The sequence below is a fragment of the Nicotiana tabacum genome, chromosome 15 (assembly GCF_000715075.1).
Source record: "Nicotiana tabacum cultivar K326 chromosome 15, ASM71507v2, whole genome shotgun sequence".
In the NCBI taxonomy this organism is placed as follows: domain Eukaryota; kingdom Viridiplantae; phylum Streptophyta; class Magnoliopsida; order Solanales; family Solanaceae; genus Nicotiana; species Nicotiana tabacum.
The window spans coordinates 1,893,727-1,965,815 of NC_134094.1; the positions used below are offsets into that span (position 1 = coordinate 1,893,727).

The 72,089-nt window shown below is 35.8% G+C and overlaps 4 protein-coding genes and 1 long non-coding RNA gene across 6 annotated transcripts; 3 read left to right on the plus strand and 2 right to left on the minus strand.

Moving 5' to 3' along the window:
• Nucleotides 1–9,778: 9,778 nt before the first annotated feature.
• LOC107778149 (ubiquitin-conjugating enzyme E2 10) lies at nucleotides 9,779–18,455 on the plus strand. The gene is made up of 5 exons (XM_016598351.2): nucleotides 9,779–9,915; nucleotides 10,053–10,138; nucleotides 16,011–16,138; nucleotides 17,412–17,516; nucleotides 18,132–18,455. Exons 2-5 carry the CDS (start codon nucleotides 10,069–10,071, stop codon nucleotides 18,273–18,275), a joined length of 447 nt encoding a protein of 148 aa, XP_016453837.1. The 5' UTR covers nucleotides 9,779–9,915; nucleotides 10,053–10,068; the 3' UTR covers nucleotides 18,276–18,455.
• Nucleotides 18,456–19,534: 1,079 nt separating this feature from the next.
• On the minus strand, nucleotides 19,535–23,948 carry LOC107778150 (uncharacterized). Its single transcript, XR_001646338.2, has 2 exons — nucleotides 23,603–23,948; nucleotides 19,535–19,831 (listed from the first exon to the last, which is right to left on the minus strand). It is a non-coding gene; the product is annotated as an uncharacterized LOC107778150 (long non-coding RNA).
• Nucleotides 23,949–26,521: 2,573 nt separating this feature from the next.
• LOC107778151 (uncharacterized) lies at nucleotides 26,522–31,331 on the plus strand. 2 transcript variants are annotated; one of them, XM_016598352.2, is made up of 4 exons: nucleotides 26,522–26,766; nucleotides 26,867–27,033; nucleotides 27,777–30,550; nucleotides 30,853–31,331. In XM_016598352.2, exons 3-4 carry the CDS (start codon nucleotides 27,817–27,819, stop codon nucleotides 31,119–31,121), a joined length of 3,003 nt encoding a protein of 1,000 aa, XP_016453838.1. In that variant the 5' UTR covers nucleotides 26,522–26,766; nucleotides 26,867–27,033; nucleotides 27,777–27,816; the 3' UTR covers nucleotides 31,122–31,331. The 2 variants fall into 2 exon arrangements, with proteins under 2 accessions (XP_016453838.1, XP_016453839.1); XM_016598353.2 differs by having other exon boundaries at nucleotides 26,522–27,033.
• Nucleotides 31,332–35,804: 4,473 nt separating this feature from the next.
• LOC107778157 (uncharacterized) lies at nucleotides 35,805–40,195 on the plus strand. The gene is made up of 2 exons (XM_016598362.2): nucleotides 35,805–35,895; nucleotides 37,249–40,195. Exons 1-2 carry the CDS (start codon nucleotides 35,805–35,807, stop codon nucleotides 39,498–39,500), a joined length of 2,343 nt encoding a protein of 780 aa, XP_016453848.1. The 3' UTR covers nucleotides 39,501–40,195.
• Nucleotides 40,196–57,823: 17,628 nt separating this feature from the next.
• LOC107778152 (putative WRKY transcription factor 41) lies at nucleotides 57,824–60,350 on the minus strand. Its single transcript, XM_016598355.2, has 3 exons — nucleotides 59,643–60,350; nucleotides 59,091–59,219; nucleotides 57,824–58,680 (listed from the first exon to the last, which is right to left on the minus strand). Exons 1-3 carry the CDS (start codon nucleotides 59,972–59,974, stop codon nucleotides 58,056–58,058), a joined length of 1,086 nt encoding a protein of 361 aa, XP_016453841.1. The 5' UTR covers nucleotides 59,975–60,350; the 3' UTR covers nucleotides 57,824–58,055.
• Between the last annotated feature and the right edge of the window lie 11,739 nt (nucleotides 60,351–72,089).

The following is a 72,089-nucleotide window of genomic DNA, read 5'->3' on the forward strand; positions in this document are numbered from 1 at the left end:
AGGTGAGTCAAGAACACTTACCCCAAGTTGTGTGGTGAAACTGCTCTCAAAATCGCCCAATCCGAGCTCCAAAATCCGAAAATGGGTGAAAATATCGAACCCTCGAACTTAATGAGTTCTGCCCAACGTTTCCACATTTGCGGTCACATTGTCGCATCTGCGACCACCGCTTCTGCGGTATAAATCTCTCTTCTGCGAGAACCACTTGACCATCAATGACCGCATCTGCGATGCCTGGGCCCGCATCTGCGGTCATGCTTTTGCGCAAGGTGCTCCGCACCTGCGAAGTGCTTCGCTCATGCGTTTTCCAGTGAGCAACTTACCTCCCCACTTCGCTTCTGCGAGGAGCTGCTCGCATCTGCGAAGTCTCTTCTACAATGGCACATGCACCAACACCATAATTCTTCAGCATTTTCCTAAGTCCAAAATTCAATCTGTTAGCCATCCGAAATCCACCAGAGGCCCCGGGGACCTCAACCAAATATACAAACAAGTCCTAAAACAATATACGAACTTAGTCGAAGCCTCAAATCACATCAAACAACAATAAAGCCGAGAATCGCACCCCAATTCAAGCTTTATGAAAACTAACAATTTTAACTTTTACATTCGATGCTGAAACCTATCAAATCAAGTCCGATTGATCTCAAATTTTGCACACAAGTCATAAATGACATAACAGACCTATTCCCATTTCCAGAATCGAATGCCGACCCCGATATCAAAAAGTCAACCCCCTGGTCAAACTTTCAACTTTCAATTTTCTATTTTCTCAATTTCAAGCCTAATTTAACTACGGAATTCCAAATAATTATCCGGACATACTCTTAAGTCCAAAATCACCATACGGAGCTATTGGAACCATCAAAACTCCATTCCGGAGTCGTTTGTACAAAAGTCAAACTACGGTCAACTCTTTTTATTTAAGCTTCCAACATAAAATTCATTCTTCCGAACTAATCCAGAAACACCTGAAAATCAAAACCGACGATTCACACACGTCATAATACATCATATGAAGCTATTCAAGATTTCAAATAGTAGAAAGGAGCGTAAATACTCAAAATGATAAGTTGGGTCGTTACATTCTCCCCCACTTAAACATACGTTCGTCCTCGAACGTGCCAAGAGTTGTTTCCAAGCCATTAAATCACTATTCCACCTTACCACGCACATACCCGGGGGTGATCCCATGCCACCCTATTCTATATAGGCATGACAACACATCATAATTGAAGATAATTACTTTAACCTTAGTTCGTAAAACTTAGAACCCAATTTTCCAACATCCAGCATTTTTTACAAGACCCGAATCTCACATCTACACACTGTATAAGTCTGAACAAGTTGTATCAAGCCATAACTATAACCCTAGATATAATCGCATAACATACTACACAACTCACATACTCGCAATATCATTCTCGATCACAATAACTACTTATCAAATCAACAAGTCAGGGAGCTCTCTCGCCCCGACCAGAACCATAATCACTTTCTAAGCCGACTTTTGATATTATCCTCCAAATATATCGTAATTAAATCTGATAGTACCCATTCTAGGTCCAATGAACTTATATTATCAAACACAACTATTCCACATACACGGCACACCAATATACTCATGCCACAAATTGCGCAATCTATGTACCCAAAAATGGAAAATATCTCAAAGAAGAGAATCGTTTCGCAAGTTCAACAAGCACCACCACAACCGTAGTGTTATGAGCTCATCATATATATTAGAACTAAGACACACGAATCTAATAACGTTAACCAGCTCTCCTAGAGTTCATATTAACATCACCCACATGGAAAACTCATATGTTATAGTATCAATATCTGGACACACACGGACAACTCATGTGCCAATAATATCAGTATATGGATCTGCACCGACAACTCACGTGCCAATAACATAATTCGCATGGCATGGTCACTGGCCTTCGGTCCAAGCATATCATACATGAGCAATCAAATAAGTACACATTTATATGATAAATGAAATAAGATTCACATGCTCTTGCACTGGTATAAATAATACGCCTTAAAGTAGGCATGTGCAAAGTGTGCTATCACAGCTCAATCGACAAGTTATCGCAGAAATAGTAACTATCTAGTTTATTTAGGGAATTAGCCTCTTTGTAACCTCGAGTATGACTCATATAGTTGTCAACAAAGGTATAAATACAAGAATGTTATAACTTTATACTTAATAGTCAACTCTAGGCATATCATAGCCTAAGCATTCTTTCGAGTATGATTGCTGGCCCCGATGCTCGCACATGGCTCAAACCTTATACATATACGCACGCGTAGCACGTAGCTATCACAAATAATTAATGTAACTAGTGCCTCCACTGAGTTTAAATAAAATATTCACCACAAACAGGTCGCAACCCTCAAACAATATGCTTCTGAGAACTCCTAGTCTCCAACTTCTGAGTCTAGTTTCTAACTCTTCAAACCGTTTATCATTTGGACATTTCTACAATAAGTTATGACCAAATTACCAAAGGCTGGCAGAGGAGTCTGCGGATGCGAAGCATCCGAGGCCGCGTCCGAAAGAATGACTGGCAGTGACGTGCTGCCATAGCATCCAAGGCCGCGTTCGAAACCCAGAAATTTGGGCCTATAAATACCAAGTCGGGGGAGAGAGTATTTTGAGTACTCGGGGTTAGGGTTCTTGAGGTGAATGGACGATTTTAAGCTCAAATCAAGTCCAATCAACCAAGGTAAGTTGTTAATGTTGTTTTGTGTTGATTATTACTCAATATACATGAGTTATAACATCATTATTGCATCCAAATGGTAAATTTCATCATCAAATCCTCAAGAACACTAAAATCACCAAAGTTGTGATTTTTCAAGATTGAGCTACTAGAGGTAATTTCAATGCTTCAAACTCGTTTATTATGAGTAGTTAGAAGTATTTGAAGCATTTGTTACAAGTTTTAATGGTTGAACGATTGGATTATAAAACTCTAGTCCATGACATGAATAGTACTTTTGAGAAAATAAGAGAGAAGATGAATGGTAATCTTGGCGATGAAATTTATGAATATAATGAATCTATGCAATTATTTATTAGCAAAAGATGGAAGTGATCAACTAATTAATCACCTGATTTGTATATTTTTCAAGTGTTGATTATATAAGACGATGAATAGTAACTTGGTGGCAATGGACAATTGATGTAGTATCATTAATGACTTCAAATGGGTATTAAAACATAAGAATGAAGTTGAATGGTCTAGCATGTAAAACTATTTGGCGATTTGAGTTGTTGGAGGCTTGTAGCCAACTTATTAGCCATATATGGATGTTGATCGATATCTTAGGTCATATTTTGATTTAATTAGGATATCTAATTGTAGATATCAACTTGTTGGTGATGTTGAGCATTTTAATCAACATTGGAATGATGGAGGGGGATTGAAAGCTTGTGAATGTAAATAAAGAGAAAGCGATGTAAGTTGATTAAAACTTACTATTCTTGAGGGACTTTCTCTAAAAGCATGTTTCGAGTTAATTAAGTTGTTTGCAAATGTGCTTTCGTGCTTGTGGGGACAAACAGTATGGATGTCTCTGTGTATTAAAATATTATTTTACATATGTAGTGTCATACTGGATTATAAAATTTCATTTTAAATCTTGTTGGCAAAATGACACTCAAGGTAAATGTTATAAGTTTTTATCAAAACTTACGTATTGACAAGAGTATACATATTTGAGTGCTAAAGATAAGTTTTCATGAAAAGTATTTCTTTTGAAAATTGATGAGCAAAATAACACTTGTGGTGCCTTTTAAAGATTGATGTTAAATTGCTAAAGGCTTTAGCATGTAAAACGTTATTTATTTAAATTTTATTCATATGATTTAGATTTTCTGTAAATGCTATGATTTGATAAAAATAGATCCTTCGAGGCTACTATGCTATGGATATATTTTTAAAGTATCAAATATTTTAAGAGTTACTTGTGTTCACCGAGATTGGCTTTGGATATATCGTATTCGTTGTCATGAAACTACACGTGCCGATGTAGGCATAGATGGCCACTTTGTGGTATAGACTATGACAGAATGCTCCCTCGAGAGGGTACTATTTTGTGCTATTATTAGCACGACTGAGTCAATTCGTACGACACTACGATGAGACGACCTGAGCAAGTAGGGTATATGATACTTGCCGCTAGGTACATAACCTAGTTGACCTTCTTATGTTGGTGATGGTACAGTACTCCCGGTGAAAGGTAATGATGATTTTATTATGTTTAGGCCTAAGGAGCCGAAAGTGATTTCGATAACTTAAAGCAAATGGAATAATTTTGCATGATTTTATCCAAAATCTTGGATTGATGTAAATATTTTAAAAGTTTATATTGTGGGTTATATTTCACTTGATTGTTATTTAAAATAACAAGAGTCATGAATTGATAATTTTTTTATCATTTTATATCAAATATTGATGCATTTTTTTAATAAAGTTTGTTCCAAGAACTTAAGTTAGAGAGAGTCTATGACACTTATTGAGTACCGTTGTGGTGTACTCATCCCTTAGGCCCCCCCTCTAGGGCCCTACCTACTTTACATGTTTAAGGATGATGTATGATACGTGGCATGCAGTCAGGCTAGGATGACTCTCTTTTTGAGGTATTATGAATCACCACTTTTATCTCGTGATAGCTATCATGTTCTTTCTTATTTTATTTTGTTAGAATTACTCCAACTGTTGGTTCTATTCTTGGTATAGAGGCTCCATAAATAGTTGTGAAAGGTTGTAATAGCGGAGTTGTACACGACATACATGAAAGTATATTTATTTTACTTAGTCTCATTGTTATTATCACAAAAGACGTCATGTGTGATTTTGAATTTCTAAATATTTTATCATTTAACTTGAAAATATATATGATTTTCAAGGAGCTTCCGTAGTTAAATTGGTTTTCATGCATATGATTTAGGTGCATCACATGGTTTGGTTTGCTCGAGTCGGGTAGTGTGACTGGTGCCGGTCACGTGATTTTGGGTCGTGACATTATGAGAACAAATAATCTATATTAGTTGATAGACGTTATATACGAAAGTATATTACATTCTTCCCTCACAAGTGGTTCAGGGTCATGAACCAAATAATGTCATCTTATTATTATTCATGTGCGTGTATATTTTAATTAACACCATAACACACAAAGGTGGATTTTCAAAGTTGTGCAAGCAAGTTAGTTTTTCTAACATGAGGGGAGACAAGATAAACAATTGAGAAAAAATAATGTGGAATGAATTATCATTTGTACATCAAGATCCTCGAATAAGATAATATGAATTTGAAATTCATAAAAAAGATAATTCATTTGTAATATATTGCAAAGCATGCCAGACGTGTTTACTGACCCAAAAAAAGTAATTATATTCTCACTGCAAATGCTCTTATTAGAATAAGTCATAGAAGGACAAATTCTATGGTATGCTTAAGGCTGTCACGACCCGAAATTCCCACATTCGGGACCGTGATTGCCTAACATTTCACTTGCTAGGCAAGCCAATGTTAGAATATAATTAGCCATTTTAACACATTTTTGAATTAATTAATAACAAAGAAATAAATGCGGAAATAAAGTGAATAATCCATAATAATCGCGATGTCTAAATATCATCCCAGAATTAGAGTCACAAGTGCACGAGCTTCTAGAATAATACAAATAAGGATTTGAATAAAATAAAGTTGTTTGAAAGAAAACACACATCTAAAATAAAGTAGAAGGGGATTTCAGAACTGCAGACGCTGTGCAGTTATATCTCAAGTCTCCTCCGGGTAGCTGAAATCCGAGCAAGTCTATGGTACACCGTTGGGACCAACTCCAAAATCTGCACAAGAAGTGCAAAGTATAGTATTAGTATGAGTACAACCGACCCCATGTACTCTGTAAGTGTCGAGCCTAACTTTGACGAAGTAGTGACGAGGCTAAGGTAGGTCACTTACATTAACTTGTACGCAATAATAGTAATACCAACAATAATAGAAATAAAACACGTAACTCATTTCAACAATTGAAGCCAACCCGGCAGTCATAACCAATTATTAGTTCAATCAATTTCCATTGCGGCGTGCAACCCGCTCCAACAATATAATTCTTCAATAAATTTTCGTTGCGGCGTGCAACCCACTCCAACAATATAAACTTAAAATATAATCCGTTGCGGCGTGCAACCCGATCCCCCAATATATTCCTTTTTATTTCTGTTGCAGCGTGCAACCCGCTCCAACAATATAATTTAACAACTCTTAAATATAATAAAAATACTCTCATAAATACCACATTCAGTAAAATATTATCATGCAACAAGGCACACAATATTTATAAATTATTTAGGAAACAAGTAAAGACAAGTAGCGATTAATTGTGAAAATCAGGGAGAGAATATGCAATTTCATATTTAATATGCTAAATGTCAAGTAGTAATTAAGACACATAAATCAAATAAGTATGTAACAATTATTGCACGAATTCAAGAATTAATATTGACAAGGGATATGAGAGAAACAATTATTATAACAATTAATTCATGTCTTAAAACAATTTATAATTTTTAAATAATTATGCAAATAATTAATTTGACGACGTGTAGACACTCGTCACCTCGCATACACGTCGTTCACATGAATTTCACATAACAAATAATTTAAGAGTTCTATTCTCTTAAGTCAAGGTTAACTACGACACTTACCTTGTTTTACAATTTCAAATGATCACTCGACCACAACATTTCCTTTTGAATTATTCTCCAAACCAATCAAACCTAGCAAATTATTTACCAACAATTCGAATTGAGCTTTAGAAATTATTCACAATTCGAAAGAGACTTAATTTAAGTCATTTTCGGAAAAGTCAACCAAAAGTCAACGTGGGACCCACTTTTCGGGGCCCGTAAAAAAATTACGAAATCCGAACACCCATTCCGATACGAGTTCAACCATATAAAAATTATCGAATTCCGACATCGGATTGCCATTCGAATCCTAAAATTATAGTTTATGAAGTTCAAAATGCAAATTGAATGATGAAAACAATGATATATTCATGTATATTAACCAAATCCGAGTTAGAATCACTTACCCCGATGAATTTCTTGCAAAACCCACGAAACATCGTCACAAATAGAGCTTCCAAAGTCCAAATATAAAATAATACCCTAAACCTCGGTTATATAGTACATAATCTGACCTCTCATTGTGCTGACCGCACATTTTCTTGTGCGGTCGCACATACCGGGTTCTGCGGCCGCGATCCAAATTATGTGGCTGCACTTCAATAGTGGCCACACTATTAGGCTTCAAATGTCCAAATGATTAATGGTATACTTTTCTGGAAACTAGATTCAAAGGGCTATAACTTCCGTTTTTGAATCATTTCCAAATTTCTTATAGATTAAAAGATATAAGCTTCCGAAGTCAGACCATCGAACCTGCAGAACCCCCTGAAGTGCGACCGCGAGAAGAATTGTGCGGTCCGCATTTTTCCTTTGCCTCAGCTCTCAAAAATGTGCCCACTTCCAAAAGTTCCAGAACAACATCAGAGTGCCGAAATGCCCAGACTTGCTCAAAACTCACTCTGAAACTCACCGAGCTACTCGGGATCCCGTACAAATATACCAACAAGTCCTCTAACATAATACAGACGTACTCGGGGTTTCAAATTATGTCAAATAATATCGAAATTATAATTCACACCTCGATTCAGATTTATGAGTTTATGAAATTTTCAATTCTATAACTCACGCCAAAACATGTCAACTCAATCCGGAATAATCTCAAATTTTGCAGGTAAGTCCCAAATGACCTAACGGAACTATTCCAACTCTCTGAATCTCTATCCGAGTCTTATATCTATAAAGTCAAATTCACGGTCAAACTTTGGAAATCTTTAGCCTTTAGATTTCTAGTTTCCATTAAATGGCGATAATTTGAGCTAGGGACATGCGAATTCGATTCTGGGCATATGTCCAAGTTCCAAATCACGATAGGGACCTACCAGAACTTTTAAAATACTGATCCGGGTCCATTTGCTCAAAACGTTGACCGAAGTCAACTCAGTTGAGCTTTAAAGCTCTATTTCACATTTTAATCATTTTTTCACATAAAATCTTTTCGAAAAAATTTATGGACTACGCACAAAAGTCGAGGAATACTCAAAGGTTCCTATTTGAAGTTTTAGAATAAAGAAATAATTATTAAATTTAAAGATGACCTATCGGGTCATCATAAAAGCGTATAGACAAATCAGTTTCAAATAATATTCTTGATAAAGAAGAGGAGCAAATAATCAAAATGATTATAATAATGAGGCAAATGATCTAGAAGATCATATGACATAATACTTCATAAAATCTCAGGAGAGGTTCATGTACCTGAAATATAAATGAAGAGATCTCTATGTTATGTCTTTATGAATAAATATTGGAACCGATATAAAATGTTCGTCGACGACATCTATCATAACACTAAGTATAGATGAGGATCTTAAGTCTATCGAATAGAGACACAAAAATATTGGCCAAATGGAAGAGACACAATTCGAATAGAATTGGTTTCATATGAAAGACATGTAGTTTTGGACATGTAGTTCAAACACTTGAAAGTATAAAGTCAACAGAGTGTGCAATCACTTTTATCTATCTTGTATGTTTATCATGACATGATAACTTGATATGCATCTAAAGTCTATTTATATGGCTTATATGACTTAACTTATAGGACAATCCCTGAAGGATTTAAATCGCTTAAAACATATACAATTCTTGATCCTGATGTACCACATCCTAAGTGCAATTTGTGCACATAGGTATCTTGCCATAAATATAAGCATGATAATACGATAGTAAGAGTCTTTACCCCTATGCAAAGATATTGAAATGATGATTCATACGAAGACAATACATCTTTATCGGGAATGATGATTTCAAGGTGCAACATATTCATTCAAGTAATATGGATGATTTGTTTATCAAATCTATACCAACGATCTTTTGAAGATGGTGCACAAGATTGGAATACAAAGGCTCAAAGATGTCAATTGATTGTCTCATTAGGGAGAGTTAATACACGTTGGACTCTTTTTTCCTTACAAGGTTTTGTCCCACTGAATTTTCCTTGCAAAGTTTTTAACGAGGCAACCGAAAAGCGTATTTCTAAACACGTGTGCTCTTTTTCCTTCACTAGAGTTTTTTTTCATTGGGTTTTATTTTAGTTAAAATTTTAATGAGACACATTATCTGATGAATAGACATTCAAGGGGGAGTGTTATAAATAGAGTTTTATTTAAGGTGAATGTCTATATGTTAGAGAAATTCTATGGTTTGTTACTTTGTGGTTAAGTCACTTTCCCCCTATAAATAGAGGGGTTCTATTCCATTGTAATTAATCCCAAATCAATAAGAATTCTCTCTCCCTACTTTTCTCTACAATTTTCTTCTTCTTCTTCTTTTATAACATAAAGGTAGTAATAAAAGTCTAAAAATAAGCAAAATACGAGAATAAGGATTCAAATAGAAAAAGGAAGAAAAAAATTATCTAAAAAAGACGAGCAAAAAGGGAGTTTCGCTCTCCTTGCATATATCAAAGCCAGGTTTCGATCCTGGGACCTGTGGGTTATGGGCCCACCACGCTTCCGCTGCGCCACTTTGATTTTATTGTTGTACCAGCACAAAATATTATAGAAGTTAAAGAAACGTTGAAGGGATCAAAGTGTCACATTTACAAAATAACGGGGGTCGTAGAATAAAACTACCCAGTAAATTTACGAAACGGTTCACTGCTACAAAAAAAATCTCTTCTTCTGTCTATAAAGACCGTCTCTTATTTCACTGTTTGAACTCTCCCTTTTTTGCAGAAATCGAGTAGGAGGATTTCTGAGGTAAAACAAATTGTCTTATCCTCTTTCAATTCTAGTATTTGTAAATTTGTATCCATATATCTCATAGTACATGTAAACTGTTCGTAAAGCTCGAGCTGATTTAGGGTTTTTTTGTTTTATTTATTTTGTGTAATTAGGGATTTGGTAACGAATATGGCATCCAAGCGAATTCTGAAAGAGCTCAAGGATCTCCAGAAAGATCCTCCTACCTCTTGCAGCGCTGGTACCATCTCCAACTCTTTCTGTTCGTTTATTTTCTTCTGTATATTTTTTTTCTTATGTTTATTTTTTGGTGATTTTTCAAAATTGGCTGGTGCTTTGACGAGTAAGGTTTGCTTGAGAATACTGTTGATGAAAAGTGTGCAAGTTTTTGCACTAACAAGTTAATTTAACTTTCAAAAGAAGAAGCAATAGTGACAAATTGATGTATTAAGTAGCTGGTTAAGTGGCACAAGGGCGGGCTTGGCCTAGTGGGAGGAGAACCCTGAGGTCTTAGGTTCAAAAAAGCACTAAGTGATTTCTTTCTATCTGCCTAAGCCTAGACCGTTGTGGGCAGAGTTAATGGGTACCTGTGTTGGTTGGAAGTAGCAGGTATCCGATGGAATAGCGCGCAGGCTGGCTCGAAAACTGCCGTCAGGAAAAAAGAAGTAACTATGGTTAAAGTGATAATTTTTTTTTTAATCATGTTAAAGAAATGGACATTGGGCCTAACTTAACTCCAACAGCTAGCTCAAGAGGTGAGTATTGCCCGAGCCATATTAAATAAACCACCTATCCCTTAAAGCACCAATTTAGGACTCGTCACAATGCGTTTGTTCTTGCTGCAAAACACACGTGTGGATTAGAATTTTTTCCTGTCTAGTGATCCTCCTGTGAGGGCTGAGGTTACAAGAATTAATAAAATGAAACTGGCTGATCTTTTTTTGAAGATTATCCTTTTTAGTTTCCAGACTACATGATTCCTTAGTTATGGTGTGGGAAGTGTGAAGAATTCAGGTTGTTCTTTTGGGGCATGATTGGACATTTTTGCTGTTTTTTTCTTTTCTTTTCACCTTTTTCTATTATCCAGGTTTTAGTGAGGGGATAGTGAATGATGAAAAAAGGTCAGTGAGTCTGGTTCACTATAAATTTGCTTAGTCTGCAAAAGGTAGGCTGGTAGAACTCAGGTTATCTGGACTTGGACCTTAGATGAACAAATTTTTGATGAAAGGAGCAATCTTGAGCTTGTTAGAGGTCAAAATGAAACGACTTTTAAATCTAGCTGGAAATTTGAAACAACTTGGAATGCTTTTTGTTTTAGATTAATCTTAATTTTTTTGCAGCCTTTTTCGGGAATAGTAGTAGGGATGTGAACGCTTCTTCTGACATTTAGTTTTGCCTATGAAATATCTGGAAAGAAGTATCTCCTCTCCACTGTAGAAAGATGAATAATTAAAGAATCTTTATTTGAAGAAAAAGGTAAGAAATAATATCAAATGCTGTGCTTACTAAAGAGAGCAAAAGCACGAAAGTAATTGTATATATAGTCAGGTTAAACTCATCAGATTCAAGAATAACATCATAAAGCAAAGAAAAGATTGGACCTGCGGTGTTGAGAGAAGAAAAACGATGGTAACTGCTATGTCCATTATTTTTCTTTCATGAAGTTTTTTTGTAGGGATGAGATTTGAGCATACCACTTACTTCCATGTACATGATTTTGCTTGCTGTGATATTTGGAAGGAGCAGACAGTTGAAGGGGCTATCAGAGTTTAGCGTTCAGTTCAAAGATAGAGAAAGAAAGGTGTACAGGGGAGAAGAGTAACAGCTAGGATGTTACTGTTTGATTTTGGATCCTATGGTAATGGGAAAAAGAGTCATTGGGAAGACGGTAGAGTTAAAACTGAAGGGCGTACAAAAAGGAAAGGATGATAACATCTTGGTAACAATTAGAGACTAGAGTTAAATGCTAGGACTTTCCATTTTTCTCTTTGAGCTGGTTATATTTTCATTTAAACTAGGTTTATTGATTCAGCTTGAGGAATTAAGTACCTACCAGTTCTCTTGGCTTCTTTTGTAGCCTGAAACTTTTATTACTGCCACGTTTTTTCATTGTGTTGCGATCACAATGATGTCAAGTAACTTAGTTACCTGGTGCAGAGTCCATTACAACATCATTCAAGGTGTCTCATTCGATGGACAACAAAGAACGTGATGTTTTATTAATTTCTCTTTCAGCTAATTATTCAGCTCATGTGAGTGTGTTGAAAAGACAGTCCTCCTCCCCCCAAGAAAGAAAATGGCAAAATAACCATGAGGGAAAAAGAACATAATGAAACGAGAAGGAAAAAGTTCTCATATTTTCTCGAAGTTTGCTTGAAATGTAGAATCTTCCATTTAGTCTGTCAATATGATTTCCTGTCGCCAGTGACTTTGTGCCTCTTGTATGAGGATAAGATGGCTAGGTTTCTGGTTGCTTTTAAGATAATAGAAAATTTTAACGAGCCTCATTGAAGAAAACATTCTTTAGTCTTCTGAACTATGGAAGGACTCACCAAAATGTTGGAGAGGGCTAAGCAACTACAATGGATACAAGGTTTTCAGGTGGGAAGGAACCCTTGTAGCGCAGTCATAGTATCTCACCTGCTCTTTGCAGATGATACTGTTATCTTCTACGGCAACGAGAGATCACTAGTTCTGAACCTTAACTCGACGCTGATAATATTTGAGGCACTCTATGGACTGCACATTAACATGATAAAAAGCATTATGTACCTCGTGAATTATGTTCCCAAGTCCTAACATCGAGGAGTTGGCAGACATTCTATGTTGCAATATAGGTACCTTGCCTACCACATATCTAGGACTACCATTGGGGGCCAAGTTCAAATCTAACGAAATTTGGAGTGGTGTGCTGGAAAAGTTTGAGAAAAGGCTTGCAACATGGTAGATGCAATACCTCTCCATGGGCGGCAGATTAACCCCCATCAACAGTGTCCTAGATAGTCTCCCCACTTACCACTTGTCATTGTTCCCGATACCAAGCTCAGTCCTAAAACAGATGGATAAACTTAGGAGAAAATTTTTATGGGAGGGATGCAACACCACACTTAAATTCCCACTCGTAAAATGGTCTAAAATAATTCGGCCAAGATATCAAGGAGGCTTGGGTGTTTTAGATTTATATTTGGATAGCAAAGCAATGTTATTGAAGTGGCTGTGGAGATATGGGCAAGATAGACCTGGACTATGGAAGAACATCATTGATGCTAAGTATGGGCAACATAATCACTGGTGTACAAAGAAAATAAACACTCCTTATGGCATTGGCCTATGGAAGAATATCAGCAAGCACTGGGATGAGTTCTTTCAAAATATAACCTTCAAGGTTGGGAAAGGAGGAGATCATGTTAAATTCTGGAAAGACAAGTGGCATGGAGATAATGCACTGATGGATATATATTCTAATCTATACCAGATTGCACTCAACAAGGAATCTACTGTTGCTCAGAACAAAGAAAATGGTACATGGTGCCCCCTGTTTAGACGAAATCTACAGGACTGGGAGATTAGTTACCCACTAACTATGTTCAACTCTTTAGAAGGCCATATCAGTGATGATCAACAGCCAGACAAACTCAGATGGGAACACTCTAAGGGGGGCAAATACACAGTCCAAGATGGTTACAAACACTTTTGTTCCCAGAATGGTATGATAGATAACTGGTCTTGAAACATATCTGGAGAACTAAGGTGCCTGCAAAGGTGAATGGATAGCTATAAAGGGGCTATGTCTCACTCAAGACAACTTAAGCAAGAGGAACATTACACTTGTTAACTAGAACGTATACATGGGGATATATGTGGACTTATTCACCCACCAAGTGGGTTGTTTAGATATTTTATAGTCCTAATAGATGCATCTTCAAGATGATCTCATGTGTGCCTACTATTATCTCGCAACCTGGCATTTGCAAAGTTATTAGCCCAAATAATTCGATTAGGACACAATTCCCAGATTATCCTATAAAGGCTATTCGCCTTGATAATGCTGGAGAATTCTCATCTCAAGCTTTTGATAATTACTGTCTATCAGTTAGAATAAAAATTGAACATCCTGTAGCTTATGTTCATACTCAAATTGGCCTTGCAGAGTCATTTATTAAACGGATGCAATTGATAGCAAGACCACTACTTATGAAAATAAAACTGCCCACTACTGTTTGGGGCCATGTTATCTTGCACGCAACATCACTTATCCGTCTCAAATCAACACATTATAATAAATATTCTCCGTCACAATTAGTTTTTGGTCATGAACCAAATATTGCCCATCTACGAATTTTTGAATGTGTTGTATATGTGCCAGTAGCACCACCACAGCGTAGTAAGATGGGCCCCCAAAGAAGGTTAGGAATATATATTGGGTTTGAATCACCCTCTATTATTCACTATCTTGAACCATTGACATGAGATTTATTTACTGCTCGATTTGCAGATTGTTGATTTGATGAAACAAATTTTTCACAATTAGGGGGAGAGAAAAAGGAAATCAAAAGAGAAATTGTGTGGAAAGTTTCATCATTATCTCACTTTGATCCACATACTCCTATATGCAATCAGGAGGTCCAAAAGATCATTCATTTACAGAATATAGCAAATCAAATGCCAGACGCATTTACTGATTTGAAAAGGATAACTAAGTCGCATATCCCTACAGAGAATGTGCCTATCTGAATTGATGTCCCAGCAGGACCATCTACTAGCATGAGAGCTAGTGAACCTAAAGCATGCCTGAAGCGTGGTAGACCTTTGGGTTCTAAGGATCGAAATCCTAGAAAAAGAAAATCGATAAATGATCAAAATGATATTATGAAGGGATATCCTGAAAAGACCCAAGATCTGATTAGTTCTGAGATTCCTGAAGAAATCAATGAACCCGAGACTCAAGTGAGTGAGGAACTTTTAATAGGTTCTACTAGTGATGGGATTAATTTAAATCGATCTGAAATAGTGGTGGATAATATTTTTGCATATAATATTGCACTTAACATTATGCAAGATAGTGAGAATCTTAAACCCTGATCAGATGTTACATGTGTCAACAAAATTCAGTAAGTGTCATAATCATCTTTTCCTCCATTGCGCAGTTGCAAGTGAAATCTGGAATCTCTTCTTCTCTATTTTTGGTCTGAAATGGGTTATGCCTCAGACAATAAAGCAAGCATATGAAAGTTGGTGTTTTTGGAGAGTTGACAAAGCCATCAAGAAGATCTGGAGAATGGTTCCAACTTCCAACGGTAATTTTTTGGTGTATCTGGACAGAAAGAAGTCAGAGGTGTTTTGATGGCATCGCAACTCCAACCTACTCCCTCAAGACTATTTGCTTAGTTAATCTATTTAGCTGGATTTATCTTTCCCCTGTAACTAGTGCAGATCACCTTGTGGATTTCCTTAGCTCCCTGTTCTTAGCATAGATTTTTGCACTGGAGCTAGTTATCTACCTTTTTGTACCTTTTGCATCTTCTTGATGCCTATTAATGTTTCACCCTTCATCAAAAAAAAGAATCAGGAGGAATTAGGTTGTGGCATTTAGAAGAGACTCTTATGTTTCTAGTTCGTCTGTTTTTTCTTTTGTGGTAGTATTGCAGCTTCTTATTTGTGGAGGTCATGTATTAGCATTCTTGGTTCAGTGATGTTATTTGTGGAGGTTATATCCTGGCGTTCTTAGTTTAATACAAATCCGAGGAGCTTTGCTCCCTTCATTCCTAATGAAACTAAACGCAGGAGGAACAATAAATAAGAAAAGGCTAGATGATTGATTTTCTGGTGATTAGTAAAATGATTAAATGATACATTGTAAGGTTCCAAATTGCACATGATACAAAACTTTGAAAGATCTGCATAAGGTAAAGGTGGATTGTGCATCTGAACCAGCCTACCATGTCTGTGTTTATTCTTGAGATGTGTTTGCTATCTGCATGCGGAAAGTTATCTGATTCTTTCTGCTTTATCTTTTGCTATTTTATTAGCAGTAGCTTTGTGAAACTTGTTAAGGTCTATAATTCTACATGTGGAACATTGTTCTCTGATCATTATGCTGTTTCTTGTATCAGGCCCAGTTGCTGAAGATATGTTTCATTGGCAAGCAACGCTTATGGGTCCATCTGACAGTCCTTATGCTGGCGGAGTGTTTCTTGTTACCATTCATTTTCCGCCTGATTATCCATTTAAGCCTCCAAAGGTATCCTATCTATGACATGGGGTTATATTTCATCTTGATGACTTACGTGATAAGTTGCTTGTTTGCTTATCAATGTACTATTCCTAAATCGTGCTGGGATTCTTTTTTCAGGATCAAATGTATTGCCTTTTTTTTTTTTTCTTTTTTGCTTGCAATTATTTATCAATGGTTCCAAATGTCTCTGTTCACAACAATATGTTAAGCCAAGTATGTTACAGCTCATTTGCTAGGGAGAGCTGCTTTCTTCCCCTTTATGAATTCAAACTAGTGTGAATAGGCATTCTGTAAAGCTCAATTTTGTTGGTGTTAGTCATGCCTTAAAAGTTAAGTGAATTGACTGTAATATTTATGTAGATTGGTCAATTAAACCTGCATCAAGAAAGCTCAACCATTTTCTGAGTATCTGCATTTTGTTAGCGCGGTAATGATGGTAATTCCTGTGAGTTTGTCTTGTGTGCTTATTTGTTTACTCAAAAGCATCTCAAGTTTGCTCTTCATTCCTGTATTACAAGAAAGAGTACTATTGTTCCCCAAGTGGTTTTCGAGAGTCGTCTTTGCTCGAGCTTTGCTTGTGTGGAATCCACTGAAGCCATGAACTGGGGAGGACGATTACAGCATGTTGTGCAAGTGTAAGAAGAATGACTTGGATTTGGACCAAGGAGATTGGTAAGTGTTTGAGGTACAAGAATAAAACTTGGAGATCCTAGGTTTAAATCCTAGCTACACCACTCAGAGTGAGGCACTCTGCTCCAGCCTTAATAGGCTGGTTTACCTGGAACCTGTGTTTGTGTGCTAGTTGCGGTTTGCTTGGTGGATCAGTGGAAGTGTGTGTTCAAGTTGGTCCCGACACCACCTTCATCCAAAAAAAACTAAGCAGGATAGCTTGGATTTCCCTTTAGGTTCATGTTGCATTGAGCCATATCACGAGATCTTGGAATTCTCTACGCTCTTCGGTATTGGTCTACGAATCAAGAACATGCATCTTGTTAATTTCATCAAGAACATTCCCTCGTGAGTACTATGTTGAACTCTCAACTAGAGGGGGATCTGAAAGTCTGTTTTTCTTGTTGGTATCCTAGTTAACAATTTTGCTTTATTCCATACAGAATCCTTTATTGGGCTGAGTTTTTTATGTAATTTTTTAAGAATTGGACTTGGTGTGCTCTTACATTCATTTGCCAAAGTACATAGTTTTTGGCTGTCTCGCTCCTTTCTTTTCTTTACTCTTTTAACCCTGGGATATTTCAGAACTTATAAATGGAACAATGTGCAGGTAGCTTTTAGGACAAAGGTTTTTCACCCAAACATCAACAGCAATGGTAGCATTTGCCTCGACATTTTGAAGGAACAGTGGAGCCCCGCACTCACAATATCCAAGGTTTTGTCTTGATATGGGTTCAAACACATTTGACTTTTCGATTAATTACATCACAAGAATTTCAAGGACTAATACTGTGCACAATTGAATAAAGTGAACTAACAATGTGAATGTATTTTGGATCAGTATAACTTTCACATGCATACATCTATTCATCTAGTTGTCCTCTCATTCAACCAACTGAAAGAAGTGTGCAATAATATTTTCCTTTTGCTGAGAGTGTAAATATTAGAAACTGAGTGAGTACCAGCAGGATTTTCCGTGTTCCCAGTTAGACTCTTATCAGTTGAAGTTGATCTCTAGAAAGCTAAATTTGTGGGTTAGGCCCCATGCCACTAACCTTGCCGCGGACTGAAAACCTGGTATTTAGATAGTTTAAGGTAAAGGGTAGTTACATTAATCAGCGAGTTTCGAACATTGTCCGGTTGGTCCTCAGAGATTTTTTTTGTTATAAAAACAGAAAAGCTAAAAGAGGGAAATTTGTAGGTCAAACCGTGCCTTGTTTATTTCAATTGCATTAACCATAATCGATCTATCAAAGTGCAGATAACATGTCAGGACACCAGATTGTGGCTGGTATACGGTGGTGGCTTATTTTGTATCTGTTCCTTGCAGGTGCTGCTGTCTATCTGTTCTCTGCTAACGGACCCTAATCCTGATGATCCTTTGGTGCCTGAGATTGCTCATATGTACAAGACCGATAAAAGCAAGTATGAAGCCACTGCTCGGAGCTGGACTCAAAAGTATGCCATGGGTTAGTTGCTGAAACACAAGTATTTGGAGGTGCTCCTTTTCCTCTGATCTTTTTGTTTTTTTATCTATGATGTATTAAGTAATTGTGTTTCTTATGCATAATTAACTCAAGGGGAAAGGTTGAATTGTGACCCTCTGTGAAACACTTAATTTGCCTTATGTGTGTAAGATTAAATGGTTTTGAAATTCTGCTGGATGGGTTCTAAGTGGTAAGCATTTTAACCATTGGTATCTGCTACGTGATCTCTCATATATGTGAAGCAGTCCAAAGCCTTAAAACTTGAGTATTTTTTTGGTTAATCTCCAAAAGAAAAATGCAATTTTTCCAATTGGAAGTAACATGTGATACATGCAGGCAGGCAACAATCTTCTTTTTCTTCTCCACTTCTCTTCCCATTAAAAATAATAACGACTAACTAATGTCGGTAGTTGAGAGAAGTAGAACTGTCTATAAAGCAACAATGTTCTTTAAATTTGTCCACATAATTTTGTGCTTGTTCAATTGCACATCGAGTTTTATCAGATTTGCATGATTTTGTATTATTTACAAACAGCCTATTTGTTAAATTGTTTATTTAAAGTCCACCCCATTGGCCTAATTTTATGTGTTGTTCAACAAAGTATTCTTCCACTTTGTAATTTCAATCGATCAAACTGTTCCAAATCTGCTCTGAATGATCTTAAATTTGAAACAGATCCTCCAGATGCCAATACAAATGATTACCAATTTAATCAAATAATATCATCTTAAATACTTTTTAAGGTCCAACAATAAAGTTTTAAATTTTTTTAAAGCAAATCACTAAATCAATATATGAACTAAATTTTTTAGCACAAATTAATAACACTCAAACAATTTTAATAATAATCAATCATTAACTTTCAATTTTCACCCCCAAATAATTTCAAGCTTCAAATATTGAAGAACTATGGTGATCTTGACGAAAGAAATCTATTTTTGCAATAAAGTCATAAAAGGGACGATATTAAAGACCAGTCTCTTAGTGCGACAACCGGTGCAATTTTGTGAATATTATTCCCTATGTCTTTATTAGAATAGGTCCACAATTAGATTTTTTTTTTTAAATTGTAGAAAATAATTTGTTTCAGTTCTTTTGGTGCAAGAAATCAACAAAGACGTACTTATAATGAGTAGCTAAACCAAGAATACATAAAACGTGTACCAATTTCTGGAAGATCACACATCACATTTTAGTTTCCTCTTAATCTCCACAGTATAAGAATAAGACAATATGCAGAATAATGAGTAGCAAAACCAAGAATATGTAAATATTGTCGGATTCTCAAAATAGATAGCTTCTCAAAAGTTAGAATCCTAAACAAAGATGACTAAATTTCATGTGTCCTAGGTATAATACAAATTACAAGAAAAACCTTGTACAAATCCCATAACCTAGGCACTCTCAATACGAATGATCTTCAATAAATCCATTGTTCTTTTAGAAGTTAATTATATTGAACATCAGCTGCATGAACAAGATATGTCACTGCCAAAGCCAACAACATTAATACACATGCAATCCCCTGGTCAATTGTTGTACCTACAATACAATTACCACAAATCAATTAAAACACTTCCATGCTTACTGTTTTTTTAAATAACCATGATGTCCTGGCCAACACGCACGAGAAAACACAGATTTATGTTTCAAGGCAGCTACACATTCGTTAAGAAAGACATTTAAAAGTCTTCGCAACAACATACCAAGTGTAATCCCACAAGTGAAGTCTGATGAGAGTAAAGTATACGCAAACCTTATCCCTATGTTGTGCAGGTAAAAAGATTGTTATCGAATAGACCCCCGAGTCAAGATAATCATAATCACAATAGTATACAACATCAACATACCCAGTATTATCTCACATCGTGGGGTCTGGGGAGGGTAGTGTGTACGCAGATCTTACCCTTACCTTTGTGAAGGTAGAGAGGTGGTTTTCAATAGACCCTCGGCTCAGGAAAACATAAGCACCACATTAATTAAGAGATAGACAAGAAGCGACAACACCAAAAAGCCATGTAAAAGCAACATAAAAACAACACGATAATAAGATGATCAAAATGAAAGAAAACGACGGGTGGTCAAAGAAACGTACTACCAACAGAATGCGAGAGTGCGTACTAATACCACCGGTATGAACAATCTAGACCACCTACCCTAATTCTCGACCTCCACACCTTCCTATCAAGGGTCATATCCTCGGTTAGCTGAAGCTGCGCCATTTCTTGCCTAATCACCTCTCCCCATTTCTTCTTCGGCCTACCTTTACCTCGCCGTAGGCCCTCCAATGTCAACCTCTCACATCTCCTCACCGGGACATCTATACTCCTCATCCTCACATGTCCAAACCACCTAAGCCTCGCTTCCCGCATCTTGTCTTCAATAGGGGCCACACCCACCTTGTCGCGAATAACCTTATTCCTAATCCTATCTAACCTGGTGTGCCCGCACATCCATCTCAACATCCCCATCTTTGTTACGTTCATCTTTTGAACATGGGCGATCTTCACAGGCCAACACCCAGCCTCATACAATGTAACCAGCATGACCACTATTCTGTAGAACTTACCTTTAAGTTTTGGTGGCACCTTCTTGTCACACAAAACACCAGAAGCGAGTCTCCATTTCATCTATCATGCCCCAATATGATGTGTGACATCTTCATCAATCTCCCCATCCCCTGAATAATAAATCCAAGGTACTTAAAACTTTCTCTCGTAGGAATAATCCGACAATATATAGTCACAATAGTATATAAAAGAAATATGATATCGAAGAAGCAGTAACAACCAGAAGATATTGAATAGTCTTTGCCTAAGCTAAAATACCCCTTATTTTTCGCTTAAATGTATCACGTGATTACTCTACTAATTGAAGCGTAAGGAGAAATTTGAAGGAATAAATGCAAGAAATTTTGGAACAAATAAAGTTTGTCGAGGAGAGAGCAACAAGGAAGAGTACGATAAATAAGTATTGGCACTGAAATTTGGAAAATATATGCTACTCCCTCAGTTTATTTTAGTTGTCCACTTTAGATTTTTTACGTCCTTGAGAAACAATGATTGACATGAGTATTTTACCACAATAACCCTACTAATTGATATTTGTTCTCAATAATTGAAACCAATTCTCATACGTAATTATTATAGCCAATATGAAGTTCCAATATTTTTTTTTATAGATATCAATATTTTACAACTCATCCATCTCTTTAGTTTAAAAGCTTGATCTTCATATCTCTTTTCTGAATCTTTAACTTCAATATTCTTTGAATCTTCGATCATTTTAAGTAAGTCCTCTGCTTCGATATTTATGAAAATTTCAAGTGTTTCCTTCAATATGTTTTTCACATCTTCGTCCATTCCTTAAAGAAGATTCTCACAATTTTTTTGACTAACTGGAGAGTTAAAAAAAACTTTTGAAGAAAAGAAAATATTCTAAAGTAGAGAACAAAAGATGACTTTAAGTGGAGTTTTGTATTAACGATGAGGGTTAATGGAAAGTTTTGTGCCAATCCCAATATTAAGCATTGATGAGCTAAAATTGACCATTAATTTTTGAAGAAGTCTTGGTAAATGAATTAAGGATAAAACAAGGGAAAAAATTGTCTCTTAATATACTAAAAGTGACAACTAAAAATAAAAATATATTTTTAGAATACTAGACAACGGCTTAATGGTCAATTTTAGCTAGCCAATGCTTAATATTGGGATTGACAAAGAACTCTTCGTTAACCCTCTTAATTAACACAAAATTCTACTTAATCTTTGTTCTCTTCTTTGGAATATTTTTTTCTTCAAAAGTTTTTTCTTTAACTCTCGGTTAGTCAAAAATATTTGTGAGCATCACATTTAAGAAATGGACAAAGATGTGAAAAACATATTGAAAGAAACACTTGAAATTTCCACAAATATTGAAGTAGAGGACTTACTTAAAATGGTTGAAGATTCAAAGAATATTAAAATTAAAAATTCAAAACAGAGAGATGAAGATCAAGCTTTTAAACTAAAGAGATGGATGCGTTGTAAAGTGCTAATTTCTATAAAAAATTAATGTTAAACATTGATTCTTCATATTGGCTACTATAATTATGTATGGGAATTTGGTTTCAATTATTGATACTAAGTATCAATTAATAGGGTTAACAACAACAAACCCAACGAATCAATTAACAAGGTTATTGTGGTAAAATACTTATGTCGATCATTGTTTGTTAAGGAGCGTGAAAAGTCCAAAATGAACGATTAAAAGTGAACGGAAGGAGTACTATTGAAATACACTTATCATTTTCATCAAAGGCTCGGTCAAACACGATAAGATCTCTAAACATAAGTGTTTGTTTTGAATAAGCACTTTTGGTCTTTCAAAAGCGTGACCAAACAAGTTATAAATCACCAACAAGGATTGTGGTGGAGTGGTAAGTACTCCTTCATCCTTAACCAGAAGTCTCAGATTCGAGCTCTGTGTATGAAGTCAACTTTGTTAGAGAGCGCTTTATCCCAATGTGGGACTTCCCGGCGTGAATCCGAATTTAGTCGGGTCGCAAACTGAACATCAGGTGGGAAAACAAAAATAAAACATAGATCTGAATATTGGCACGGGAGATCTGGAAAATCAACAAGCCAATTTTCTTTGCTTAATTCATTTTATCATTTCAACCAAACACAATCAGCAGTTCAGCACTATACATAAATAGAACATCCATATCCAACCAAAAGTTGTCTTTAACTCGAATTATATATTAATTGATAGATTGAGTATGCAATCAATGCGTTCAACCGAACTCAGAAAACTAACTCAACTTTTGAAAGGAAGATGATATTACGTTTGAAACCATAATTTCAATTATATGTAATAAGTTCAATAGTAAGAGGTTGAATCCATCAGATAAAATCCTAAATACCTCTCACTAAAAATATCTAAATCATGGTCAAACTAGTTTGAAGGGATCTTTAGAGCAACGGTAAACTTGTATCCGTATAACCTATAAGTCATCAGTTCAAGCCGTAAAAATAGTCACTAATGCTTGCACTAGGTTAGGCGTACCTACGTGAACGCGAGATACTTTATACAATATACTTTATACAATATGCTGTCTTTTTTCATGTTCGAACTACTATATATTAATTGGCGGGAACTGAATCCAATATTTTCGACACATACATTAAAAATCACCAATTTTTTTAAAAATATACTCCTTACATCAGTAATAAAAAGTTGAACCTGTCAAATAAAATCCTAGATCCTATATTTAAATCATGAATTACCATTGAAAGCAAAAGAGAAAATAAAATATAAAAAAGAAAAACTAACCGTCGCTGGTCGGAGCCGGTGCCGGTGCCGGAGCAAAACCTTCTTGTCCCTGAACAGCAGGCAAAATGATCGAGAGAACAAATACTAAAACGAAACCAAACATCAATTTATCAGATCCCATACCCATTTTTTTGTTCTCTTTTTAAATTATTAAATCTCTCTTTTCAATTAATTCTTAATTTTTTCTTACTCTCTCTGCGAACAGCCTCAAACGAAAAGATCTCTCGAAAGAGAGCCGTGCGCAGAGAGAGAAAATTAAACAAGACGATTTCCTTTTAAAAAAATCACAATTAATACAAATTTTTATGAAAATAATGTGAATATTTGAAGGATGAAAGGTTGTAATAATGGAGAGTATTTTGTTTATATGGTTTTTATTTACGGCTTTTCGTTGGATTCAGTGAGTGGTAAACCGGGAGAATCGGTAATCGGTATTCTTGTCGACGGGAAAAATGTGGGGTCCACGACGCATGTCTCGGAAATGGCATGTGATTATTGTTTCCCACCGTCATCGGCGGTCCATATATTTCCACGTGTCAGGATCTTATTTACCCCATTTTGGGTTGCCAGAGTTTTGCGCTTACGAGGAGTTAGGAAATTAAAAAATAGCCAGATTTATATGTGGTAATTGAAAAATAGTCACAATTTTAAAAATAATCGAAATTTAGTCACTTTTTATGTAAAGATAAATTTGAACGAAAATACTGTTCAAAATCCGAAAAATATTCCAACATAATATACTGGAGTTCAAATTTTTTACATGTGAACTTTTAGCATAATATACTGGAGTTCCAGCATAATATATTGGTCCAACATAATATATTGGAAGTTCATAAACATGTGCTCCAATCTCCAGTATATTATGTTGGAACTTTCCGTGTGCTGGAGTTCCTACATAATATGCTGGAAGTTCATACGCAGGTGCACCAATCTCTAGTATATTATGCCGGAACTTTCAGTATTGCAGCAAAATAATAATTATTTTTCAATGACTTTGCAAACGCTGATTATTTTTCAATTACCAGTCCAAAAATCGGCTAGACCGTACTGTTTTTACGAGCTCCTTTGCAGGCCAAGTTTAGTTAAATGGGATCTTTCCGCAAACAGCCGTTCATATTCATTTTTTACTTTTTCTAGTCATATACAAAGTTTATATATATAATTATACATGTATGATGCATAAATGAAGTATATATTATATTTTTACTGACTATTTTTAATTTAAGCGGTTGGGTGAGCGACTATTTGGGTTAATTCTTCTAATTAAATTTGGGTAGGTTTATAGTAAGGTTCTCTTTTATTGGTCACTAAAAGCACAAATCAAGGGACAACCTGGTGTATAAAGAATTCCGTGTTCAAGCAGGGTTTGGGAAAATACCGTACCACAAGGGGTGTGACGTGAACATCTATTATAATACAAGTATTAGCGACTGTTTTCACGGCTTGAATCCGTGATTTATATGCATTTTCTTTTTATAATACTTCCTCTATCTCAAAATATGTACTAATACTTTTCCTTTGTTAGGTTGTCCCAAGATTATGATATCTTTCTGTAACAATTAACATACATTTACTATTTATCCTTAATAGATAATTTATTTGTTTTTTACCTTTGCGACTTTGGGTTCCCACCCTTCTTAGTCTTTTTATTATTATTATTATTATTATTATTATTATTATTATTATTATTTTATTTTTTATGGGTAATTGGTTTTGCCAAACACCATGGTACGTAATAAGAGATTCGAAGTCCCTTATCTTTGGTAGTCAACAAAATCCGACGAGTTAACAGATAGGCAGCATATTAACCTGTGCCTTTTGGAAATAAAAATAATTAAAGGATAAATCATTGACGTGCTGGAATTTTAAAAAAAAATAATTTCTGAAATTCTCTTCTCTATATACTTCTTCCTTTATCTTCTCTTCCCATTCTTGGCCTTGCAGAATGGTCAATTTTAACAAATCCTAAGTCGATCTCACAAATTCACCTCAAATACTAAGGGAATTAAGATATGCATTAAGAAGATTTAAGTTATATACGTTAACAACACAATAATTTTTCTTACATCATCAATATAATATAACATGTTATAACAGAACAAGTGATTGTGCAAATATCTTTTACACTGGTATTCATATAACTTAAACTCTTATAAGTTACTTATAAAAGATTTATTGCATGGATAATTTTTACTTTATCAATGCAAATTAACCTATTGGGAAAATTAAACACTTATGATTTACGAAGTTGGTACGAAGCTTTAATTAAAAAATTAACCTATTCGATCGTCTAACATTTTAAGAATAATGTAAGATAATAGATATCAATTTGAAACAAAAGTAAAACTTTAGAATTTGTAGTCTTGTATAAACACAAGCGACAGATAATCTTACACACCTGCCGAGTTGTGATAATAAATTAACACTGCTAATTATGCAAAATTCCTGCATACACTCAGGGGCAGACCTAGAAGTCCGACTATGAGTTTGGCCGATTCCAGTAGCTTTTGTTCAAATAATGTATTTGTGTTAAAAAAATTCATTAAATATGTACAAATATTAAATTTAGAACCCAATTATTAGCACTTGAAATCGTTGTTTTAAAATTTTGAATCCGTAAAGTTGAAATCCTAGCTTCACCCTACGTACACTACTACTAAATACCATGCATGTAAGGTAAAACTCTATTCAACACGTTCTATTTGCTTGATTAAAAGAACTTGTTGATGGTAATTTTTGTCACATTTGAATTTGTTTCCTTTACTTGGAATAAATAATACTATCCTTGTATATAAGTTAATCTAATATCTTATTTTGTTCCATTTGAAAAAAGAAATTATTGAGAAATATTCGAGAAGACTTTTCCAAAAATTGTGGGAAGATATATAATTCAACCCCAAAAGAAACGGAAGTCTTCAATGGCCATGACTAATGTAGAATTCAAAAAGAATCAGCCATTTCCAAAGATTCTTCAGGTTGGTCAAAAACGCTTGCAAAATCCTTAAAACAGATAAATTAAAATATTATTCCAAAAAATTCCTTTTTTTTTTCCCACTTCTATTACCAACCTCATACTTTTCAACTTTGATCTTTGCGTTTTCCAAAGTTTGATCAGTTTCTGAATTAATTACCTAAAAACGATCATCATTTTACAACATGATGGGGTTGGTATTTTTCTAGCCTTATCTTGATTTTTCCAACTTTTGGGTACGTTACATTTTGATGATAATTTTATATATTTTTGTATTTCAACGTTAATTTCAGCAAGTCAATTTGGTTGAAGGTGGTGTCTTGATCTGATCAAAAAAGGATATTTGCTGAATTTTTATTGGGTTTATCCTAAGAAACCTAATAGAAATTCAGCATTTCTCTTGTAGAAAAAAAGGTGCAAACCCCACTTTGTAAAAGCTCAAAGTTTGCAATATTATTTGGTATGTGTTCATTTCATGATCTATATATATAGATTGATATCATGGAGCTTCATATGATGCAAGTTTTTTCCCTTTTTTCCTTTTTTCCTTGCATGGTATTATTTGGTATATGTAACGAAACTGTGAACATTCGCGATTATGCAAGATTATACACAAAATATTCTTTTTTGGCTCTCTTTAGCCCTATGTTACATGCTTTAATGTTCAACTAGATTGATAATTTGATATCATGTTTGATAAACTGATTTTAATCGCCTTGGAAAACTTATATTTTGATCAAAATATTTGACGTTTTAGAAATCCATCGTTACTGTTCCAATTAGTGGAGCATTAATTAAGTAAAACATTTAAGGAGAGATATAATGTAATTTAGATAAATATTCTTATGATCAAGGCTATTAATTTGTCAGGTTCATACAAGAACTTTAAAAGGCATATAATATTGATCGGACTAAGTAACAATTATGGGGAGAAACACAATATTTTTTCTTCTTGTGATCTATAGGTCACGAGTTCGAACCGTGGAAGCAGCCACTAATGCTTGCATTAGGGTAGACTGTCTACATTACACCCCTTGGGATGCGACCCTTCCCCAGACCCTGCGTGAATACGGGATGGTTTGTGCACCGGACTGCCCTTTCTTTCTTGGATGTTCAAATCTTTCATGTTGTGCAACTTAAGATTTCTATTGCATATTTTCATATTCTTCCTTTTAAAATTTGTGTTGTTTTTTTCTATTGTAGGTCCTTATTTTGTTGAAGTTTTTGTAACTCATAAAGATAAATGGATCAATTCAGGCAGATTGGTGAGGTAGTAGGGAGTTTGAAGGCTCTAATGGTGTTGAAACATGATATTCAAATCAATCATAAGCAATGTTGTTTCCTATTAGATATGTATATTCAGGCTTTTGATACCATTTCTGAAGAAATCAAACATAATTTAAGGTTAAATGAGAGGAATACAAAGTGGAAAGCTCTTGAGCAACCAATGAAAGAGTTACATAGGATCTTTAAAGAAGGCGAATCGTATATAAAATATTGTTTGGATGTGAAAGATTGGTGGGGAAAAGCGATAAGTCTTCATATGAACAAAGATTGTGTTGAGTTTCACATACATAACTTGCTTTGTTGTTTTCCTGTTGTTATTGAGGCGATTGAGACGGCTGCAGAAATCTCAGGATTCGACGAGGAGGAAATGCAGAAGAGAAGAGCTGCAGTTATGAAGAAATATGATAGGGAATTGATCGATCCGAGGTTTTTTCAGTGGATGTTTGGGAAGCAGTATTTAGTTACGCGAGAAATATGTAGCCGGTTGGAGAGTTCTTGGAAAGAAGATAGATGGTTGCTTCTTGAAAACATAAGGCAAAAGAAAAATGCAATTGCACCAGATACTTTGTTGAAGCACGAGCAAAGGATCGCAGAATTCTTGCTAAGGAAATTAGATGGTGTTGAACAAAGTAACAAGATATTGTTACCTAGTTCAATCTTAGTTGGATCAAACGATTATCATGTGAAGAGGCGTTTAGGGTCGTGGGGCGGGCATGTTAAGGAGATACAATGGTTAGGTGAAAATTTTGCTCTGAGGAACTTTTTTGGAGATGTTGAACCATTGCATAGTGAGATTTCTTTAGTGTTTTCACTTTCACATCCAAACATATTGCAATATCATTGTGGTTTTTATGATGAAGAAAGGAAAGAAGGGTACCTTGTTATGGAGCTGATGAACGATACTCTTGCGACGTATATAAAGGAGCATTCTGGCCAAAGGAAGAGACTGCCATTTTCTACGTCTGCTGCAGTTGATATTATGCTTCAGATTGCTCGAGGGATGGAGTATATGCACGCGAGAAAGATCTATCACGGAGAATTGAACCCGTCTCATGTCCTTCTTAAAGCGAGGAATTCCTCAGCAGAGAGCTATTTTCACGCGAAAATCAAAGGCTTTGGCTTAACTTCGATTAAAAGTACTTACAAGACTGTCAACCACAGCGCGGCTGACTCCATTATATGGTATGCCCCGGAAGTTCTAGCTGAAAATGAAAAGCCGGGAACCAAATGCACATCCAAGTATACGGAGAAAGCTGATGTCTATAGCTTCGGAATGATTTGCTTTCAAATTTTAACGGGCAAAGTTCCATTCGATGAAGGACATTTGCAAGGCGAGAAAGTGGTCCGAAATATCAGAGCAGGGGAAAGGCCTCTCTTTCCATATCCTTCACCTAAATACCTTGTGAACTTAACCAGAAGATGCTGGCATACGAACCCAAATCTTCGCCCACGTTTCTCATCTCTATGCAGGATTTTACATTATATCAAGAAAGTTCTTGTCATAAATCCAGAACATGGCCAGCCTGAAACTGCTCCTCCACTTGTAGACTATTGTGATATCGAGGGTGGCTACTCGAAGAAATTTTCTGAAGAGGAGAGCACGTGTTTGACACCGGTATCACAGATTCCTTTCCAGATGTTTGCTTACCGGCTGATTGAGAAAGAGAAAATTTCTGGAAAGAACTGGGATTCATCAAATGATGGATTTTCAGTCCATAGGCGAGCATCGATTCTGAGTGATGACGGGCATTTGGCTGCGATGGATGATCTCTTTCTTGCACCGAGCGATGGAAGGTCAGTTTGCTCAGAGATAATTGACAGGAAAGATTCAAGATTGTTTGATCAGAGATCAGCTATCTCAGAAATACCACATAGAAAGCTTTACTTATTCGATCAAGCATCAGTTGGCTCTGAGAGTCCAGACAGGAGATTCTCGTCTGTAGCAGCAGACGAGAAGTTTTTCTTTGCTGATAGTCCAGATAGGAAAGTACTATCAACCCCAATAGTTGATAGGTCACCACGTATCGACACACTAGAGAAAAAGATCATCTCATCAATGAGCAAGAACCAAAGACTGAAATTTTCGGACAACCAGGAGAAGGTAATGTCTCCAAAAGCAGGCGATGAAAAACCTACAGCAAATGTTGCAGCTGAACAAAATTTAGTATCTCCTCGGACTACAGAGAAAATAAAATCAGCTGAGCAAAACTTAGTATCTCCTCGGAATTTAGAGAAGAAAATTTCATCTGATGATCAGAAACTAACTAGTCCTGAGAGTCAAGAAAAGAAACATGCATCAGACGATCAGAAACTAACTAGTCCTGAGAGTCAAGAAAAGAAACATGCATCAGACGATCAGAAACTAATCAGTTCCGAGGCTCCTGAGAAGAAACATTCATCTGATGATAGGAAATTACTACATTCCAAGACTCCAGAAAGGATGAAGTCGTCAACTGTCAATGACAAGCCACTTCAAGGTGAGCACGCGCAAAGGAGAAGTGTAAGGACTAGGAAAACAAACGAAAAGTTATCGAAGATTATAGAGAAGAAAGTTCTGGAAACTAATCAAATTTCAATATCATCCGAGAACACCGAGACAACTGCATCCAAGACCAGAAATCAAAAGATAACAGTGAAGAAAGATTCATCGCGCGGCAAACTGCAGGATACAAAGACTAGCTCTCTAACAGGTAATTTTTTCTAACGCCCCCCAAAAAATAATTTGCTCCCTCCGTCCCAACACTCTTTCCTTTTTAGTCAGTCCCAAAAAGAATGTCACCTTTAAACAATTTATCTTTAGAACTCATGTTTTACCCTTAATGAGATGATTTATAGCCGCACAAATGTCAATCTTTCTTTCTTTCTTTCTTAAACTCCGTGCCCAGTCAAACAACACCGATTGGGACAGAGGGAGTAGATGTTTTTTTCTCAGTCGATTAGTTAGTGTTTGAGGATTTCCAAACATGAGTATAATATTGAATGGTTTGTGCAGAGAAACTGAATGATGACTCACCAAGATCTTCACCAGCTAGAGCTAAGAGAATACATTCATCACCGATGTCTTCACCAACACGAACACCAAAGGCATCTTCAAGATCATCACCAGCGATCGCCTCAAAGGGATATGCATATCAATCTCCAAGTTCGTCGCCACTAAATCCATGTTCTCGATGTGCTAGAGTAAATCGAGAGTGCCAACCTTCAGGTATGAGCCCACATATACAACGGAAAGCTCATCCGTCTCATTCAGAGATCGCGTAGCTCTTCATCTGTCACTTAATGCATATACAGCAGTATTTGCACTGAATAGATTCATACAATGTACTCACTCAAGGCTAAGATTTCTCTAGTCCCAGGTTAGAGCTACAAAACCTCCCCGGATTTTCATGGGGGCCTTTGTAACAAGAGAAATATGCACTATTACTACATATATATACAGTTTTCCACCTTACAAGTTAGTTAAGCAATTTCGTATTTAAATATATTGAAGCAAAATATGAATGAAGTGTGATTCTTATACGCGCCTATTGAACTCTCTGATTCTAAGACGACAAATGTCACATTATCTACTTTCATTCCCTGACTACAAGAGGATGCTACTTTCAGAATTTCATGGTTCTTGTAATCAGGAGCGAAGCCAGGAAATTCAATAAGGGTGTTCAAATTTTGAATACCGTTTGCTAGTGGTTGTAAAGGGTTTTCAAAGTCTATTTTTTTTATCAATAACAAATAATATTTTACCCTATATACAGTATAATTTTTCGGCGAAGGGTGTTCAGTTAACCATCATGGCCACACATAGCTTCACCCCTGCCTGTAATACTCTTCATCAGCTAAAAGTTGCTAAATTTCAGGAACAAAATCTCCGATTTGTATTTGCACTCGAAAGTTGGCATTTCTGGCTCACATGAAATTGGTTTAAAGGCAGTTTACACCAGCATATGGGATAAATGCCAATTTGGAGCTTCTTCTTGTTTGAGTTGGCATTGATTAATACAGATCGGGAATTTAGTACTAGGCGGCATCCCCTCTTAGTTTTAAGTAGGCAAAACCGTTCTGTTTTAGTTCTTTTCCATGAGTAATCCAGGAATTTTCCTATTATTTTTTCAACCGAGAGACTTCGATATAGACGGATCTCTTTATTTCTTCTTCATTGAGACAGGAGATGACCAAGTAAAAAAAATTCATTCACAGACAATGTAGAACTTTTTCATATATCAATATATAAGGGGAAGAGAATCATGACAAGTACAAGTACTACAAGACCTCATCATCAACAAAACTGTTTCCTATAGACCAAGTTTTTACACTAGTCGCGGACCTATGTTTGGAATAGAGGGGTCACCGGACCTTGTTAACTTGGCAAAAATTCTAGATATATGTGTATATACGTTAAAAACGATTATATATTTTACTTGGAACCCTTAGATTAAAATTAAGATAAGGGCACTGGTTGAGCAGTTCGTTCGCCACCTTCAAATTCTTGGTCCAGCTCTGACCGTATATACCTGGGTGTACAAATGATCATTTCACATGTAGAAAAAAAAAACCACTACATTATGTCAACTGCAATTTCATTGATTGTTCGCTAAGCTCCTCTACACCATGTGACCATATGAGCCTTCTAAAATCTGGACTCTATGTGCATGCATCCTTTTTAAAAAATGAATTTATAACAGGTGGTGTTTAGGTCAACTTGTATGTATCTCGACTATTTCATGAGTATATGTTACCTTCCACGGGAGCCTTTACCGTTGCTCCGTGTGACTTATAGGTCACGTGTTCGAGCCGTGGAATTAACCTGCCACTGATACTTACATTAGGGTAGACCGCCTACGTCACACCCCCTTAGCTAGGGTGCGGCCCTTCTCCAGACCCTACATGAACGCGGGATGTTTCGTGTACCGGATTGCCATATGCTACCTTCCACGAACAAAGACAGTAGCTCTTGTCACCAAAGTTTAGGCTGTTTGGAAAATAATCACCTAGCGTTTTTGTCCCTAGTGAGATTTGAACCTTGATCTACCAAGATATTCGCTCGCTTCATGAATCGCAAGGCCACACCAGTGGGTACGTGGACGAGTACATTTAAAGGAGTCATTGCTGCAACATGATCTATTCCTTGATTTGTTCGTGGCACTAAAAAAAAAAATAGCACGGATTTGAATTGGTAAAACAAAAATTTAGAAAGAAAAAAAGAACTGGTAAAACGAATGGATCAATTGAACAGGTGCATTGTAAAGAGTCTTAATGTGATAAGCCGCCTTATTTAAAAATATTATTTTTACAAGTCACCCTAATTAATTTTATTTATAGCTCGTAGGGCTTTGGTCTAGTGGGTGAGAGTGCAACACGTAATATGTGGGTTATGCTCACGTCACAGATTCGAACCTTATCGCAGATAAAAGCCTTGTATTTAAGTAGAGAATGGTAAAGAGGCGTGCTCATTATCAACCAAGTTTTGAATCGTGCACCACTGACCTTTTCTCCGTTAGGCTCCTGTAAGGACCGATCAAGCTGTGACAAGTCAGGGATGCATAATGAATTTTCCAAGGTGTGTGAATTACCTTATATGTTCAGCCACATGTGCGGGTGTGCAATGGCGTATGTAGTGTTATAGTACCGGATTCATCTGAACCCAATACTTTCGATACAAAGTATAAATTTAATATAAAAATTCACTAAAATTGCAACATATAGTGGGTCTGAACCCATAACTTTAAAAATATAATAGGTTCAATACTAAAACCGTAAAGCCTGAACCCATAGAATTAAAATCCTGAAACTGCCTCTGCGAGTGTAAAATGATTTTATGGTCTCGGTCATTCTTCAACATAAAAGTCAATTTCCATTCTTCCTGTTCCCGCAACAGACGTACACTCGGTTGAAGTTGGATTTAGAAAGGACGGTGCATATATGATATTTTAAGGACAAAAAATATTGGACTAGACTATTAATCCTTATGTAAATGTCGGGGATAAGCTTTCCGTGTCGGGGTAGGCGTTCGGATTTCGACAGCGATTCTATGAGCTTAAACTTAAAAGTTCTTTGCTAGTGTGCTGGATGAAGAACAAGGCCAGGCTCAAGCGATAAAATAAAGAAGGCAGAATTTGTATAGCCAGCCCTGTTTTCTTTCACTTATTCCATAAATAACTTCCTAAGTCTAATTTAATAACATAAAAAATTTAATAATTAATCTATCATAATCAATTAAAATACATAAATAATATGGGAATTCTGAACTCCTTAGCAATAAAAAAAAAAATACATTTCTGACTTAAACTAATTGATCGTTCGATAAAAGGAAACTGAAAAGGAAAAAAAAAACAAATACATTACTGGTGGATATGTAATTCTCCAACAAAACTTTGATTAAAAAGTAAAATAAAAGCAACACCACAATTTAACGTAATTTTCTAGATGATTGATAAATCAAGGGAGACTTTCATTTTTTTTAATTTTTTTTTTACACTTCCAGAATCATATTTTATTGCTTTTATATTTACAAAACAATATGTGAAATTAAAATCACACCATATGTCAAAATAAAATAAATGTTTGTGTTTTGTGATCCCCATTTTGTTCTTCCTCCTCTTTAACCCTTTTAAAGCTCTTTTTTTTTTTTTTTTCTTGATTCAGATGAAACATCCTCATCTTTTTGCTCCCAAATTTAGGTAATATTTTGAGGGAAAAAAACAAAACAAAGGATAAAAAACCAGAAAATGGAAGCTTCCCAATAAAAAAAGTGAATTTTGCATGGTAATATATTTCTCTTGGTTGAAGTATCATGCTAATTATATCTGCTTTTCTGTTTGATATTTCTTTTAATTTCATATATTCAACATTTTCATCACCTTTCTTGAATCTTTACCTTCAAAAAAACATTTCTTTTATTTAAATGTATGTATCTATATATATATATATTCCTGAATGTTCATTAATGTTTCTTTTATCTGTTTTTTAATTTTTTTTGCATGTTGTCTCCATGTTTATTATATACATGAAACTAAATCAACAAATTCCAGAAAAAAAAATGAACCTCAAATGAGAAGGCATTTGTATCTAATTAAAGCATCCGATTTAGGTGAAGTTTCTCAAACATCATATGCTATAAATTTTTGGATGAATCTTGACAAATGTTTGGGCCTGTTCCAGATGTTTATTTTTCTGTTCTCCTTGTGTTTTTTAAAGAGATTTAACATGTCATAATTCAACATGCACAACCGGGACAGTGGCGTATGTCGGATTTTTACTAAGAGGATTCAAAAATAAAGAAAATAAACATGCAAAGGAGCTATGAGGATTTCTTTCTACTATATGTTAAAAAAAGGGCAGTCCGGTACACTAAGCGATCTCGTTATGCGCGGAGTCCGGGGAAGGGCCGCACCACAAGGGTCTATTGTACGCAACCTTACCCTACATTTCTGCATGTTTTCACGGCTTGAACCCGAGACCTTCTGGTCACATGACATAACTTTACCAGTTACGTCAAGGCTCCCCTTCTCCTTTCTAATATATGTATATGAAAAAAATTGACCTAATAGACAGTGTAATTTTCGGGCGAATCCGTCCACCTAGCTCCACCCCAAGGAAGAGTTAGATGTTCCAAAAGAGGTTTAATTGAAGCCTCTTCGTCTCAAAATTAAAGCAAATAAGGTAAAACCAACTTTTTTTTTTATGTATATATATAAATTGTTGAATCTCTTTGACATAACGGAATCTTGTAGTGCATGTAGTAAATGTGGATCAGAAGTTGCTTTATGTCACAGGTTAAAATCCGAGATGTAATATCCTTGCATTGTTTTAGAATTCTTGGTTGGCGACTTTTATTAAAATTGTAACTAGTTATTTACCATTTCTGCTCTTTAATGCAGTTGAGGAAACAATTTTGATGCCAGCAGCCAATTTCGAGCATTAATTTCCATTGAAAATTTGGGAACAGACATGACGAAGCGTAGTTGGAAGGAATCAATGAAGGCATTTGGGAGTCATATTGATCTTGAAAAAGAAGAAGAATTGAAATGGATAAAAATAGGTAATTATTCAATTCCAGAACAACCTCGACCCTTTGAATGTTATTGGAGGTTGTGGGATAACGCGTTAGAGGCAAAAAGAAGGCAATTTAAAGCACATCTTCGCGCACAAATTTACCCTGAACGTGGATTTATGTGGTATACAGAATGGCAACTAGTTCGCAGTAAGTTGCTGATCATCCTGTCAAGAAAATTGGCAAAACTTAATGTAACTAGGTGTATAATTAATGGCGGATCTAGAATAAGTTCTATGAGTTCAATTGAACACATTGCATTCAGCTCGAACTATATAAACATGTGCAAAAATGAATATAGAGTGTAATACACATAATAAGATTACCCTCATTTTGAACGCACTGACTCTAAATCCTGGATTTGCCTTGTGTATAATGGTGTCAAACCTTAAAAGCCTGTTTGGTTTTGCTTTTTTCGTCATTTCATAATGTATTGTTTTCTACCTTACTCTGTGATTTTGTTGTTTTTCGTCGTCTCATAATGTATCGTTTTGTACGGTGTTGTATTGTGTCGTAATGTATTGTTGAAACAATGTGCGGTTAGATTGTATACAGAATGGCAACTAGTTCACAGAAAGTTGCTGATCATCCTGTCAAGAAAGTGCATAATGGTGGCAAAACTTAATGTCACTTGAAAATTTCTAATTACCCCCTAATGAAATCCAAGTTTTGTGTCATATCTTTATACAAATAAAGTGCACCTACGAGATTATGTGACCTTAACTAGGTGTATAAGTAGTAGAGGTAGATCTAGAATAGGTTCTATGAGTTCAACTGAACACCGATACATTTAGGCTGAACTATCTAGACATATGCAAAGAGAATATAAATCATATGCATATAATAAGATCATATTCATTCAGAACCCACTGACTCAATATCTTTGATTCACCTCTGTGTATAATGGTGGCAAATTGTAATAGCCTATTTAGGTTGTTGTTTTCCATCGTTTCATAATATATCGTTTTATATCATATTATATTGTACTGTATTGTCTCATTATGTAAGTACTGCGTACACACTATCCTCCCCAGACACCACATGGGATTTCACTAGGCTTCTTGTTGTATTGTCTCATTGAAACAATGTTTTAGATAAACTGTATTGCTTGTTGTCGTTTAATTGCATTTTCTTGTTTGGTATATTGCATTGTAGAATAACTTATAAGCACTGAGATCCCTAAATACATCCAAGTTTGTATCATGTACTCATACCAATACAATGCACATTGAGTTTATGTGGATTCTATATATTTTTTTGATGTTAAGCATTATGTTTTCTGTTATTTTTGGTTCATAAAATAAGAGAATCCTAATCTGAAGAGTTTTATTCTTATTGCAGAGATTGAGAATAAAGTAAAGAGAATAGCAAAGCTAATTAAGAGACTAAACCAAGGGAGTAGAGAAGGGAATTTGAAGAGAAGATCAGAACTACTTCAACTTGTTGATGAATTCCATAAACAGTACCAATCCGTTTATTCTATGTATGATAATCTCAAAGGGGAAGTAAGGAAAAAACTTAATGAAGAACACGAGGGCGATTCGTCTTCTCCATCTTCTTTGTGTTCTAATTCAGAATTATATTATACCCCTGAGGAAATGGCTACCAAAAGTAACTCATCTTGTTCCAATTGTGAGACTTTAGATGTAGAGGATGCTATTTTGAAGGACAAAATAACCTCAAAAAGTGAAGTTAAGGTTGAAACTATGGACTTTGATGTGCCGATGCCTTTTGGCCGAGTGTCTGAGCCAGAGGAATTCTTCAAAGACCTTAGGATTCAAGGCGAAGAGAAGTTGATAAATGAATCTACATTGTTAAAGGAGAAAGTGAAAGAAAAAGAAGACGAGATCTTGTCTCTCACCGATAAATTTGAACTTCGCGAGAAGGAGAGATTGTCTAAAATGAAAGAGTTAGAAGATCAAGTTGCTACAATGAAGCTTGAATTAGAAAACTTATGTGTTCAAAAGAGAGAACTCGAAGAGCAAACCGTGTACAAGTCAAATGAAGTTAAACGAATGGAAGAAAGTAATTCAGGATTGCAAGCTCGCGTCTTAGAACTACAAGCAACATTCAAAAAGAAAGATGATCAATTTTCTCAACTTCTTAAAAAATTCAAGGAGAATCAACAGAAGTCAAAGTCTAGAATCGACGATCTTATGTCAAAATCAACCGGTCTGCAGAAAGAAGTGAACCGTTTACGCGCTGAAAGGAATGAATTGGAAGAAAAATTGTTACATGAAACCAAGAAAGGATCAGATCAAGTCAAGGACTTAACAGAAAGAACACATTTTCTTGATTTAACAGAAAGGACTGATTATCTGCAGCAGGAGTTGGAAGCCTTAAGAAATCAGAAATATGAACTAGAGTTGTCACTAAAAGAAAAAACTCAAGAAGTATCAGAATGTCAACTTCAGATAGAGAACATGAAAGTGAAATTAACAAGCACGACGTTGTCGGAGGAAGGGATAACAAAAGAGAAGGAGGGGTTAAACTCAGAGGTGAAATCACTCGCGAAAGAAAAAAGTGACTTGAAAGAGAAGATAATGGATATGAATCAAGAAGCTTATCATTTAGAATTACAAAAAGAAAAGCTGAATGATAAGATTATGGAGTTGGAAACAAAACTTTTAGGAAAAGAAGCAGAGGTGGGAATTCTTCAAAAGAAACTTGAGGCTTATATGAATGATATGTCCACTCAGAATTCAACATTGACAGTGCGAATTTCAACAGCGGAAACTGAAAAGTCTAGATTGAAATCTCAGCTTGAGAAAGAGAAACATGAATTTTCACAAAGGCTTAAGCAGATGGAAAAGAAAAACACTGAATTAACTATCAAGATCGCGGAGCTGGAGAAAAATATAAGAGGAATGGAAATTATCGTAAACAAGTCAAAGGAGGAACATAAGCAAATGCAAATCAGGTTAGAAGATTCCAAATCAAATTTTCACAATGCTGAAAGAAAACTAGAAGAAATGACTGAGGAACTACGCAAGACGTTTGAGGACAGTTTACGAATCTTGAGCAGAAGGATTCGCGTAGCAGAACAATTGCATATCGAGAACAAGGAGTGGTACCAAAAAACCAGGAACTCGTACGAGAAAGAAAATAAAGACCTAAAAGAGAAAAATGCAAGACATGAAATGGGGCTAAGGGGAATTAAGGATATATCATTGACAGCAAGTGATATGTTAGGTTCACTAGATGCAGTGGCACTAAAATTTGAGGAATGCACTGCTCATTTCTTGAATCGAATATCCAAGGTTTCGTGTGAGTTGAAGTTCGTTAAAGATTGGGTGATGAGGAAAAACAAAGCAATGGCACATGTTAAAGATGATTTTGATTGTTTACTTACACAATGTGATGATAAGGAAGCTGAGATATTGAAATATAGAGAGAAAGTTTGGAAGTTAGAGAACAAAGTTAGAGAACTAGAGAAAATGATCAAGGACCAAGAGGAATCAATGTTGGTTTTAAAGGAGGAAAAGCGAGAGGCGATTAGACAATTATGTGTATGGATTGATTATCATCGTAGTCGCTCTGATTATTATAAAAGGATTCTGTTAGCTGAATTTGGCCGAAGGAGCGCTCCATAGGATTGATTTCCTTCAACCATCAGTAACTACATTCTTTAGCGGGGCCACTAAAAGGGGAAAACGCTTCTTACCAGGAGTTTCTCCGATTAGATTTTATCCTTTTGACTATATATGCAATTGATGAGATGTAATAGTTTTTATCCTTTTTGTTTCCTTTATCAAGATTCGTGCTGCATAGGGCCTATTACAGGGGAAAGTGCTTCTTACCAGGAGTTTCTCCATTCCAACTAAACTTAAGAAGATTGTAACCGCCATTTGAAGCTCTTACCAGGAGTTTTTCCATTCCGACTAAACTTGAGAAGGTTGGCAAAATCTTGTCCTGGAGGTTGTTCACCATTTTTTTTTTTTGGTTCATCAATAGGTTTGTTCTTGTTAGAAGATTGTATAATGAATAAAGAGTATTAGGTACCTGAAAAACATTAGTGACACACTCAAATAATTTTGGTGTTAAGCCTTTTACACACTCCGGGGTTCTATCGGAAACAACCTCTCTACCTCATCAGAGTAGAGGTGAGGTCTACGTACATTCTACACCCCACTATGTGAGATTACACTTGGTTTATTGTTGTTGTTGTTGTTGCCTTTTACACACCGGCAAAAGCTAGATTTAGCATTGTACGTCTGCATTTTGGGATGTAATAGTTTACTCTCTTGTGCATCTGGATTTGGGATTAAACCAAATCTCTTGTTGCTGAAAAGAGATTATGTTATGGAATTCTACTTGCTAACATCCTTTTGGTATTAAATTTTCTGAACAATATTAAGCTCTTCAATTTTCTAACCACGTTTGACCTTTGATTCGTCATGGTAGAGAAGAAAAACGCGCACGGACAGGGAAGGACGACGTACTATGATACTTTCTGTTTAGCAGGTCTACTATTTCCTGATAAAACAGCTATGTTTCCAATCTGTTTCAGTAAAATCTTGAAAAACATGAGTAGAAATCATATCCAAGAATTGGTAACTATTTCCAAGGTGTCTGAGTATAGCGTCTTCGGTTTCTCTTTCCAAGATCTGCTATTCTTCTTGTTTTAATTTTTTCTTGGCAAATTTTTTTTAATAAACTCCAAACTTCCAGTCATGAGTACACAAGTTAGGGAGCTATGGTCGTAGTGGTTTGCATCCTAGTCGGATCAAAATCGCTTTCAAGACATTGACTTGCCACGAATACAATATTTATTTTGATAAGTTGTTACTATTTTTATTTCTGTTCAATATCAATATTGTAGTAAGTTTTTCCAATAGTATCTGCGGCAAAATTCGAACTCGTGACAGAGAGAGTAATTATTTAACACTATTTGATGCTTCATAAGACAGTCCAACACCACCATGTTTAAATTGCGGATATCATAGGCTCAGTTATAAAATTTCAAAAGCATTATATTTCCCAAGTGAAAGCTATCCTCAGCAAATTAAATTCAAGAACTATTTGAAATGAAAAGGAACTTAAAATTTTGTCACACCCCTTAACATGAAAAATTAAACTTAAATAACATCTAAAATCTGATCAATTGTCATGTACCATATAAGCCAATTTCATGCTAAAGCAAAGGTAGTTCAAAAGCTACTCTTCATCCACCACAACACTGATCTCATCTTTATCAAGAACACGGGAAACGGTCAATTGTCACGAAAACATTTAAAAGTATGAGAATATTTTTCCTATATAAATGAAATAATTACTAGCATAACGGTAATATGGTAGAAATTCCCGATGCTTATTAGTGAAGTCAGCAATCTCAAATTCTCAAATAGCATACAAGTAAATAATTCAGATAGTTTCATTTTCAAGATTTAAAAACTAAACCAGAGAAGGGCATGTTAACAATATAAATCTGGGAAGCATATAACAAAGAAATGCTCAAATGCCTTAAAATCAGCTGGACGGTTTTATTAGCTTAGTCATGTCTTTCCCCCCCCCCCTTCTTTCTATGGTCAATATAGCACAAATTTATCTTAATATAAAGACAAACTTAGGCCTGACTTGTAACGACCCGACTTGTCGTTTTAAGAATTAATGTCCCGTTCAGTGACTTAAAGTTTCGAGCAGCTTCGTAATATGTATTATGACCCGCGAGTGTGGTCGAGTTTGATTTTCGGAATATTCAGAATTTAATTAAAAGAACAATTCTCATTTTTGAAGTTTAAATGAAAAAAAAGTTGACCGGATATTGACTTATGTATAAACGACCTCAGAATTTAATTCTGATGATTCTAGTAGCTCCGTATGGTGATTTTGGACTTAGAAAAATATCCGAAAAATTATTTGGAGGCCCGTAGTGGAATAAGGTTTGAAATGCCGAAAGTTGAATTTTTGAAAAGTTTGACCGGGGGGGTTGACTTTTTGATATCGAGGTCGAAATTCGATTATGAAAATTGGAATAGCTTTGTTATGTCATTTATGACTTGTGTGCAAAATTTGAAGTCATTTCGGATTGATTTGATGTATTTCGGCACAAGATATAGAATTTGAAAGTTCAAAGTTCATTAGACTTGAATTGAGGTGTGATTCGTGGTTTTAGCATTATTTCATGTGATTCGAGGCTTCGACTAAGTTCGTATGATATTTTAGGACTTGTTGGTATATTTGGTTGAGGTCCCGAGGGGCTCGGGTGAGTTTTGAGGTGGTTTCAGATCATTTATAGGCCATTTTTAATTGTTGGTTTCTGCCTACAGAGGTGTGCATCGCGATCGCGACCTTTTGGTAGCGTTCGCGAAGAGCAAACAGCAGTTTGGGCCTTGTGAATCGCGATCGCGGAAGCTCTTTCGCGATCGTGCATAACAAATCTCTGTTGCACTGACCCGACTTTGGAAGTTTATATCTCGCAATCTATAAGGAATTTGGAGATGATCCAAAAAAAAAAGTTATAGCCCTTGGTGTCTAGTTTTCAGAAAGTTAAACTATTTTTAGTTTGGAGTTTTGTACAAAACGTTATGACTATTATACTAGAGGCTGTCTGGAAGTATTGGGGGAGTTTGTTCTTCGCGATCGTGATTGATTTTTCGCGATCGTGAAGAGCAATTTTGGGGCTGAAAAATTTTGTGCTTCGCGATCGCAAAGCATTTTCCGCGATCGCGAATAGTAAATACCTGGGCAGTAGCTATATTTCGAGTTTTCAGCCATTTTTAACATATTTGGAGCTATGGAGCTCGGATTGACGCGAGCGGGTCCCACGTTGACTTTTGTTGACTTTTTGGAATAAATTTTTAAGTCGACGTATTATTATCCAAAATTATTTCCGACGAATTTTAATGGAGTTATACAATTAATTTGGATAGATTTGAGCTGTCCGGAGGTCAATTCAAGCAAGAAGGCTATTTTGAAATATCGACCTAACTTCAAAAAGGTAAGTGTCTTGCTTAACCTCGAGTGGGGGGATTACCCCTTAAGCATTGAGTCTTATGTGCCATTTGTGAAATGTGAAAAGCCGTGTACGCTAGGTGACGAGTACGTACTCGGGCTTATACGTACAAAATTCATTGAATTAAAGTCTTAGGCATTATTGTGTAGTAAATTGGGAAATTATGAAAAAATATTAAATCATCTGTTTGCCATGCCTAAATCCATATTGTTGAATTTATTTTTATATGATAATTTGATGTGATTGTTATTTGAAATATTTATAAAATTTCGTGAGTATTGTTGGTTTAATATTTCTTAGAAATTAATTCCAATATAAATTTTCTTATGCAAATAATTAATTTAAGCGAGCTTAAAAATAAGTGTTAATATAATTATCTAAATTTGCATTAATGAAGGTTTTGCTTTATGCTGAGTAATTTCTATCTCTATTGATTGTTTTTGGGTGTTATATACATTGTGTGAAGCCTTGAGCTATTTGTTGTGAAATTAATTGATTTTTATTATATCTTTGGAATTTGGTTGTGGCCATTGGGCAAATTGTGATATGAATTGATTTTATTATGTTGCCGTGTTAATTTTTCGTGTAAATTATTGTGTTGTGTGAGTTATTATTTTGGGGAGATAAGGGTGGCATTTCACCGTTGATATTATGTGGGCATAAAGGTGGCATTTCACTGTTGTTGTGTTTGTTGGAATATTATTTGGGCGGAGTGATAATGATGGCTATATGAGCGATAAGGGTGGAAATAGGAGCGATAAAGGTGGCTATTGATACTGTCTGGGGGAAGCGATAAGGGTGGCTATAGGAGTGATAAGGGTGGCAATATGAGCGATAAGGGTGGCTATTGTCATGGACGATATGTGATGATGTGGGGTTGTGGTGTTGATAATGTTCATGTAATGTTGTGATTTTCTTGTGTTTACTTTTATACCTTGTGCAATTTGTCTTGTTGTTGGTAAATTGATAACAATCTGATTTATGTTGAAATTGAGAGCATGTGGCTATTGCCAGGCGGATTATAAATTGAAATGTTGGCACGAGGTGCCGTGAGTAAATAATAAGGATAATTGGCACGTGAATTGTCCGTGCAGTTGTGATATGATTTAATTATGGGCACGAGGTGCCGTGAAAATATGAAAATGGGCGAGATCCGTGTTTACGAAAAATATGAAAATAGGCTGAGACCCGTATTTTTTTATGATTATGAAATGAGGTGTCACATGGTGACTTTTTTATTGAAAGAATTATATTCAAAATATTTATTTGGAAGGATGTTTATTCAAAAAGAATTATATGAAAGAATTGTATCTGAAAGATATTTATTTGAGAAAACTATATTTAAAAGAGAGTTATTTGGAAGAATTATATGTGAAGGATATTTATTTAAAAAACTTGAATTAATTGGGCGTACATGTATTTATTAATTGTTGAGTAATATTTATGGTATTCTTGTTGTCTTGATGCGCATACCACTGGTTGTTTTATCCTTCCCTTATTGCTATATGTTTCCTAACATTTTGTATATTATATTGCACGGGTTATTAGACTAGTGAGTGTCTGGATTGTACCTCGTCTCTACTTCATTGAGGTTAGTCTTGATACTTAATGGGTACCGACTGTGGTGTACTCATACTACACTTCTGCACATTATTTTGTGCAGAGCCAGGTATTGGAGATATCAGGCTTGAGTAGAGTTAAAGTGAGATCGTAAGGATTCAAGGTAGAGCCGCTTGGCCGTCGCAGTCCCTTGGAGTCTTTTTATTTTATTGTACTGTTAATTTGTAATCAAACAGTATTGTATATTCGGTCCTCGTGATCATTCCATGTATTTAGTTAGAGTTCGTGACTCAGTACTACCAGTCTTGGGAGGTTGTATATTGTAATTATTTCCGTTGTTAGTTTAAAAAAAATGGCTTCAAAAGGTAATTGAAATCGGCTTACCTAGTCTTAGAGACTAGGTGCCATCACGACGCCTGTGGTAGAATTTTGGGTCGTGACATGACTTCTAAGAATTTCCATTAGGGGTAGTTCAAGGTAAAGGCTAGTAAAGCCTTTACTTTAGGTACCAAAATTTGGAGACCACAAAAGTTTTTAATAATGACTTTCTAGCGTAGATAATTTTGAATTTTTTTAAAAAAAAATACTATGAAATTTGAGTTAAACTATTCAAATCTTCATATTAGTAAATAATATTTTTATAGTAATATCCAAGATAATATATTGCAAATACATATCTAAACATCTTATTAACCTGAATTAACCTTTACTAATAAAATAATATTACTATTTAAAGTTAAAGACTTGATGTCTTTTAAGACTACTATCATATTTACAAAAAGTGAAAAAAAGAAGGCAAGCTTAACTTTTTGTATATTTGTATTCAACTAAAAAGTTTAAGGCCTCTTATTAAATCAGTTAGACTGTTTATACAGAACAAACTTATTCACTAGAGGCTTGGCTTTTAAGAATTAACAGAATTTATGTTTTCTCTTGCCTCAATAGTAAGATCATCCAATATGTAGCATCTCAACTATAAATGTCATAAAATGAATTGGGTGGTATCTCTTCCTCATCACCATCACAAGGCTTAAAAACTTCACACCATTGACTGTAAGGAAGTTTCGAGAACTTGTATGAGATATTGGAAGAATAAAAGGAAAAAAAAAGGCTTTCATAACTATGCACAATTAAGAAAATGTAGTAGAAACTCAAATGCGTGCCAGGCATCCGTTGAAATTCTTCTTTTGTCCCAATTTGTATTCCTAATAGAGGGGTGTAAATAAGGTTAGTCCTCAACACTAGAATAAAATCAAAGAAACGATTGTTAATTTACTTATGAAACAATCTACCGGCTACACCCTCATCAATACACGGTATGGTTCCACCAGCACCTATTCTAAAATTTAGGGTTTTGTTTGTTATAGTACTCAAATTTGCAGATAAAGAATAAAGATAAGAGTAAAGAACAAAGAAAATTTTGGAGATTTTGAGGGATATGGTTCCTTTCGATTGTTCTGCCCTTATCCAACTCCAAAGTATTGCGTACCTGAACCTGTCCAGTGACAAAAAAAATTGTCATCGACAATCGACCTAACATTGAAATTTTACCGAGATACATAATCAAGAAATAAATTGGACCTTCTTTCCTAGGAGGCTGCTCCAACTCTTTTTTCTGCTTCCTTTCATTCTCCTCTGAATTATTTTTTTCTACACCATCCGATGCATTGACCTCTGAACCATCATGCATTCTTACTCTTCTCTTGATTCTTTTCTATATCATCAACAACTTCTGAACCAGCATTGCCCTTTGCATTCTTTATTGTTTTGTCATCATTTTCCTTCTCTCTTTTCTTTTGTTTGTTCGTTTTCTTCTCGCCATTGTTCTTTCCCCTCTTCTGAAGCTTGTTTACCTGATTACTCTCTCCCCGATTGCTATTTGTTTTCGTAAATGAACGTGAAAGAAAATTATCATCAGCCTTTATTGTATTGCCATCCTTCTTTGAACCATGCATCTGTTTCCTCATACGGCCCCTCCTTTCTCTATAATGGAATCATCATTATGAACCTTTGCTGTACCAGCATCACTTGAACCATCAATGTCAAGGGAAGCAAAAAAGAAACCTTAAGTAGATTCAAACTTTCAGTAAAATAATATTTTTTTACGTAATTCCATAAAACATAATGGTAACGATACCATTGAACAAAATCAAAACCAAAATTTGCAAGGGGATCCGTCTCAGAAATAAGGTGACCAAAGAGGTGAACACTACAAGAACCCACGGCTTTGAGAACACCAAAAACGATGTTAGGGGATTTGTCGCTCTGCCCTGGCACTAAATTATACAACTTCTCCGGCCTCTTCTGCTCTTCATGATACATAACGAGGGTCCGTAATTTTTCTTCTTTTTTATCAAGAGAGTTGGTGTCTGATGTTTTTCCTTTTTGATTAACAGAGTCGGTGACTAATATTGCCTGAATCAATCCAAAAATAAATGAAATAAGCATCTATATACTAAGGCATGGTCTCTTATTTGCACCTCTACAATTTCCACAGATCAATCTACTATGTGTTTATTCCAAGAACGCAAATTTCACCGGGAAAAACAAAAAGTACCATTCTATTCATCAATTTTTTTTTAATATACTTATGTTCTGCAATAAAGATGAAAGCATAGCAGCATGGGGCCTAACAATTTTCCATATGTTTATAGCTCCTCAATATATTTTTCTCACATGGACAACTTTACAATGCCTTATCAGAATTATTGACAACAAGACTTATTGTCATAATGGAGCAACCGAAATAGCTAAAAGGAATATAAACAAGAACATAATGCATAGAAAAGTGTTGGGCGATATAAGCAACATTACATATTCTTTAGCTTACTTATTAAAATTCTAATTAAAAGAAACCATATATTCTTGATATTTTTCTCATTCATTATTGAATCTGTATAGTGCACGTGTATATATCTAACTAACTAATTAGACAGTTGTCAACTAACTAATTATGTCTAACTCTATTTAACTAATAATAGCCTACTAACTGTAGCTAACTTAAGTAAATCCACAATATTTTAATTATGTTACTCAAAAAAGTTTTAATAATCTTGAACGATTATTAAAATGTTATACTAAATAATTTGGAGTATACGTGCAACGTGTTCAAAAATCAGTTTGGACAACTGACAACGTGACAACAGATAAGCATTCAAGACAATATTTAAAAATACAAATAAATCACAGGAATATCGTAATGACCAAGGAAAACATATGAGGAAAGTGAGTGTTTAAATTTTTGAGACTAACCTTAGTGATGAGAATTGTTTGACCGAGAGTATTGTACTCTTCATAAGGCTTAAATTCCTTTTCTGAAAGCAAACACAACAAAAACATAAAAAACTTGAATGATTACAGCATTTTGTTTCTCGTGTTAAAAAATGGAAGCCAAGCCATAAATGAAAATGAAGAAATAGAAAGCCTCATACTAACCCCAATGTGGCCAACGATAAGTGGATTGCATGGTTGCATAAATGGATAGCTCTTCACCTTTATCAAGTTGAAGAAAATAAGCATGTCAAAGGAAGTATGAAAATGATGCTATTACCATTTACCAGTGTTGTGAAAGGAAAAAAGCTCTAAAAACTGATCTAGGTCAATTGGGGCTTTAAGCGCAAAACACAATTTAAGTGTGGATTTTAGTTTAAAAAAAACACGTAATGTAAGGAAAAAAACATATATATGTAATTCAAGAGAGAAGTAATAATTCATTCATATTGTTTTCCCTTAACAAGTAATACACTTATTTACCGATTATATTTGTAGTCTCGTATTGCTCCATTCAAGATAGAACTCATGAGCAATAAGAGACATGTCTTGGTGCCTTGTCTACACTGGAGCGCAACTTAAGTAAGGGGAAACGTCCTCTCTGAGCTTTTCTGAGCTTCAGAGATCAAGTATATATGTCTTAAATGAGCCTTTGACAACACTAGCGTAAAGTTTCCGACGACGAATTGCCAATAGTTTCTAGTGTCAAAAAACAAGTAGCCACAATTTAAATTAAGAAGGCAGTTACTTCTTAGACTGTAAGAAAATTAATCTTATTAAGCAATATAACATAAGCAGCATACTTCGCCATTTTTGTGTTTCGTCATTCTTTTAGAAACAAACTCTCTATCTTCACAAGGTAGGGATAAGGTCTGCGCACATACTACCCTTCCTAGAACTTATGGAATTATGCTGAATTTATTGTTATTATTGTATCATTCTATTGCGAATGATACACCAGAATATTCTCAATAAGAATTCCCAAAAAGAGTAGGTCCTATAACTACTAGTACTTTTTATTCAGGAATTTATTATTAAGTTACACCTCTTGATCAAGACTTAAATTCATAGCCATGACTTCTAACTTCAAAATATTTCCATGAGCAAATGAACAAAATTAGCACAAAGAGAAACTACATCCAGATTTTGATTCATACAGGAAAAAAAAGTTATTGACAAACACAAATATTCGCCAAACACAATTCACTTTCGCACAGCAACAATGAAAGAAAACTTAATGACCAGAAAAAAAAATCTTTCTTTATTTTAAGAAAACCCAAAGTTAAAAATAATAATACAAAGACAAAATTTCAATGGTAAATGCCCTAAAATTTCCAAATTAATACGTATAAAGAAGTACAATTTTGACAAGAGAAGAAGCAAAAATCATCAATACGTAGAGAATTAATCAAAAAATAGGAGATCCAACAATAAAATATGAAGAAAAATGAAGAACAAGAAGTGAGAGAAGCAACCAGAAGATGATCAAGGAATAAGAAAAGATTACATAACACTTACCAGTAGCAGTGGCGGATGTAGTGTAGTATCAATGGGTTCAATTGAACCCATAACTTTTGACGCGGAGTAAAATTTTATATGTAAAAATTTACTAAAATTACAAAAATAGTAGATATGAACCCATAACTTTAAAAATATAATGGGTTCAAATCTAAAAACTTTAAAAGTTGAACTCATATGATTTAAATTCGTGAGTAGATGATCAGTGAAAAGCAAAATCCTAAGAGACAGTCGACGATGAGAAATATATCCAAAACCCTAAGGGTTTCGGCCTACGTTAGTTTTTGTTGCAGGCGTTGTAGTATTTTAATTTTGCAAAAAAGGACGTCCATTATTTTAGCTTTTTGCAAACTCCAAAATACGATAGTATAAAATGGATATTTTAGTAACGAAAAGGGGCCTAAATATATTCAACTATTATTCAAAATAGTTTAAATATATTCTCCGATTGAGTATTGTTTAATTATAATACTGTTCTAAATAGAATTGTATTTAAGGTGAATGTCTATATTTTAGAGAGATTTTAGGGATTATTACTTGGTGGCTAAGTCATTCTTTTCCTATAAATAGAGGGGTCCTATTCCATTGTAATTTATCCCAAATCAATAAGAATTCTCTCTCTATTTTTCTCTGTAACACTCTTCTTCTTTTATTATTTTATAACATGTTATCAACACGAGACTCTAACTAATTGAGTAGAGGCATCTGCTTTGGTTACCAGGCTTTGGGTTACGTGCATGGTGCTCAACTTGTACATAATATTGAGCATCATGATTGTCAATTGTTACATGACCTTCCTTCAAGAATAAATTCTGGATTTAAGGTAAGTATTTTACCTTATTTTCTCTTTTAAATTCTTGACATTCTATAATTTGATTTTAAATACAAGCAAAGACAATAAATTTTGATTATAACTCTAATGGAGTTTATAAAAAAAAACTATAATTACCCGAAGTGATAAAATTTCTATGTCTTGTCATGATCAAATTCATGTATGATTGTGAGCACAAGAAGTGAAAACCAGTCCCATTGAATTTGCTCCATTCTTGTTTCCTTAACAGAATGTGATAGCAATATGTGATAAGTCTGAAAGAAGACAAAATTATTACCGTGAAGATATCAATGGATGCGGACGTAGTAATAGACGAAATTAGAATCGTCATCATTGTGGAAATGAGAACAATAAGGATTCTCAAAATAATCCTTCACCGTTGAAAGTAATGTTTGTCATCAATTTGACATGAGATTTTGTAAAGCACATATAGATGATTATGGTCCATTCATGATGTGAATGTGACAACATGTGATTTATGAATACATATTCATTTTTTGAAGAATATGAATGTGCTAGTGGTAGTGAATACCACACTCAGCTCTAGGAGGAAATTTGAGATGTAATAAGAAAATAATGCCATTATTATGGTATGAATGGTCATTGATCACGTACCTATTATACACCAAAATATTATGACAATGTAATTATTACAGGGCAATAGTAATAGAAGCAATATATCTTGCCTATAATGATTTTGACCATGACCATAATGGTATAACGTTCTCCTTCAAAGAGATATTCACCATATGGATGTTGATTTATATGTGATAGTACAAAATTAATTGAGAGCTCTAGAAGAGCCAATTATCACTATTTTGGAGAATTAAAATTAATTATCAATAAGGTATTGTGTCGTAGTAAATCTCAAACAAATTTATTTAGTTTCTAAAGTATTCGCGAAAACGCTTGGTTATATTGAGACTATAAATAAAGGAAAGATTTAATATCTTCTATTACTACAACTTATAGCGGGATAATATGTATGTGAAAAACTACCCGCTTTATTCTCCAGTTTGTACGACACAAATAAAAGAATAACACAATAAAATAGAAGTTTATTGATATAAAAACTCTTGTCATAATAAACTTGGAGTTTATTGATAATTGCACACGTCATAGGGTAAATCTAAAGTATCAATATTGATAATTTATTCAGTTGGCATAATTAGTTTAGCCATGCTAATTTAAGTATCATGTGCAAAAATAAAAGAGAATTCATATGAGTAAATATTAAAGAACTAGAAAGTTCTTTACGTATTCTCTTATGTTTCTTGTTCTTATTAATTAATAGACCAATTAAAATTGGGATTGAATCCCACGAATACTGAAAATATTAAATGTGAATATGGGCTCATTCACCTGCCATGTATACCACATAAGATGCATCTATAAAATGGTTATATGTGCGATTTTTATTATTAACCCGCAACCTGATGTTTGCGAGGTAACTTGCTCACTAATTTAATTTAAAGCATAATTTCTAGATTTTCTATTCAATACAGTTCATCTTGATAAGTTGGTTTATATCACAATTGGTTTAGCGAAATAATTTATTGAGTGTCTCTACTTAATAGCTAAATTATTGCTTATGAGAACAAAGTTATCTATATCGGTTTGATATAGGTTATATACGAAAGTATATCACATTCTCCCCTCACAAGTAGTTCAGGGTCAGGAACCAAATAATTTCATCTTATTATTTTTGATATGCGGTATATATTTTGATTAACATCGTAACGCACAAAGGTGGATTTTCAAAGTTGAGGAAGCAAGTTAGTTTTTCTAACATGAAGGGGAGAAAGGATAAACAGTTGAGAAAAGGTTACGCAGAATGAATTATCATTTGTACATCTATATCCTCGAATAAAATAATATGAACTTGAAGTTCATAAAAAGATAATTCATCTACAATATATTGTAAAGCATGCCAGACGCATTTGCTGACCAAAGAAAGTAACTATATTCTCACTACAAATGCTCATATTAGAATACGTTCTAGAAGGACAAAGTCTATGGTATGATTAAAGCATATAGACAAATCAGTTTCAAATAAAAATTTTGATAAAGAAGATGAGCAAATGATCAAAATTATCACAATAAGGCGGCAAGTAATCTAGAAGATCACACGATATAATACTTCATAAAATCTCAGGAAAGGTTTAGGTACCTGAAAATATGAATTAAGAGATCTCTATTTTATGTCTTTATGAAAAAATATTGGAACCGATATAAAATGTTCGTCGACGACATCTATGATAGCGCTAAGTATAAATGAAGATATTAAGTTTGTCAAATTCAGACGCAAAAATATTGGCCAAATGGAAGTGACATAGTTCAAGTAGAATTGATTTCATATGAAAGATATGTAGTTCAAACACTTGAAAGTATAAAAGTCAACAGAGTGTGCAATCACTTTTATCTATCTTATATGTCTAGCATGACATGAAAACTTGATATGTATCTAAAGTCTATTTATATCGCTTATATGACTTAACTTATATGACAATCCCTGAAGGATTTAAATCGTTTAAAGCATATACAATTCTTGGTCTTGAAGTAACACATCTTAAGTGCAATTTGTGCACATATGCATCTTGCTATAACTTTAAGCATGATAATATGATAGTGAGAATTTTTACCTTTATAGAGATACTGAAAAGACCATTCCATGACATTATATGAAGACATTACAGATTTATCAAGAATGATGATTTCAAGGTGCAACTTATTCATTCGAGTTAATGTGGCTGATTTGTTTATCAAATCTCTACCAACGATCTTATGAAGATGGTGCACAATATTGGAATGCGAAGGCTCAAGGATATAAATTAATGCTCTCATCGGGGGGAGTTAATACGCGTTGTACTCTTTTTTCCTTACAAGGTTTGGTCCCACTGGTTTTTCCTTGCAAGTTTTTAACGAGGCAACCAAAAGGCGTATTGTTAGATATGTGTATTCTTTTTCCTTCACTAAAATTTTTTCTCACTGGGTTTTATTTTAGTTAAGGTTTTAACGAGGCACATTATCTGTTAAATAGACATTCAAGGGGAAATTATTATAAATAGAATTGTATTTAAGGTAAATGTCTATATTTTAGAAAGATTTTAGAGATTATTACTTGGTGGCTAAGTCATTCTTTCCCTATAAATAGACGGGTCATATTCCATTATAATTCATCCCAAATCAATAAGAACTCTCTCTCTACTTTTCTCCGTTATACTCTTCTTCTTCTTTTATTATATTATTTTATAACAAATGCCACATTATAGTATCGCACTGCTTTGCCCCTTATTTAAACGGAGTGCTATGTGGCAGCTCAAGAACCAAAAAAAAAAACTCACCCTCAACTTTAAATCCGGTTCAATTAAAACACGCCCGTAAGTTACTCAACCCAAATCCCCTCCACTTAAATAATTTTGAGTTCAAAGATATTATTCTTTTCTTAACAATTACAAATCATCCGTAAGTGAAAAACTGTAAAACCCAATAAAAACTTCAACTAGGTATTACAAAAAGTAAATTTTCAACTCAAAACGCAAATATTTGCTAAGTTTGAGCTGCAAAAAGGCAATATAAAAACCGTCGATATAATTCAACTGAGCATTATATAAACTACTAAATTTTGAGCTCAAATATATCAATCTCATTCTTTCAATAATTATTGTTATTTCCTGAGCAGTAAACCTAAAAATATCTAACTCACAAATAACCTCAACTAGAACTAAGCATAATAGAAAAAGTAAATTTTTCCTCAAAAGCCACAATTATGTTTTATTTTAAAATGCAAATGAAATAACTGTCCCCTAAACTTGCATCAGATTTTAAAGCTGATTACCTTGTTTATATTTATTTTATTTTAACATCTCTACTCAATGAAAAGAGTACTAATAACACCTATGGCAGTTGATAGTGCTTGTGTGGCACGGTGTAATTGACGTGGTTATAGGGCGTGTTAATCACCCTTTAAAAAAACACTAAAATCGAAAAAAAAAAGATTTAAGTTACAAGTAAACGTCAAAAAAATAAGAGAAAGAAATTAGAAACTGTTTAATTGGTAAAAAAAATTATGGGGCCATAAATTATGCATGTCAAATAAATAAACGTCTGGTACATGACGTGTTATGTTTGTCTAGGCAAGTGATGATTACGCTTTATTAATACTCATTCTGTCAATTTGAGGTGTTAAAATGATTGAGTGCCGACTTTAAAATTTGGTACAAGTTTAGGTGTCAATTAGGCCATTTTGCTAAATATTCAAGGTCAAACGGCCCATACGTGAAAGTTCATAGAGAAAAGGTAAATGGGCCATCTTTAAAATTAAGAAGAATTAATCAAACTTGTCATTTATCTAATTGCTTAAATTAAAAATAGCGTGTGGATGAATTATTTATGATTAAAAGATCTATAATATTTATATAACCATGTATAATCTATATAACTGGCTATAAATTAAATAGTAAATCTAGTCGGCTATTTGTGTAAAGATTCTTTAAATTAAGTAAATTAGGCCCAACTATGAACCGGTTCATAAATCATCCAGCAAGCCCACAATTAACTCCTCTCACTCTATCTCCTACTTACGGTTGAGTCTTCATTTCTCCTTTCATCCTACAAAAAAAGGTCATTTCTGCAAAATGTTAAACTGCTTACACCCTGTTTGGAAGAACCCCATAACACTAGCTTCTTCTTCTTCTCCATTTTTCCACTGTTTCCAAACATGTCCCAATTTGAGAAATACTACCAAACAACTCAATTACTGTGGTAAAAGTAAAAGACTTTACAGTAAAAGAAGAACAAGACTTGTGAAGTGTGGATTTTTACCAGTTGATCCATGGGCACCAAATGTTGATTCACAAAGCATAGCTTCACAGCTTTTTGCTTTTTCACTTTTCCCTTATATTGGTTTTTTGTACTTCATTACCAAATCCAAAACTGCTCCTAAGCTTACACTTTTTGGGTTCTATTTCTTGCTTGCTTTTGTAGGGGCCACTAGTGAGTAACATCCTTATTTTGATTTTTACATGCTGTTTTTCTTGTTATGTTGTTTAGATTATTCATCATAATTTGATTGTTTTTTTTATTGATGATCAGGAACATCCTTGTATTTAGGGAAAATGTTGAAATTTACCACTAAAAAAAGACAGCCCGATGCACAAAGTTTTGTATTCAGGGCCGCATCCTTAGGGGTGTGACGAATACAGCCTACCCTAATGCAAGCATTAGTGGCTACTTCCACGGCTCGAACCCGTGACCTATAGGTCACATGGAGATAACTTTACCGTTGCTCTAAGGCTCCCCTTCGAAATTTACCACTAAATATCTTAATTTTACCCTCAGTTATATTTTGGGGTCATTAAGCAGATAGAGAATAGTTGGATATATTGATTATGAATCACTGTGAGACAGAATTTAGAATTTGCTGCAATTGATTCGATTAGGTTGTCTTAACAGTTGTTGTTACTGCTCTCTTGCGAATCAAAGGAGCTGGCGATGAAGGAACGAAAAGTTAATCACCATGTGTAATTTGGTTAATGTGGCAGCACAGAAGAAAATAATTAGCTGTCAAATTAAAGGGGAAGTTCTATAGAGTAATAATGATTTTACCTTCTGCTAGGAATAACTGAAATAATCGGATGTTAGAGGTCTTGGAGACATATCAGCTCTTAGGTTGAGTTGTTACGGAATAGTTTTATGGAAACCACTTTATAGTAGCGACACAGATTCATCACAACTTATGACTTCGCCAATGGGGCAAACAAAGGCTAACCTGTTCTGCTTGTTATGACTGGCAAGAATCGGTAGGTTCTTTCGGTGCGCTTTGGTCCTTCTTACCTAAAACTAGTTCTTACTCTCAATTTGCCATATTCAACCAGAAAGCTTGTGTCTTTACAATATCTCAAGGGAGAAAAGCTTTCACGTCAATCTTATTTGTTGTTCTTGTCATTTTCTTTTACAGCTAAATAGTCGTATAAAGTTATAATTCTAACCATTGTTTCATCTCTTATTTTTTCTTGTATGCCACTTTCAAAGAATATTCTTTATGTGCACTTAGGGTGGTTCGGAGTTATAAAGGCATCAAGTATGAATGCAGATGCCTTCTCTGGCGTTCCATAGGATTTGTCTGGATTTAATTACTCTACTAGGTTCAAATCCGACGAGAGCAATCATTGAAATATTTTCCCTTTGTAGGTAGTTTGTTCTTTGTGCTTGAATAATTCGTCGTTAATGACTGGTTTTACGCATTTCAGGACGCTTTAACTATAGTTGGAAATCTTTCATCATTATCCTCTTTTTATTGCTTCTAGAGCATTGCCTTCAATAGGTCGAAAGTAGTGTGTAAATTTTGTCCCTCATATCTCTCTCTTGACGTTTTTACATATTTACCTCATATTCTTCTTCAAAAATTTACTTCTCTATGCTAGCAATATCATTGTAACTTCATTTTATTTGTACTAACCTTGTGGTTCCTTCTTTTTCACCTCGTTCGTGCAGTTCCCGCAGGAATTTATGGTAACTTCCTCTCTTAGCAAAGATTCTATTTAATTGTACAAACCAAACTTAAACTTGTGATTCTAATTGATTAAACTTTGTGACAGCGAAAGTGCATTATGGAACTTCTCTATCGAACGTGGATTGGTTGCACGGAGGAGCTGAGTCACTGCTCACTTTAACCAACTTATTCATCGTGTTGGGTCTAAGAGAAGCTATTAGAAAAGCCGGGAATCCTGAAGAAGGCAAAACCAGCGATGTCTCCAGAATTAAAGAGGAAAAGAAGTCATCTTTCTAGTACCTATCCTCCTTTGTTGTTTGTAGACATCAGTATATCAGCGGTTCAAAGAAAAATATTGTTTTTTCTTTGCCCATCTGGTTTCGTTAGGTGTATGCTATAACTGACGTGCTGCTCCGGACCCTCTGGTCAAAATTGTATCTTCACCACAAGCATAGTTGCATCCGATCTTGATGCATCATCAGAGAAATTGACGGCATAACACAGACGTTGAAGAACTCAGATAATCAGCATCTTCTCTGGCTCTCGTGTTTTTGTTGATGGTTCTAGTTGTTCTTAAACTATTTTACTTATTTAATCTGTTGGAATTTATTGTTGGATCCTCCCGATGATAATTGAAATACAATGCTCCGAGAAATTCATGTAAATGGTGTGCTCCTGTTGAAAGGTTAAATACTACTCCCTCCGTTTCAATTTATATGTCCTACTTTCCTTTTAGTCTGGTTCAAAAGGAATGCCTCTTTCTATATTTAGTAACTCTTTAACTCCAATATTCCACATGGCATATTTAAGATCACAAGATTCAAAGGCATTTTGGTACATTACACACATCTTTAATTTACCACAAGACTCAACAGTCTTTCTTACTTTTCTTTAAACTTCGTGCCTAATCAAACTAAGACACATAAAATGAAACGTAGGGAGTAATAGTTTTACTTATACCTATACTACTTAGTCGTTATGATCTTTGTTGTCTATGAATCTATGGATTTTCTTGTGACTTCTTCCGGAGTAAGTATAATGTCGGAGGCTTTACAACCGCCTAAATAACTTCCTGCTTGCTGCAATTGAACGATAAAGAGTGCTAAGAATTGTCTGTTTGCAACAGCCTAAGGGCTTGTGGCATCTTAGTGTCTGCAAATTTTAGATACGCTTTCTGGTTTCCCCAATTGTTCTCTGTCTGCTTATGATAGTAAGCAAATGTGAATAGCGCAAAGGTGAATAGCCGAGCTTTCTGTAGTTTGATAGAATTCATGAATGTTCAATAGCCTTTTGAAAGAATATGCTTGAATTTCACTCAGCAGCTTGATGTCAGAATACAGGAAGTTCAGTAGACTATTGTATACAGCTAGTTTCTATTCAATTGCTGGTTTTGTTGCTAATTTTTGCAAAGCATGTCTATACTAACTATTAAAGGAGGGATCATCTACTTCTATAAAGGATTTCGGCGATAACAATTAACATCCACACTGTTCATCTTTATTGTTCTTTTTAAGTGCATTTCATGAGAAATATCTGGGGTTATCAAATGGGAAATTTGGATCTAGCTCAAAATGGTCTAGTGAAAACTCGCCGTCCAAAATTGGAGAACTTGTTGAGGAAGTGTTGGCTGAGAATATATCAGTGAGGTCTGATTCTGAACGGTGCCCGTTATGAACCATTCCAAAACCATTCATCTGGCAGCTGCTCGAGATTGAGAAGTAGTTTGATTCAGGGGTCGTAGGAGAGACAAAAGACGGTGAATAGCCGCCACCTATCATCAGATTTTCATCAACATGGGAAATCTGGAAATGTCGATTTTCATCTGTCAAACCAGAGAATGTTGGAGGAAAGGAGAAAGAACATGCTGCTGTCTCATTCTTGTCCAAATCATTAGTATCGACTCTCAGGTTTGCTCTCAAATTCATCAGCACTTGATTCGAATATTGCCCTGTTTGATAGTTGGCTTGTTTCTTGAATTCTTGGTTTTCTGGTGATTTCGGTTGTAGTGCAGAATTAGTAGCTTGGTGACAAGTATGGGAACCCTTGTATGTGATCTCAAATACAGTAGGATCATCATCTGACCTTTGCACTTGTTTTGTCGTCCAACAATTTTGCATGTGACGATATGTGCATCTGTAGTAACTCCTGGAAAACATATGTAAACTTGGTATCACAACATAGGACTCTGTTTCCGAGAATTCCTAGAAAAGTATACTGTTGATTTCTTAATTATATATACTCAGAGGAGGATCTAGGATTTAAATTCTATGAGTTCAGCCTTTAAGTTTCTTACCATTGAGCTTATTATATTTTTAAAGTTATGGGTTCATATCAATAATTTATTGCAATTTTAGTGGATTTTTGCATATAAATTTTGAAAGTTTTGGGTTCAGTGGAACCCGGTGTCAGAAGGCCAGATCCGCATCTCTATGTACTAATAGAGCATGATCAAAAGGGGATAAGAACTTTTGATATTTGAAGTTGAAAGGTAGACATAAGCTGCTTATATTTGGTGCATTTTATATTTAGAACATGAGAAGAAATTGACTTATTACCTAGGATATTTAGCTCCAAGAATGTCTTTCTGACCATACTTTCTCCAGCTATATCCATCATCAGTAGGACCTTCAAATCCAGTCTGTGCGCTGACTTTGACTTGTTCAGTCCATGTAGGCTGTGATTTTCTGCAACATACATCAAGAACCAGGTTAAGTTGACCTATTCGCCGTTTCATTTCATATGACACTGTTTGACTGGACAAGAAAGAAACTTTTGAGCACATATCAAAAGTACCCTTAAAACTAGTGAATTTAAACATGTCATGACATTTCTAGGGGCAGAGCTAGCCTTGCGCTTGCAGGTTCGGCCGAACTCAGTAGTTTTGGTTCAAACCATATATTTGTTTTATGAAATCCATTGAATATATAAATTATCAATTTAGAACTCAGTAGCTTAAAAGGACTAGAGTTTCAAACCCATCCTGGCTCCGCCGTTGATCACATTTCTATGGCTATAAGAGCATGTTCTTACGAGAAAAAGTGATGTGTAAAGTTCAAGAGCTTCTAAATATAGAAAAATATCATTTTTTTGAACGGAATTTGATGTACCTCTTCTTTGAAATATTTATGACCTCTTGATGATCTTTGAAACTCCTTTTCTTGTCCTCACTCCTAGGACTTCCATCAACTGAAACCGAAGATTCAATTGCACCACATGTTTGTAGCACAGGCTGGGGAGATTGGATAGACGATCCACTGCATTTGAGAATTAACAGAGATTGCTCAATAGAAGAAAGAATCTTCTGCAGAAGCAATTCTTGATTTTCAGTAGTAGTAGAAGCCATTGAGCTCAAGTAAGCTCTAAGTTGCTTAGTGTGTTCAATACCTTGAGTTAGCTCATTTATAAGTGTATTGTATTCCCAATTGAAAGCACAATCCATTTTAAAAGAAGGAATTGGAAAAGAAAAAGGGGAGCTATTATGTAGCCTAGAAAGGTGGACGTGGCCCCAAGTTTCGTAACAACAACTTAGCTTAGTAGCTTAACTCTTTCTACTAACGTGGCGTATTGAGTTACACAGGGTTACAGGAAATTTAGGCACGATGTGAACCTACTTATGAGTGGAATGTTATTGACAAGCAAATTACTCGGGAAAACGATCGAACACAATCTTGGAATATGGAAAAAAAATTTGTCTTTTTTGTGAGATTTAGAAATTTAAAAGGATTTTTGAAATTTGAAGGAGAAGTTGGGTGCATGAGATGATGGTTTTTTAAGAGTTTTTTTTTGTAGGAGATGAGTAATGAAAACAAGAAGATAGACACATTTGAATTTAAAAGGGAAGGATTTATAGTGTAAATAATGAGAAGTGAACAAAAAGGCATGTGGAAAAAAAGGGAGAGTTGACTGCTAAAAACGAGTTTTTCTAAGTGGAATGGTCGTTGGTCATACTCTCTTAGAAGTGAAACAAAAACAAATAATGAGACAGCAAATAAGAAAGTCCAAATGTTGAGTGCTGACCAATTCAAACCAACAGTACGTATTAGCTCACGTCCACTTATCTCAAACGAGTATACTGTACTTTGTGATACATAGTACAAGATTCATTTTAGCTATCTAGGTATTTTGTATATAAAATGGATTAATCGAGCTAGTAAACTTTCGATAGCAGTTGGTTTATATATATATATATATATATATATATTTGTACATGTGGAATAAATACGAATCAAACCTCTCTCTTACGACATTAGCTCGATGCATTCCTTGCGTAACGCTGTGAATCTAGAAACATAGAAAAGTCCATTATATTGGCTGACCAATTCAAGCCTACTTTTTTGTCTATGATTTGGCCATTGTGACATTAATGATTGAGAAAGTTAAATCTTGATTTTTGCTTTCCAAAGAGAAATAAAGCAACAATGGGTAGAAATCAAGCCGAGGAAATGAAGATTCAACATCTCTTGCCACATGCAAAAAAAAAAAAAAAAAAAAAAATTGTTAGAAGACATAAAGGCATTGTCATTTAAAATGAGACTCCTGACTAAAGGCTAAATTGGCAAAATCATTAGCCATCGAATTAAACTCCTCATTAGAGGCGTACTTACGTGTAATCTTGAGGGGGTCAATTTAGGGCCAAAAATTAAAATTCAGGCCGATTTTCAAATTTTCGTGTGTTATAGATCACGTCATCTATATGAATCCGGAATACAGAATTCGGATCGCCTAAAATTTAAGGGCCATTAAAATGACCTAATAAATCATAGTCATGGCTTTAGCATGACCGTTCCTTATTTATTTGGCATTTTAGGGCCAAAAAACTGGAATGAGGACCAATTTTCAAATTTTTCATGTGCATAGTCCATGCCATCTGCATGAATTTGGGCTACCGAATGCGAATCGCCCATATTTTGCGGGGCCATAAAAAATAACCTAATGAACAATAGTCATGACTTTGGTTGGCATTTTAAGGTCAAAAAACTAGAATTCGAGTCGATTTTCAAATTTTCTATGCTATAATCCATGCCAACTGCATGATTTCGGACTGCCGGATTCGAATCGCCTAAAATTATACGTGGCCATAAAAAATGACCTAATAAACAATAGTCATGGCTTTGACATGACCGTTCCTCATTTTTTGGTATTTTAGGGCAAAAGAACTGAAATTCAGGCTGATTTTCAAATTTTCGTGTGCTATAGTCCATGCCAATTGCATGAATTCGGGCTATCAGATTCGAATCGCCTAAAATTTTGCGGGGCCATAAAAATGACCTAATGAACAATAGTCATGACTTCGGCATGATCGTTCCTCATTTTTGGCATTTTAGGGCAAAAAACTGAAATTCGAGCCGATTTCCAATTTTTTTGCGTGTTATAGTCCACGTCATCTGCATGAATTCGGGTTACCGAATCCAAATCACCTAAAAAATTTTGGAGCCATACAAAATGACCTAAAGAACAATAGTGATGGTTTCGGCATGATCGTTCCTCATTTTAGGTCATTTTAGGGCCAAACGACTGGAATTCGGGCCGATTTTTAATTTTTCGTGTGCTATAGTAGTCCATGCCATATGCATGAATTCAGGCTACCGAATTCGAATCGCTTAAAATTTTGGGCGTCCATCAAAAATTACCTAATGAACAATAGTCATGGTTTCGGCATGACCGTTCCTCATTTTTGGGCATTTTAGGGCCAAACAACTGGAATTCGGGTCGATTTTTAAATTTTCGTGTATTATAGTCGACGCCATCTGCAGGATCCGAGCTACAGGATCCAAATCTCCTAAAACTTTGCGGGGCCATAAAAATTACCTAATGAACAATAGTCATAGTTTCGGCATGACCGTTTCCTCGTATTTTGGTATTTTAGGGCCAAAAAGCAAGAATTTGAGCCGGTTTCTAATTTTTGTGAGGTATAGCACACGCCATCTGCATGAACCCTGGCTACTGGATCTGAATTGTCCAAAATTTTGCGGGTTGGCTTCAGCATGATTGTTCCCTTTTTTGGCATTTAGGGCAAAACTAAAATTCAGATCGATTTTCAAATTTTTGTGTGCTATAGTCCATGCCATCTGCATGAATTCGGGATACTGGAGCCAAATCGCCTAAATTTATGTATGCCAAAATGACCTAATGAACAATAGTCATGGCTTCGGCATCACCGTTTCTCTTTTTAAGCATTTTAGGACAAATAAAAGGAATTCAGGCCGATTTTTAAATTTTTCATGGGCTATAATAGTCCACACCATTTGCATGAATATAGGTTATCGGATCCGAATCGAATAAAATTTTGCGAGGCCATAAGAAAACTTAATGAACAATAGCCATAGCTCTGGCATGACCGTTCCTCATTTTTTGGTATTTTAGGGCCAAAAGGTTGAAGTTCGGGCCGATTTTTAAATTTTTGTTTGCTATGGTCCACAACATCTGCATGAATCCGAGCTACCGGGTCCGAATCACCTAAAATTTTATGGGACAACAAAAAATAATCTAAATAAAAATAGTCATGGCTTCGGCATGACCTATCCTCATTTTTTGGTATTTTAGGGCCAAAAAACTAGAATTGAGGTCTATGCCATCTGCATGAATCTGGCCTACCGGATCCGAATCACCTAAAATTTAGCGGGGCCACAAAAATGATCTAATAAACAATATTCATGGTTTCGGTATAACCGTTCCTCATTTTTGGCATTTTAGAGAAAAAAAATGGAATTCAAGTCAATTTCTAAATTTTCATATGCTATAGTCCACGACATCTATAAGAATCTAGGCTACCGAATCCGAATCACCTAAAATTTTTCGGGGCTATAAAAAATGACCTAATTAACAATAGTCATGGCTTCGGCATAACCGTTCCTCATTTTTTGACATTTTAGGGCTAAAATACGGTAATTCGGGCCGATTTTCAAATTTTTGTATGCTATAGTCCACTCCATCTGCATGAATTTGGGCTACCGAATCCGAATCACCTAAAAGTATACGTGGCCATAAAAAATGACCTAATGAACAATAGTCACGGCTTCAGCATGACCATTCCTCATTTTTTGGCATTTTAGGGTCAAAAAATTGGAATTCTAGCCAATTTCTAAATTTTTCGTATGTTATAGTCCACTCCATTTACACGAATCTGGGCTACCAGATCCGAATCATCTAATAATTTATGGGGCCATAAAAATGACCTAATGAACAATAGTCATGGATTTGATATGATCGTTCCTTATTTTTGGCATTTAGGGCCAAAAAACAGGAATTCAAACCGATTTCAAAATATTTGTGTGCTATAGTCCACGCTATCTGTATGAACCGGGCTACCAAATCCGAATTGCATACAATTTTGCGGGACTATAAAAAATGACCTAATGAACAATGGCCATGGCTTCTGCATGACTGTTCCTCATATTTTGGCATTTTAGATCCAAAATTATGGAATTCGAGCCGACTTCCAAATTTTCGTATGCTATAGCCTACGCCATCTGCATGAATCCGGGCTACTGGATCCGAATCACCTAAAAATTTGCAGGGCCATAAAAAATGATCTAATGAATAATAGTTAAGGCTTCAGCATGACCATTCCTCTTTTTTTGGCATTTTAGGGCAAAAACACTAGAATTCAAGCTAATTTCCAAATTTTTGTATGCATAGTTCACGCCATCTGTATGAATCTGGGTTACCGAATCCGAATCACCTAAACTTTGTGGGGTCATCCAAAATGACCTAATAAACAATAGTTATGGCTTCGGCATGACCATTCCTCATTTTTTAGCATTTTAGGGCCAAAAACCTGAAATTCGGTTTGATTTCTAAATGTTTTGTGTGCTATTGCCCACGCCATCTGCATGAATTCAGGCCAAAAGACCTAAAACGCAAAAAGAATAAGTAATGGTCATGCTGAGGCGGTGAATATCATTCCTTAGGTCGTTTTTGATTGTCCGATAAAATTTTAGGCGATCTGGGTCAGGTCGCCCCGCCTCATGCATAGGGCATGGGCTATAGCACACGAAAATTTGAAAATCGGGCAGAATTCCGATTTTATGGCCCTAAAATGCCAAAGAACGAGTAGCGGCGACTATTGTTCCTTAGGTCGTTTTTGATGTTTCGGAAAAATTTTAGGTGATCCGGGTCCTGTCGCCCTGGCCCATACAAAAGGTGTAGGCTATAGCACATGAAAATTTGAGAATCAAGCGAAATTCCAATTTTATGGCCCTAAAATGATAAAAAATGAGTATCGGTCATAGCGAGGTAGTGACTATTATTCCTTAGGTCGTCTTTGATGGGCCGACAAAATATTAGACGATCTGGGTCCGGTCGTACGGGCCCATGCAGAGGACGTGGGCTGTCGCACACGAAAATTTGAGAATCGGGCGTAATTCTAATTTTATGGTCATAAAACGCAAACAAATGAGTTACGATTATGGCGGGGCAGTGAATATTGTTCCTTTGGTCATTTTTGAAGGTCAGGAAAAATTTAGTCGATCCGGGCTCATGCAGAAGGCGTGAGTTATAGCACACGAAAATTTGGGAATCAGGTGAAATTTCAGTTTTATAGCCCTAAAACGCCAAAAAATGAGTAACGACCATGAAGAGGCGGTGACTATTGTTTCTTAGGACGTTTTTTATGTGACGGCAAAATTTTAGGCGATCCGGGCCCGTACAAAGGCGTGCGCTATAGTACATAAAAATCTGGAAATCGGGCAAACATTCTAGTTTTATGGCTCTAAAATACCAAAAAATGAGTAACGGTCACGGTGAGGCAGTGACTATTGTGCCTTACGTCGTTTTTGATGGTCAGGCAAAATTTTAGGTGATCCAGGTCTAGTCGCCCAAGCCTATGCAGAGAGCGTGAGCTATAACATACGAAAATCTGAGAATCAGGTAGATTTCTAGTTTTATAGCCCTAAAACACCAAAAAGAATAGAGTAATGGTCATGGAAAGGCGGTGACTATTGTTCTTAGGTCATTTTTTATGTTCAACAAAATTTTAGGCGATTCGGATCCGGTCGTCCGGGCCCATGCAGAATGCGTGGGCTATTGCACACCAAAATTCAAAAATTGAGCTGAATTCCAATTTTATTGCCCTAATATGCCAAAATACGAGTAACAGTTATGGCGAGGCGGTGACTATTGTTCCTTAGGTTATTTTTAATGTTCCAAAAAAAATTTAGACGATCCGGGTCCGGTCGCCTGGGCCCGTGCAGAAGGCATGGGCTATAGCATACAAAACTCTCGGAATTTGGCAGAATTCCAATTATATGGCCCTAAAATACCAAAACATGTGTGACGGTCATGGGGAGACAATGACTATTGTTCCTAAGGTCATTTTTTATGGTTCGAAATTTTTTAAGGAGATCCAGGTCCTGTCGTCCGGGTCCATGTAGAGTGCGTGGGCTAGAACACGAAAAATTGGGAATCAGACGGAATTCTAATTTTATGGTCCTAAAACGCAAAAAAAGAGTAACGATTATGGTGAGGCGGTGACTATTGTTCCTTAGGTTATTTTTAATGGTCCGATAAAATTTTAGTCGATCCGAGTCCGGTCGCTCGGGCCCATGCAGAAGGCGTGAGCTATAGCACACGAAAATCTGGGAATCAGGCGGAATTCCTATTTTATGGCCCTAAAATGCCAAACAATGAGTAACGGTCATAGAAAAGCAGTGACTATTGATCCTTAAGTCGTTTTTTATGGGCCGACAAAATTTTAGGCGATCCGAGTCCGGTTTACCAGGCCTATGTTGAAGGTGTGTGCTACAACACATGAAAATCTGGGAATCGGGCGAAAATTTCAATTCTATGGCCCTAAGACGCCAAAAACGAGTAACGGTCATGGCGCAACATTGACTATTGTTCCTTAGGTTATTTTTTATGGTTCAAAAAAACTTTTGGCGATCTGGGTCTGTTCGCCCGGGCCTATGCCGAGAGTAGGCTATTACATACGAATATTTAGGAATAGGGCGGAATTCTAGTTTTATGGCCCTAAAACGCCAAAAGAAGAGTAACGATCATGGAAAAGTGGTGACTATTGTTCCTTAGGTTATTTTTTTATAGTCCGAAAAAATTTTAGGCAATGAAGGTCCGGTCGCCCGTGCCTATGTAGAGAGCATGTAATATAGCACACGGAAATCAGGAATGAAATTTTAATTTTATAGCCCTAAAACAAAAATAAACAAGTCACGGTTATGGCGAGGCAATGACTACTGTTCCTTAGGTTGTTTTCGATGGTCCGACAAAACTTTTGGAAATCCGGTCTGGTCGTCTCGGCCCATGTAGAAGGTGTGGGCTATTGCATATCAAAATCTGGAAATCGGGCGGAATTCCAGTTTTATTGCCCTAAAATACCAAAAAATGAGTAATGGTCATGGCGAGGCTGTGACTATTGTTTCTTAGTTTTTTTTCATTATCCGAAAAACTATTAGGCGATTCGGGGCCGTCTGCCTAGGCCTATAACTGTAACGACCCGGCTGGTCGTTTTGAGAATTAGATCCCGATCCCCTAATATCTTTTTTCCCCATATTTGTTTTTACTTTTGGGATTTGCCGGAGTGATTGGTTATGGAATTCAGGGAGTTTTGGGACACTTAGTCCCTAGTTGTAAGTTTAAGCCTTAGAAATTGGACCGTAGTCAGAACTGTATGAGACGGATTCGAAATAGAATTTTGAGCTTAGGAGCGCGTCCGGAATGTGTTTTGGAGGTCTGTAGTATATTTAGGCTTGAATTGGCGAAAGTTAGATTTTCGGCGATTTCGGCTGATAGTGAAAATTTTGATATCGAGCTCGGAATGGATTTCCGAAAGTGGTTGTAGGTTCGTAGTATCATTTGTGATCTGTATGTAAAATTTGAGGTAATTCGGACTAGATTTGACGTGGTTCGGCATTGTTTGTAGAATTTGGAAAATTCTAAGTTCTTAGGCTTGAATCCGTGCTTAATTCATGATTTTTGGTGTTATTCGATATGGTTTAAAGGCTCGACTAAGTTCTTATGGTGTTATAGGATTGGTTGGTAGGTTTGGTTGAGGTCCCGGGGGCCTCGGGTGTGTTTCAGATGCTTAACGGAATGAAATTGGACTTAGGAAAATCTGGTGCTTTTGCTGGTTATGCTGTAATCGCACCTACCTAAGGCTGCCCGCAGGTGCGAGCAAATTGGCGTAGAAGCAGAAAAATGGAGGAGTGCCAGGAGTCGCAGGTGCGGGCGGGGTGTTTTCCGCATCTGCGGTGATGCGTTAGGGGTCTTCGCAGGTGCGCAAGGTCCGCAGAAGCGGAAGGGAATTTCGCAGGTGCGCATGCGCAGATGCGGCCCTTTCATCGCAGGTGCGAAGGCAGATGGGGCAAGTGAATTACGCAGATGCGCAAAATTTTCACACAAGCGCACCCGCATGTGCGAGCCCAGATTCCGCAGATGCGAAAATACCTGGGCAGTGGTTAAAACCGAAGGGCTTCGTGATTTTTGTCATTTTTGACTTTGCAAACTCGGTTTAGGGCGATCTTTGAGAGCATTTTCGAGGCATTTCTTGAGGTAAGTCCCTTGTGCTTATTTTTGATCAATAATCTTGCTTTGCCATATATTTTTCCACCTAGTTAGTGTGTATTTAAGGTGAAAATTGGAAGTTGGAGGCTAGGGATTTGGAAGTTTGATTTGTGGATTTGGAGGACCATTTGGTATCGAAATTTAGTAATTTTGGTATGGTTAGACTCGTGGTGGAATGGGCATTCCTATTTTATAACTTTTATCTGATTCCGAGATGTGGACCCCACAAGCAATTTTTGAGTTAATTTCAGGATTTGTTTGTTAAAGTGTTGATTTCATTAATTATATGAGTATATTATTGTTTTATTTATGATATGTAATTGTTTTTAGCTAGATTTGGGCCATTCGGATCTGGATATTCGTGGGAAAGGCATTGCGACCGATTGATTTAGCTTGGTTCGAAGTAAGTGGCTTGCCTAACTTTGTGTGGGGGAAATCCCCTTAAGATTTGGAACTATTGTGCTATGTGAGTGCCATGTACGTGAGGTGACGAGTACGTACACGAGCTAGTTATGGAAAACCCGATTTTCTTACTGAGCAGCAACATATTTTTCTGTTATTTTGAGTTATACCATTTTAATGAGTACTAATCTATTTTCATTTCTTAATTGAGTTATTCCAATATATGTAGCTATCATGTTTCGTTTAATACAACATGTCTACGTGTCTTAATTGTTTATGTGAATTATGTGCAGCATGCTTAATGAATTTCCTACTTCTTCCCTAACTGGTACTTAGTCTAAATTGTAAGAATTTCGTGATGTAGTTGTATTTCTATCATTCGCGATGCATATTTACTTTGGGACTACGGAACGGTATTTCGGGAGATCCCCCATGTACTGCATATTTACTTTGGGACTACGAAACAGTATTCCAAGAGATCCCCCTGCACATTTATTTTGGGACTACAGAACGGTATTCCGGGAGATCCCCCTGCACATTTATTTTGGGACTACGAAACGGTATTCCGGGAGATCCTCCTGCACATTTATTTTGGGACTACGGAACGGTATTCCGGGAGATCCCCCTGCACATTTACGTTTGGGACTAAGGGACGGTATCTCGGGAGATCCCCTGTTGTGTTTCTGTGTACTAAGCTGTTACCTTCTATGATTTCATTGTTGTTAAATTTTAGCCTTTATTTTATTGCGATATTACACTATATATTTTTTAATTACATATTTACCAGTAGGGCCTTGATTTGATCTAGTCACTACTCGACCGAGGCTAGGCTTGGCACTTACTGGGTACCAATTTTGGTATACTCATGCTACTCTCTGCACATGTTTTTCGTGTGCAGATCTAGGTGTATCTTATCAACCGCACTATCAGTGAGCCGGGACAGCTTTGGAGACTTCAAGGTATATCTGTCGCGTTCGCAGACTTCGGAGTCCCCTTCTACTCTTTCTCATGTCCATTATCTTCTGTATTTCCTTGTTAGACTCTGATGTATAGAGACACTAGATTTTTCTTTCTATAGTTTGTGATTCACGATGTTTCGGGTTTTGGGATTTGCTGTGTATTTTTGAATAATTGGTTAAATTCGTATATTTATTTCATTATTCCGCAAAATATTAGGCTTACCTAGTTGTAGAGACTAGGTGCAATCACGTCGTCACACGGAGGGGAAATTGGGTCTTGATAATAATACACGGCGAAAATTCCAGTTTTATGGCCCTAAAATGCCAAAAATAAGTAACCGTCATGGCGAGGCAGTGACTATTATTTTTTAGGTCATTTTTTATGGTACGACAAAATTTTAGGCGATCCGGGTCCGATATCCCGGGCCTATACAGAGAGCGCGGGCTATAGCACACGAAAATCTGGGAATCAGGCTGAATTTCAGTTTCATGGCCCTAAAACACCAAAAAGAGTAATGGTCATGGCAAGGCGGTGGCTATTATTCCTAAGGTCTTTTTTATGGTTAGGAAAAATTTTAGGCGATCCGGGTCTGATCGTCCGGGCCCATACAGAAGGCGTGGGCTATAGCATACCAAAATTCGGGAATCGAGCGGAATTCCAGTTTTATAGCCCTAAAACGCAAAAACAAAAATGAAAGATTTTCATGACGAGGCGGTGACGATTGTTCCTTAGATCGTTTTTGAAGGTCAGGCAAAATTTTAGGCGATCCGGGTCTGGTGGTCTAGGCCCATGCAGAAGGCGTGGGCTATAGTATACTAAAATCCGGGAATCATGCGGACGTCCAGTTATAAGGCCCTAAAATGCCAAAAAATGAGTAACGGTCATGGCGAGGCAGTGACTATTGTTTCTTAGGACGTTTTTTATGGCCGCTAAGATATCAGGTGGTCCAAGCTCGGTGGCCCGAGCCCATGCAGAAGTCGTGAGCTATAACACACGAATATGTGGAAATTGGGCAAAATTCTGATTTTATAGCTCTAAAATGCCAAAAGATAAGTAACAGTCATGACGAGGCAGTGACTATTGTTCCTTAGGTTGTTTTTGATGGTCCAAAATTTTTTTTATCGATCCGGGACCGGCCGCCTGGGCCCATGCAGAAGGCATGGACTATAGCACACGAAAATTTGGGAATTGGGCAGAATTTCAGTTTTATGGCCCTAAAATACCAAACAATGAGTTACAGTGATTGCGAGTTAGTGATTATTGTTCCTTAGGTCATGTTGGATGGTTTGAAATTTTTTTAGGCGAACCGGGTCCGGTCTCCCGGGCCCATATAGAAGGCGTGAGCTATATCACACGAAAATCTGAGAATTGGGCGAAATTCAAGTTTTATGGCCCTAAAATGCCAAACAATGAGTAACCGTCATGGCGAGGCAGTGACTATTGTTCCTTAGGTCGTTTTTTATGGTCTAAATTTTTTAGGCGATCCGGGTCTGGTCGCCTTGGCCCATGCATAAAGCGTAGGCCATAGCACACAAAAATCTGGGAATTGGGAAGAATTCCAATTATATGGCCCTAAAATGCCAAAAAAGAGTAACGGTCATGGAGAGGTGGTGACTATTGTTCCTTAGATCATTTTTAATGGTCTGGTAAAATTTTAGACGATCTGAGTCCGGTCGCCCGAGCCAATGCAGAAGGCGTAGGCTATAACACACGAAAATTGGAAATCGGAAATAATTCTAGCTTTATGGCCCTAAAACACCAAAGAACAAGTAACGGTCATGGCAAGTCAATGACTATTATTCTTTAAGCCGTTTTTTATAGTTCGAAAAGTTTTTATGCGATTAGGGTCCAGTCACCCGGGGCCATGATCGTTAGGACACGGAAAGTAATGGTCGCTCGGGACCATGCAGAAGGTGTGTGATATAGCTCACAAAAATCTGGGAATAGGGTGGAAATTCCAATTTTATGGACCTAAAACGTAAGAAAATGAGTAACAGTCATGGAGAGGCAGTGACTATTGTTACTTAAGTTGGTTTTGATGGTTCGACAAAATTATAGGTGATCTGGGTTCGGTCGCTGGGCCTATGCACAGAGCATGAGCTATAGCACATAAAAATTCAGAAATCGGACGGAATTCAAGTTTTATTGCCCTAAAATACCAAAACACGAGTAACCGTCATGGCGATACGATGACTATTGTTCCTTAGGTTATTTTTTATGGTCCAAATCTTTTTAGGTGATCCATGTCTGGTTGCCCGGGCCTATGCAGAAGGCGTGAGTTATAGCACACGAAAATCTATGAATCGTGCAGAATTCCAGTTTTATGGCCATAAAATTCCAGGGCAATCGGACACGGATCACCTAAAATTTGAGAATCAGGCGAAATTCTAGTTATATGGCCCTAAAACGGCAAAAAACTAGTAACAGTCATAGAGAGGCGGTGACTATTATTCCTTAGATTATTTTATATGGCCCGGCATAATTTTAGGTGATCCGTGTCCGTTCATCCGGGCCCATGCAGAGGGCGTGGGCCATAGCATACAAAAATCTGGGAATCAGGCGAAATTCAAGTTTTATGCCCTATATTGCCAAAAAACGAGTAGCGGTCATGACGAAATGGTTACTATTATTCCTTAGGTCATTTTTTATGGTACGACAAAGTTATAGGCGATCAGTTT

Bases quoted from the DNA above. Each gene is read 5' to 3' on its own strand.
- LOC107778149 (XM_016598351.2), top strand. From the start codon at position 10,069: ATGGCATCCAAGCGAATTCTGAAAGAGCTCAAGGATCTCCAGAAAGAT. The intron at 10,139-16,010 runs GTACCATCTCCA...TTCTTGTATCAG, and splicing joins TCCTACCTCTTGCAGCGCTG to GCCCAGTTGCTGAAGATATG. The intron at 17,517-18,131 runs GTTTTGTCTTGA...TGTTCCTTGCAG, and splicing joins CCGCACTCACAATATCCAAG to GTGCTGCTGTCTATCTGTTC.
- LOC107778151 (XM_016598353.2), top strand. From the start codon at position 27,817: ATGGATCAATTCAGGCAGATTGGTGAGGTAGTAGGGAGTTTGAAGGCT. The intron at 30,551-30,852 runs GTAATTTTTTCT...TGGTTTGTGCAG, and splicing joins AAAGACTAGCTCTCTAACAG to AGAAACTGAATGATGACTCA.
- LOC107778157 (XM_016598362.2), top strand. From the start codon at position 35,805: ATGACGAAGCGTAGTTGGAAGGAATCAATGAAGGCATTTGGGAGTCAT. The intron at 35,896-37,248 runs GTAATTATTCAA...TTCTTATTGCAG, and splicing joins ATTGAAATGGATAAAAATAG to AGATTGAGAATAAAGTAAAG.
- LOC107778152 (XM_016598355.2), bottom strand. From the start codon at position 59,974: ATGGATTGTGCTTTCAATTGGGAATACAATACACTTATAAATGAGCTA. The intron at 59,220-59,642 runs GTACATCAAATT...TGTATGTTGCAG, and splicing joins ATAAATATTTCAAAGAAGAG to AAAATCACAGCCTACATGGA. The intron at 58,681-59,090 runs GTAATAAGTCAA...TATGTTTTCCAG, and splicing joins CTTGGAGCTAAATATCCTAG to GAGTTACTACAGATGCACAT.